The sequence below is a fragment of the Dreissena polymorpha genome, chromosome 1 (genome assembly GCF_020536995.1).
Source record: "Dreissena polymorpha isolate Duluth1 chromosome 1, UMN_Dpol_1.0, whole genome shotgun sequence".
NCBI classification, from domain to species: Eukaryota; Metazoa; Mollusca; class Bivalvia; order Myida; family Dreissenidae; genus Dreissena; species Dreissena polymorpha.
In genome coordinates this window covers 99,831,991-99,904,079 of record NC_068355.1, presented here as the reverse complement: position 1 = coordinate 99,904,079, position 72,089 = coordinate 99,831,991, and the positions used below count along the sequence as shown (strand labels likewise).

The 72,089-nt window shown below is 34.2% G+C and overlaps 2 protein-coding genes and 1 pseudogene across 3 annotated transcripts; all 3 read left to right on the top strand.

Annotated features, from left to right (window-relative positions):
- The first annotated feature begins 22,355 nt into the window (after positions 1 to 22,355).
- On the top strand, positions 22,356 to 45,458 carry LOC127840867 (atrial natriuretic peptide receptor 1-like; annotated as a pseudogene).
- Positions 45,459 to 47,872: 2,414 nt separating this feature from the next.
- On the top strand, positions 47,873 to 52,265 carry LOC127842510 (cell division protein ZipA-like). The gene is made up of 2 exons (XM_052372046.1): positions 47,873 to 49,120; positions 51,855 to 52,265. The coding sequence occupies exons 1-2, from the start codon at positions 48,799 to 48,801 to the stop codon at positions 51,893 to 51,895; spliced, it is 363 nt and encodes a 120-aa protein (XP_052228006.1). The 5' UTR covers positions 47,873 to 48,798; the 3' UTR covers positions 51,896 to 52,265.
- A 7,775-nt stretch (positions 52,266 to 60,040) lies between these two features.
- On the top strand, positions 60,041 to 68,866 carry LOC127866712 (chymotrypsin-like elastase family member 1). 2 transcript variants are annotated; one of them, XM_052407468.1, is made up of 6 exons: positions 60,041 to 60,150; positions 60,608 to 60,791; positions 61,957 to 62,050; positions 66,929 to 67,115; positions 67,464 to 67,624; positions 68,329 to 68,866. In XM_052407468.1, the coding sequence occupies exons 1-6, from the start codon at positions 60,114 to 60,116 to the stop codon at positions 68,512 to 68,514; spliced, it is 849 nt and encodes a 282-aa protein (XP_052263428.1). In that variant the 5' UTR covers positions 60,041 to 60,113; the 3' UTR covers positions 68,515 to 68,866. The 2 variants fall into 2 exon arrangements, with proteins under 2 accessions (XP_052263428.1, XP_052263420.1); XM_052407460.1 differs by lacking the exon at positions 60,041 to 60,150 and adding an exon at positions 60,172 to 60,298.
- Positions 68,867 to 72,089: the final 3,223 nt, after the last annotated feature.

The following is a 72,089-nucleotide window of genomic DNA, read 5'->3' as shown; positions in this document are numbered from 1 at the left end:
TTAAGAATATTTTTTAAGTGTCCATGTAATAGGTTATGCATTGGAATTGTTATTTAATAATATTCTCAAGTCAGAAATATTCCCACACAACTAGTAAACGTGTCTGAGTATTCCCCTATATAAAAAGGCGATCCGTCAACACCCAATACTTATAGAGGTAAACCCCATTGTAAGTTGTTTTGCAAAGTTATTAACTAATATACTAAACAAACGCTTACACAATTTGGCAACTGCTCATGAAATTTTAACAGACGCACAGTTCAGTTTCAAGCCGGGCTTTAGTACAGTAGACGCAATATTTTTCCTACAATCATTGATTGAGAGTCATATAAACAAATAACAAAAAATATTTTGCTGTTGTGTCGATTACTTAAAGGCATGTTACCTAACGGATCGTATGCATCTCTTGGTCAAGCTCATTAAGTCCAGTATCGATGGTAAATTGTTGTCCGTTTTTCGATCTTTGTATCAGATTGAATTGGGTTTTAAACATATGAATAGCATTTCAGTTTTTTTTTAATCTGGCATCGTTTAGTTACAATGTGAGAAATGTTTACCGATAATGTTTTCATTATTCTTAAATGATATTGAGCTGCACTTACAAACTGATATAAATGCAGGCATTACTATTGATCAATTTTCAATCTATCTTCTATTATTCGCCGACGACGCAGTACTCATCTCTGAATCCGCTGATGGATTACAATCCTCCCTGGGCGATTTACTTGAGTGCACGAAGTGGAATATATCTGTCAATATCGACCAGATAAAAATTGTCACCTTTCATAAAGGCAGATGAAAAAGGATATAATTGGGTTTGTTACAACGATTCTCTTGAAATCGTGAAAGAAATTAATTATTTACAGGTATTCTTTATTATGGAAGCGAGGTGTGCGGATTTACTAAAGCTGAAAATATTGAGCGAGTCCAACGCAAATTCTGCAAATGGCTTTTATTAAAATGTGAAAGCTTCTACAAATTTACATGCTTTGTATGCCGAATATATATATATATATTTTTTTTGCAAGAGTCAGGTTTTAAGGACGCGATGATATATCCAGAATATGTTTATGTGAACAGCTTTATTGTAATGTTTCGTCATAGATTGCATGATTTGTTTCTTTCAAAATGGCGAACTGATAATACTGACACGTCATCACCATTTCTTTACAAGGGAAGTTATTAACTTATCTTTAAATGATCCATTTACTTGGAAACATTTGCAAATTCTAAGTTTAGAAACATAATACTAAACTCAAGATAATCCTCTCATGTTCTATTTATTAAAACTGGTAGGCACCAACACATTCCAAGAAATGAAAGAATTTGAAAATCAGGTATACTTAATTAAATTGAAGATGAGTACCATTTTGTTTTGATATGTAATTTGTATGATCATTTAAACACTTATACCTGATGTTTACAGAAGAAGACCAAGTGTGTTTAATGTTTTTCAATTATTAAATGATAATATATAGATATTGTTTTTCAGAATTGGAATTTTGTAGATGTAATTTACCGTCATAATGTTGTCTCAATCAATTACGGAGTGTAACATCAAATTAACTTAACTTTAAAATAAGTAAGAGCCGTCTCTTAAGTATTACATTTTCTGCATAAACATAAGTGTTGTTATTTTGACGCATGGGTATTTATTATTTGTATTTATGTGAAATCATAATGGCCATATTGTTATTTTGACGATAAGCTGTATAGGCTTAAGTCGTAAATAAACTATCTATCTGACTTTTCTGTTCTACCTGGTCTGTATCATGTCCGAAATGTTTTGAAATATCGTATTTCAATGAAGGGGCATTATTTGAAGTGTGTCAATAAATGCTTGAATTGTTATATTTAAACATCAAAACACTAAAGCTTCATTATTATTGCAAGAATATAATATAGAAAATAAAACGTAAAAAAATATTGCCTAACGGTACTCGAACCCGTGTCTTATAAATTAAAATGCATACGAAGTCAAGTCTGATAACATTGTATACTTACACGTTCATCTGTGAATCTTATTTCATATAAAAAATCAAAATAGGCATACGATTCATAACCTTTATATAGTATACATTCGAATGTATTGATATTCGAACTTGTATTTGTTGACATAAAACACTAGAAATGCAAACTGATATCAGTCATCAGTATAATGATCATGTTTACGTTGTGACCGCCCAACTATCCGAACATCATAACAATTCTAGCACGAGGACTGGATACCGGGTTTGGACTACAACAACAACGTGTACCCTAACGTCATCGCAGTGCTCACCCTGACGACGAGCGTTGTCAACACCAATATTATCATTCCGCTAGATGACGACACGGATGCAAACGCCGACTCCGACCGCGCCGGACAGAACTGTATTATCAGCCCCTGGGGACGCAACTGTTTTAGATAGAAAACGTGTCCCCAAATAAAAAAATAGATTATATCAAAATATATTCTCCCCGGACTAACAATTGTTGAAACAGCATACATGTTAACAGCAACAGCCATTACTATCGCGCCGTTTCAAGCCTAGTGTAAAAGCACGTACGGCAAAACCTACGTCCTTGAACTATTTCACTATTTAAGTTTTTATCACAGTTTAAAACAAAACTACTGATTACAAAACTTGTAATACCTTGGGTATGCAAATTGACGGTATATATAACTACATGCTGACACAAATATATCCAAACTTTGTAAATGAAATCGTAGGTAGAACATATTTATACAAACGTTAATGTTTGGCCCGTGTTAAGATACCATCAGCGACATCGTGAATACGCTGCAGGACTGGCACATGATGGTACACTGCCGGGCAGAACATGGGCATATCTTTTTCTTCGACGGATCCAACGTAACCACAGGAGGATCGGCGTTTAGTGTAGGTGTTATACATCGATGAATTTCAGAAGACAATAAATATCACTTAATTAACGTGTCGATATTGTATCCCGCTCTCAAACGTGTTAGATTCGTGTTGAATTTATAGTCGTAATTGACATTTCTCGTTTAAGTGCAGTGTTAAGACCCGCTTGCGATAAGCTCCGTGCAGCTGTCCGCACGTTGACTTCCTTATTCATCAATCTCTTTTAAAATACCTAAATACACATGTTAAAAATGTGGAGACAGCGAGTAACTAGTAAGACGCATATTCCGGCACGAAGCTTGTCTGGACAGTTACTTGTGCATTTATTAGACAAATGTACAATACTTATCACACAACGTTCACCATTTTCAAGCCAGTGTGTCGCGCGTTAGAACTGAATCCGTTGCCTAAAGTCAACGGTCACACTTGCATCAAAGTTATTCTGACGAACATAGCAAACAGTAATTCAAACTTATAACCGTTGTGTCTGTTTTGAATTTTATCAACAAGATTGAAAGCTTTGTAAATTGACCTATATGCATGAACTTAACCTCTGAGCTAGGAACACATGACTTGCACGTACTCGTCATTATGGACTGTACTACATTTTTCGATAGAAAACGTCCATTTAAAAGTGTTATATCTGTTTTTATATAGGGTAACAGCGGAGGATAGCTCGTGTGCGAGGGAAAGCTGGCGGGCGCCACTGCCTGGGGACAAGAAGGTTGCCGGTTTCCCGACACAGGGGACTTCATGCCCAGCGTGCACGCGCGTGTCAGCCACTACGCGCCTGGATCAATATGACTCTCGCTAGACTCAGTGTTTCCCCTGGGATGGAGAAGACACGGGCGAAATATTCAATAGTCAATCTTCACCGTTTGAAACGAATATCGTAGAATAAATAAAGTCATATCGAATCGTGTATCCTGTATTGGCGGAATGTTCAATAGAAAAAGTGCGGACATCGATATGCATAAGTAACACTATCATGACGATGTTTCGTTGACTGTTTTTATTTAATAATTTTGTTAATTTGTAATTTAAGTATTCAAATTCGCCTTATATTTGGCATCAGAAAATCGTAAGAGTCGTAGAACTGAGGTCATGACGCTCGTCATTAGCCCAATTATAAGGCAAATTTGAATTTTAGTAGCATTGCCTTGTCTTGTTTTTTAATCTTTTAGTGCATTTTTGATGCATGTTAATAACATATGATACTATCAGACTAATCTCTCATTTATTTTAATATTTTTTTCGCACTTGATATTACAATTTTTATTTCTGTGACAGTTTTCAATAGTTACAGTTGCTTTCAAATGTTTATTGACATTCAATTTGTATATACTTGATATGTTTGTGTTTAAAACATTTCTAATATACTTCTATGGTCTGATTTATCATGTGCATAATCTCTGCATGCTTAACGGGTTCTTATAAATATGAACAAACAATGAACGGACTGTCAAATCAGAATGAAAATGAAATTTTTATCTGAAAATTCATTCGCTGATGAATGAAATGAGAACTTCGCTGTGGTGTAATTGATATGGTGTCCGCCTAGCGACCGGGAGGTCACGGGTTCGATCCCCGCCTTGGGAGCGTTCTTTAGATCTCCCCAAAAGACACCAAGTACTGGTTCTAGGCCCAGGAAACGGACTCGAGAGCGTTTATATAAGCCAAGGGCTTTCGATGCAATCGAGCTAAAATAAATAGGTTTAAACTAAACTAGCTAAATGAGAACTTATTCCATGTGACAGCTCGTTTAAGTTCAGCAGGTTTGCATTTACTCAGTGGTAGCGTTTGTATCGAATGCTAAACACTGTCACCAAAGACACGATTTACGAAATCGAATGTCGCAGCGACTAAATTAATTTTATTTCTATCGAAGCTCCTAATTATTAACGACAAACACACACTCCGAAATACATTTTGGAACTGTTCGATGCTTAAAAAATATTTAACTGTTAAATAAAAACCCTGCAAGTCCGAATTGCAATTATGTCACGCGAGAACCGTCATAAATTGCGTAATCAATTGAATAAAAATAAAAGTACGGAAAGCTTGTTATTCATAAATTTTAGTGACGGACCAAAATTATTCGATAGTGTTACTCAAAGCTCATCTATAATTTAGTATAAAAGTAAGATATATATTACACACGTTAATACACGGTTGAGCCGGGCAGGGCAGTATTAATCGGCCCAAGGTCGCAAACGGCCCTCGGGCCGTTATGCTCCCCGCGTGCCGATTATCATGCGCGGCCCGGCTCAGCCGTGTATTATCCTCTAAATACACACTATTAATTACTATTTGCTTCCTTCTACATGTTAAACATGTTTTCTTTATTACAAACATGTATTTATGCAATAAGTATTTCTAATCAAAAGAGATGTAGATATTCACACGTGCAACTACACTCGTAGTTTCATATATTGCATGCTTGAACTCACCTAACACGATATTGTACAAACAAACCAAAATACTACTCTTGACTAATAAACATTTTTAATAATCGGTCTTGTATCAGTTTGTTTGTGTATATTTTATCATTTGAAATATGTAGAATATCTGAGCTGTCGTTACGCTTTTAATTAGAAAACAGATGTCTTACGAGTGTTTAAATGAGGCTCAATGTATCAAATTTATTATTGGTGCAATGATTAAGTATAAAATTTTGCTCTTTCAGGTTTCGATTTCAATTCAATATGGACGCAGTTTGTATTCAACTCTTGTGTTGATATATTAAAGAATACAAAACATGTTTTTGTATTTTTAGCTAATAAATTTAAAGGGATCTTTTCACGCTGTGGTAAATTGACAAAATTTAAAAAATAATTGTTTCAGAATCGTAAATTTTTGTTGCTGTTATGATATTTGTGAGGAAACAGTAATACTGAACATTTACCATGCTCTAAAATATCCATTTTATGCATCTTTGACGATTAAAAAACGTGACCATTATAACGCGTTGCAAGGCGAAACGATTGACTAATTTAGAGTGTTCAATTCTACATCGTTATATTTTGTGACACCACGACGATTGCTTATATGAAGTATAAAATACATCACTCCATGAGCGCGGGTGGCCGAGTGGTCTAAGCGTTAGACTTTTACTCCAGAGGTTAGTGGTTCGAGCCAAGTTGAGCGTTACTTTTTTCTCTTTCTTTAATTGTATTATTGTTTTTACTAAAGCTTTTTAGATCCAATTTTCACCTTTATCAATTGATATGAAGCATTTAATGACAAATTTCAATATCTGCCAAAATCTGTGATAAGGTCCCCTTAATGATAATTAATAAAAAATCTCCGACGCCATGTTAACAAGTCCTTGTGATAAATGACTGAAACGAGGTATATGATCCGCTTCCGGTTGATGTGAACATGAAATTACCAATGTAGAAATTTATACTTTAAAAAGCACATAAGGTCAGGATTAAAGTGTTGAGGGTGTATTGTGATTATAATTGGACTAATAGACTTGCTGCCAAAATGTATGTAGACATGTATTTGCTGAAAGAAATTTGTTAGAAGAAATTATTGAAAACGGCAAACCCCTATGGGTGGGGTATAATTTTAATATTTACTACATCTTGGTACTGTTATTGAAGATCGATATGCACGGGAAAGTTATCGCAATTTTAATCCGTCACGCATGATCAATCTATAAAGCTGAAGTGTACATAAACTAATTATCTTAGCCAGTGAGAAGTAAAACATTCAGGAAAAATACCGCGAGTCGGCGGTAAAGTATAGCGATGCATAGCCTGATACATTCCTCCGCTGCGAGCGAGGCTACATATACAGACTCAAGCCTCTTAGAGAAAACAGTTTTTGAAAATAGTCATAGCAAAACAAACGCTAAGAGTAAGAAAAAAAAGCTCAAAGCCCGATACAAAAAAAAAACACTATCGAAACGTATACCGAAAATTTACCAAGAGAAAACGGTAGTCATTCTGAAAATGTCATTAAAAACAGCTTGATGAAATAAACTCAAAATTGTCAAAAGTCTTCTCAAAAGACGATACGTCTTTTATAAAAGATATCATCAGAGAAACTGTTGAGTAGTTAAAGGAAAAACTACTTGGGTCAGTTCTCAAAAGGCTTGAAATACTCGAAGGGACTGTCTTTGAGCAAAAGAGTGACATTGAATCTTAAAAAACAGAAATACGATCAAAAGACACACAAATCGAAAAGCTAGAAAGTAAAATCCATTCATCTGTGAACGAAAAAAATAAAAAATCGAACAAATACGAAGAAATTGCAAATACCGCTGAACAATATAGCAGGAGAAATAATTTGAGAATGACAGGCGTCCCCGGTGACCAAGACCGACACTCTTCGATAGCTGTGACAACCCATGTTGTCTCCCTTGTAAACAGGTACCTGAACATTCCGATCAACGAAAGCGACATAGATATTGTGCACAGGCTGGGTTAATTCAAACAGGGGGAAAAGAGACCTGTAATAATCAAATTCGTTCGCCGGCAGATAAAAGTTGACATAGTGAAAAACTCGAAAAGATTCAAAGGATCCGGCATATTTATTAACGATGACTTGACCAAATTAAATGCGGAAGTGCTTGCCTCGGCGCGACTTTAGGATCCTCAGAACGTAAAAGGGCGTGGTCCTTCAAGGGAAGCATATATGTTCTGTTCAAGGGTAACCAGCAAGCAGTGCAAATAACAACATGCCGATTACATTTTCAAGTTGGCTTGAAAAATCATGGCCAAAACAATTAATAAGTTGTAAGCATACAATGTGTGCGAACGATATAGTACCTAATCCATAGGCGATTACGCCGGTTTAAATTGTACTCTTTGATAATTGTTTTACACATTGTTCGTGTTTCTCTAATTTCAATAAACGTTTACATTATAATATAAAATAAATTGCGATCAATACAGGCAAGGTAACTCTGCTAACTTCAAGTCAACTCTTTCTATCTCCCTTGGAAAACCGCACTGGTGTGATTTTTTTCCGTTGTATAGAAAAGTTTTACCCCCTATTTATAAATTTACAATGATTATAATCATAATAACAAGAACTATGTTTAATGATGTTTTTCTTCATTAAAGGACTCAAATAGTACTCTAAATCATTGTATTTTTGTGAATTACGGTATAGATGGAATATTATCGACTTTTTTGTCATGTGCTACGTCAAAGGCTCTGACTAATCTATTTTCAAAGATGTATTAATACTATACTCATAAAGATGGTACTACATATGTTTTCGATCATAGTTTTTGTTAAATGTTTCATAATCAATAACTATACAGTTCTTGATTTCGCTCACAAGACCACAAGTTTTCTCTCTATTATCGTTTTGCTTGTTGTTGTTTTTCAAATGATGTTTTTTACCAATAGATTTTATAAAATTATAGATAATGCACAAGTATCAGTTGTTGTTTTTTTTTTCAAATAGACATTATAAATAGAGATCATACATAAATATCAAATTAACAATATATCCTAAAAACACTTTTACAACAAAAGCACAAAAAAAACGTAACAAGTTTAAATAAACATGTATATTATACTTTTAACTATAATGCGCATACTGTACTACTGTCGCCAATCACATACTAGATCTGTACTGTTCAGTAATTTTTAAGTAACTGAAACCACAATTCAATTTTATTTACATAGTGACATGTACTTTTTGTAATAAAAAACCTAAAAACAATATAATATATGTGTTCTTATGTACATGAAAAAACTAAAACGTTGAATTAACAACTTAATTTTAGCTGTTAATTTGTTGAGTGACTCTTATCGCTGTTGGACTTTTATCTCAAATAAAATCAGTTCCACATAACACAATTAATCAAATTTTAATATAACAATTCGCATGTTAATAATGCCTCATTTTCGCTTTCGACTGAAGCTAAATGTGTTCATGTGCAAGATAAGCATTTAAGTAATTAATATTAAAATTGTCAACCTTTTGGAAAATTCTGCTAATTTGTTTGAGTGACTCTTATCGATGGTGCATCTTTGTCTAAAATAAAATCTGTTCCACATAACACAATTAATCAAATCTTAATATAAGAATTCGTATGTAAATAATGCTTCCATTTCGCTCTCAACTGAAGCTAAATGTATTCATGTGCAAGACAAAAATTTAATTAACTAATATTCAAATTGTAAACCTTCTGAAATCCCAATAATCGCACCAGAAATTGTATTATATATATTATTAGTGTTTATTTTCTTGCTTTAAAAAAAATACTATTACACGTAAAATAATGTACCAACCGTTGTTTTATAAGTGTGCACTGCTATTATGCCTTTCTTGTCTCCTTAGTTGAATTTTCATACCAATATTAGTTTGTTACTAATAATTTTGTGTGTATTTGAACTAAAAACTGTTATGATAAAGTTATGATCTAGTTATGTGTATTTTAATATGTTCAAAACTGCCATTTGTTAAATGTAAATTAATTAATGAAAATTATGCTTAGTAGCAACAATTAGTGAACAAATATCTTTCATCGAAACAGTTATTGAAAATAGTTAAATTAATATCGGCATATCCAGCTAGTTTTTTAATGATAAACTGTGTGTACTTGCATAAAAAGCACTCAGGATCTGGTGGTATTCAATTATGTTAAAATTATCTTTTGTGAAAATGTTAACTCTTAAAATTTGTTTTTCGTAACAACTTTTAGTAAGCAAATATCTTTCCATGTGGTCTTATTGACCACACTTATTGAAAATAGTTTATATATATACTGTATATTGTATACTATTAAACAAACACTGTTTGTATCTTACTTGTTAATGTTAATGCAGACGTTCATTATAACATTTATATATACAAAGTTTATACTGTTACACAAATTGTATTAAGCAGGGAAAAAAAACTATTTCTATGCTAACATAAAAAATCATAATAAATAAAGATAAACAAAATACCAAATCCGTACAGTGCATAGATAATATGAAGCTGAACGAAATGTATATACCATCTTTATTTAAAAAATCTTGATGTTAACATAACTACACAAATATTTTTTGTAAAAAACAGCTTAAAATAACCATGTTTTTTTTTTGTCAGGTAGAAACTTATACTGATAACACAAATATATATATTAGCAATACATTGTATTCAACAAAAAGTGATGTTTAGATAAAATAATCTACATATTTTAAAGACTTTCAATTTTCAGCTTGATATACTTGAGCTTGTTCATTACTTACGTCACACTTATAACTTTCTGGAAGCTTTTGTGAATCAGTAAGCTGATACCCGTACTACCATACTATTGCTAAAGCTAAAACATTGGCCTGTGTGTCGTTTACTTGTTTGTTGTTGTTGTTTTTTTGTTAGCATTTCTCTTAAGACATTTTACCTCATAATAGCGTTATTTTTTGTATCATGATGTTCATATACAATATGATTGTAGATATATGTATTATGTCTAGAAACCTATCTTTTGGTCTTTGTTTCTTTTGCAATATTGTTGTAACCTTTGTAACTAGAATGTCTGTTGGATGCTGTACAAATCACCGTTTAGACTGTATATCATTAACTTTAAAGTTTTGCCTTTGTTTTACAAACGGTACTAACAGCCAACTGGACGCACAACAAATTACCTTTTACTTAACTATCATTTTGTATGAGTATTAACATATGTACTCTAAATGTAAAAGTGCTTAATAACAAAGACAAACGCACACAAATTTGCCAATGGTTAGACGAAAAACAATATAATATATGTCTTTTACAGGAAAGTCACCTAACACTTACCTTAGCACAAACCTTAAAAACGAATGGAACGGAGATATTTATCTTAGTAGACAACACACAAATAAACAAGGAATCGCTTTATTGATAAAAACTAATACAGGGATAACAGTGGATAACTTTAACGAAATAAAAATTGGCAGACAAGCAAGTATAGATAAAAAAAATACACGAAACACAATTTACATTAATAAACGTTTACGGCCCTAACATAGATGAATCAACATTTTACGAAACACTGCAATCCTATTTAATAAGTAACCAAGATTAAAACATAATAATCGGAGGTGATTTAAATATTGTTCTTAACCCATCATTAGATAAAAGAAATGGAAACCTTTATACTCACTCAAACAATAGAAACATTTTGAATAACATAATTGAAAACTATACTTTAATAGACATCTGGCGTACAGTAAACCCGAATGAGAGAACATTCACCTGGCACTCAAACACAAAACCAACAATATTTTGCAAACTATACTATTTTTTAATATCTGAGTCACTTTGCAATATAATTGACACATGCAACATAAAACAAGGTTTCATGACTGACCACTCGCTAGTTGAACTTAAACTACATAAAATACAACCTGAAAGAGGCCCAGGATACTTTAAACTTAATAATAGCATCCAATTAGTTGCACACTATCAAACACAAATAAAACAAGAAATAACCAATACAGTTCAAAAAACCTTATGGGAAATAATTAAAGGTAATATACGTAACACAACAATAAGATACACATCATTTAAACAAAAAGAAACACACGAACTTTAAATTGAAACCATAAAAGACATTGAAAAACTTGAAAAACTGTTGCATAAAACAAACACAAATGATAACACCGCCATTCAAAACAACAAATATTAGAAGGAATCTATCATACACAACCCAATGGCGTTATACTTCGAGCGCGAGCACAACATGTTGAACATAATGAAAAAAATACAAAATACTTTGCAAACATTGAAAACGTAGAAGTGAACAAAAAACTATACACAAACTAGTAGTCAATGGCAAAGACATAACAAACAGAAATCAAATACTAGAAGAACAACGCCTATTTGTCGAAAACTTTTACAAACGAAAGAATGTCGAAAATAACACCCTTTTTAAAAAATACACATCATGCTCAAAATGAAGAGGAAAAACAATTATGTATCGGATTACTGACTGAATTTGCATGTGAATTAGCCTTTAAAGAAATGGAAAATATCAAAAGCCCGGGATCTGATGGCATCACAATCGAGTTTTATAAAATATTTTGGAACGATATTAAAACACATTTAACTAATTCACTAAATTATTCATTTAACAACAGAAGTTTAACTGCGCTTCAAAAACAAAGTATAATATCACTAATTCCGAAACCCGGAAAAACTTAGAATCCTTGTCAGCTGGCGCCCGATAAGCTTACTGAACAATTATTATAAAATAACTTCTAAAAGTATAGCAAACAGAATAAAAAAAATATTACCATCAATAATTTCAAAATCTCAATCTGGTTTCATAAAAGGACGTTACATCGGTGAAAACGTTCGTCTTATCCAAGAATTCATAAACTATTTCAACAATTCAAATAATCCTGGTCTAATATTCTTTGCAGACTTTGAAAAGGTATTCGATTCACTTGATCATTCATTTATGTTCTCTTGCTAAGAAAATATGAACTTTGGTGAAAGTCTCATTCAATGGGTCAACTATTTTATACCGATATTAACAGTATAATCATTAACAATGGCTTCTTTTCATACAGTTTTAACATCGAACGAGGGGTTCGACAAGGATGTCCACTCTCATCATCTCTATTTATCATATGCATCGAGTTTCTATCACATCACATCCAATCAAATACACATATAAATGGCGTATCGCTAGAACCTGACGACGAAATTAAACAGTCCCTATTTGCTGACCATGCAACTTATATCGTAAATGACAATAGTGACTCATTCCATAACCTTATAGAGTCGCTAACTCTTTTCGGAAAGACATCGGGTCTTAAACTTAACAAAAATAAATGTACTGTGCTACGAGTAGGTAAATTAAAACAAAGTAATGTTCATCATAAAATAGAAATGAAATTCATTTGGACATCAAATGAAGCCACCACGTTAGGACTTACATTTACAAATAATGAAAATGAAACAGGTCTAAAAAAAACATACTGCCTAAATTACAGAAATTTAAAAACTGCTTAAAATCATGGCAACAACGTAAACTTATATTATTCGGAAAAACACGGTGTTGAAAACGTTTGCACTCCCTAAGTTAGTTTATGTACTAACAGTTCTCCCAAATCCACCAAATGATATTATTAACGGTATAAAATCAGCAATATTAATTCAGTCTGTAGAAAATGGAGGTATCCAATTAACAGACATCGACTCATTCTTGAATGCAATCAAATGCAGCTGGGTTAAAAGATACCTAGATAATACCAATACGAGTAAATGGAAATTATTCTACCAGAAAATCCTAAAACAAATATGGTGACTCCTTACTTTTCGAATAACACATCAGCAATACCATTTTGCATGAAATTGCAAACGAAAACATTTTTCTATCGAGTGTTTTATCGGCATGGACTAATGTTACTCATAATCTAGAAGCCAAATCACAAGTAAAACTATTTTATGGAACAATAAAAACATAACTTCAAACAATAAGACTTTTTTCTATAAACATTGGTTTGAACAAAACATTAAATATGTCGACCAATTGTACGATAACAGAATAAAGGACTTCCATTCTTTTGAGAATATATGTTATATATACGGAATACCTTCAAGCAATTTCCTAATGTATTACATATTAATTAAAAGCATACCCATACATATTAAATCTACAATTAATACAAATAACACACCATGTACTCAAACATAATTCACAGAAAACATACTTGCAAAACAAAACAAACAAAATATTTTACAAACTACAAATTAAACACCCTGCAGAAAACTCCAAGATTCAAAATAAATGGCAAAGCCTTCTTCGAAAACAAGAATTTAATTGGAAACAAATATTGATCATGCCATATAAAACAACTATAGATAGCACACTGAGAAATTTTCAATATAAATATGTCCATAGAATCATAGCTACAAATAACTATCTTTTTAAGTGCAACCTATACAACACAAATTTATGTGATATATGCAGCGAACACAATTAAACAATAGAACGCCTTTTCTGGGAGTGCAAACATATTCAAATTCTATTGAACCAGTTAACAACATTTCTAGAGAAACAACACTTAAAATTAAAACTGTCTCTCTTAAATATCAGTTTCGGTGTAAATACTTTTAAAATACCCGAAATTAATAACACTGTGAACCACATTATCATATTTATAAAATATTTTATATTCAGCATCAAATACAAAAAACAAATACATACTTTCAACTGTTTTATAAACTATTTAAAACTAAAGATCCAAATTGAAAAAGAAATAGCCCTCAACAACGATAAACTTCATATTTTTTTAACAAAAATGGAAACACATAAACTTTCATAACCCAGTCCAATTGTCTTCTACCCAACTCTACGCAACTCATCTATAGTATTGATTATTACATTAAAAAATAACAACATACACCTGGGTCGTACCCAGGATTTTTTTACTGGGGGGCCCAACCAGAAGGGTTTGGGAGTGGTCCCCCTCCCTATATATATATACTTTTTTTTAATTTGGCACTTGGCAAGGTGAATTTTAATACTTATAAAAACCGTATTTTGATATATGAATTAATGAAATATAACAAGTAAATCAGCACATTTCGAAAGTCTTAAGCTTTAAACATTGGTGTGAATTCACAACAATATTAAAGCTTTAGATTTCCGAAACTTACAGGTTTAAACTGACGATTGTCCACATCAAATTTCGTATTGCTTCCACCATTTTTTTTCACAAATCAATAACGTCACAGGTTTTTTTTATCTGATTTTTTGGGAAAGACCTTGTCTTTGTTGAGGAAAAAAATTGCGCGAAACGCCTAATTTTTCGGGGAAATAATGAAAATCTTGAAAAATCAATTTAACATATTTTACTGTTTCAAACAAATTCAAGGCAACAGATAATTTAATAATACAATATTTTTCTACACTGGATCAGGTTAACTTATATAATGAGATCGATTTCTTGTTTCAATTTTCCTCTTTTTACCAATGAGGCATTAATATGTTGACATTGCTCAATTCTCGGTACTCAATTATTTTAAATACTGAATTCTGCCAAATTCGTATCTGTTGCACGGCAAATTTATTAATCTATTTTTCTATTCAACAAAAATGTTAACAATCTCATCGTAGTCTTTTTCAGTGATTTCCTTTCAAAAAATATAAATACTCAGTTTTAATACCTTTGTCAGTGTTTTTGTTCCGGTTTAAATTCAGGGCCCTATTCTCAATGTAAAAAGTATATAAAGGGACCTAAAAATTCCCAATAAAAGGTTTCAAAAAAAAAAACAATTTAACTTTTAGAGGGGAAAAATACGTCTAGGGGAAAGGGCCTTCTCAAAGAAGGAAAAAAAACTGCGCCAGCAATTATCAGACCATAGTCTACGACCTCCTGTAGCAGTTGCTTCCATTCGCTGCACTAATCAAAATACATGTTACATCAACCATCGATAGATGAAGCATTCATGATCACAATGGGGGACTGATCGGGGATGTGTGTACAAGGCGATAAGAAAACATTGTCTAGGGGCTTATCTCGATTGGCGAGCGCTAATCCCCTTGTTTATCAGGGACAATAAAACATAGCTGCTCTTTTGTTTTGAGGGTGTACTGTGGGCTTTTGCACGAGAGAAAAATTGCAGTGGGCCGATTATTTAAAAAAATTCATAGTTCGACAGCCAGCTGGGGGGCCCGGGCCCCTGGGCTCATGGCCTGGGTACGGGCCTGAATACACCACAGGCAACCAAAACAAAAAACACAATATATACTAGCATATCATGTATTATATGTGTTTGACATTATTACTGCTGTATTATACCACTTTTGCTCTTCCTTATGCACATATTTACATTGTATGTTTTATATTGAATAAAAAATAGAAATGACTGATTGCGTAATACTGCCATGTCGTTTTTTAATACAACGAAAATGTCAATGACTGAAATATGTGGGCTTAACCAAAATAAATATAAAAACAACTATTCTTTAAAAAATCATCTAGAAGTAATTTGGACCATGTGCAATATAACAATTGATATATTTTTGTTCTGTTTTAAGATTTTAGGTGAGGCAAATCCGACGACCTATTATTGTTGAACTTAAAGAAGGTACTTCAGTTCTTTGTATATACTCTACAGAAAATAATATATGTTAATTTCATCATGGGAATACAGAACGGACAGTATATGCAATCTCGATCCCTTTCAAAGTAAACGGATGTCCAAGTAAAGTATTACTTAAGATTGTTAAGTTATATAGTTTTTGTTTTATATCGCTGTTATCATTGCCTACAGCTGTTCAATCCGTAGAAATGTTACAGTTCTTCTAGTAGTAGTAACGGTGGTGGTGGTGGTGGTGGTGGTGGTGGTGGTGGTGGTGGTGGTGGTGGTGGTGGTGGTGGTGGTGGTGGTGGTGGTGGTGGTGGTGGTGGTGGTGGTGGTGGTGGTGGTGGTGGTGGTGGTGGTGGAGGAGGTGTCGGTGTCAGTGGCGGCGGCGGCAGCCGCAGCAGCAGCCGCAGTCGCAGTTGCAGTTGCAGTAGCAGCAGCAGCAGCAATAGCAGCAGCAGCAGTAGCAGCAGCAGCAGCAGTAGTAGTAGTAGTAGTAGTAGTAGTAGTAGTAGTATTAGTAGAAGTAGTAGTAGAAGTAGTAGTAGTAGTAGTAGTAGTAGTAGTAGTAGTAGTAGTAGTAGTAGTAGCAGTAGCAGTAGCAGTAGCAGTAGCAGTAGCAGCAGCAGCAGCAGCAGCAGCAGCAGCAGCAGTAGTAGTAGTAGAATAGTAGTAGTAGTAGTAATAGTAGTAGTAGTAGTAATATAAGTAGCGTAATCGGAGTTTCGCGATGAAATGCCGGTAAATCTATAGTTTATTCATAAAGTTTTGCTTGTTGTTTATTTAAATAATTGTTTTTGTTAACATTTCCAAACTGCTCTTTCGTTTGCGCACGTAAAGACTGCCAATTATTACATATAAACATGTCACATTTCGATGTAATTTTATATCATGATTGACTCTTTTAGTGACTACTTGTTTCTTTTGTTGCATGCGTTGATTCGAATGTACATTCGATACTTCGGCACTAAGTATTCAATTGCAAAATGATCAGTTGTTATTTTTGCGATTGACTACGTCTTTAACACTTTTGTTCAGTAACAAGTGTGTTTTATATTCCGATTAACGCTGAACCTTTATGTGTACCGTCACATATGAAGTGTTGACACTTTCTTTATTTAGTATAAAAGGTTTGTCAATATGTGGATGAGAGTGTGAATATTGGTTGTGATTGTAATAAATATTGCAGTCAGAAGTGAGAAGAGGCGTTCAAAAACAATCTGTACATGTATGTTATGTGTAAATGGATGTAAACTTCAAATTATACACCTTTTATTAGATATTTAATAATTATGATGATAAAATATTCCGTCATTATTTTATAAGTAAACAAGCATGTTATTCGTATTTTAATACGGGAAATGTACAATAAAAGATGTACATGTATTAAACAATCATTTTTGTAACAGTATCATGTAGTTTAATACATGTTTATAGTATAAATAATAAAAATAAAAATCTTGTCAGCGTTGTAATAATTTCCGTATTTTCCGGAAAACATATTCTTAGTCTACCTCAGATAATCAAATTATCAAAGTACTGACAGTACTGGTGTGACGATGCTATTGAAGAGGATGGATATAAAAGCATCAATTTACGTTTATCTACATCACCAAAATTGTGTATGTGCGTACGAAAATGTATGGGTACAAAAAAATGAGTACGAAAATTTTGGGTACAAAAATTATGCCCCCAAAAAATTGTGTTCGAAAAACAAATTGGGTACGAAAAATAATGGCTTTAATTTCACATGTTTATCATACCAAACTTTATATATTTCGTTGTTTCCTTTCCTAAGTTAATGATGTTATGTGTGCGGACGTGATTTCACATGCCCATGTGCATGAACAATTTTTCTCTGTTGATTATCGTTTTTCTCTTATTCGTAAGAGCACTTGAATATGTTAGTTCGCCCATGAACACATCGTAAGGTTAACTAAATCTCCGCGGTATGACCTAATATGTGTTTAAAGCAGCGAACAATATCCAACAAACGAATGAATCATCAAACATAGTACGTGCACTGATGTGGCTCTGTAATTTCTGTTTGAAAAGTTTATTAAATATGCAAAATGAGGAAGCACGCATACAAGCGAGTTTCGTGCATGTCACAGTGCTATTATGCTGCTTATATACCATACTCGCTATAACATTTACGAATGGCAGGTTCGAAATAAATCGTTTTCTTCACACTCATGATCGCGTTAAACGTTAATTATACACGTTTTCGTTCGCATTTTATTTACAGAATCACGACAAATGTCAAATACAATACAGAAAATGCAAAGTTGTTTCATTGATCTATAAAGAAATAATGAATATAGGCCTAACTGATTTAAAATTAACGTTTTCAAACTATTAAATAATCTTTTTCACAGAATATGCTGTCCTATTTATAGCTGATCTTCCTTTACCTTTATCAATGATTATCAGCGAGGTATGCCGATTAGAAAAATCGAACTATCTCAATCGGACTGTCTCGGTGTTTTATATAGGTCGTCATTGTGAAGAATTTTTTCATGGCATGATAACTTAGACGAGCTGCTTCGCATCATCGTCAAAAAGTAAAACAATTTTTTCAATTGCTCGATGTGACATTATGCTTCATTCAATTCACCGCGATTAAAAATCGCCGTGGTGTGACGGATATGGTGTCCGCCTAGCGACCGGGAGATCACGGATTCGATCCCCATCGTGGGAGCGTTCTTTAGATCTCCCCCAAAGACACCATGTACTGGTACTAGGCCCAGGAAAAGGACTCGAGAGCGTTTATATAAGCCTTAGGCTTTCGATTCAATCGAGCTCAAATAAATATGCTTTAACTAATTCACCGCGATTTCTTATCAACATTTCTTAACGAGACTGTATATATTCTATATACATGTACATTTTATTAAAAAGTAATTTACATGTACATCAGTCGAAGCGAAGACTTACTTGTTTTACTTAATGATTAACATATTGATATTGTGATACCCATCAAATTTAATATTATAAGTAAATCAATATTGATCATCATGTTAAGATTCCTTCGACATCATTGTTTACATATGTATCGAAATGAAGTTGTTATTAACAAAGCACGGGTATACAAATAGTCACTCGCCAACATGACTAATGCTCTTTTCGCATGACTATGATCTTAAAATATCACTAAGTGGAATACTTACTACCTACCTCTCGAATTCAGACATGTATTCTACGCAAAACATTTTACAAAAGAAACAGGAAATCAATAAAATAGTCTGATATAAATGACATGCCATATGTTTTATGAAATTGGTGGCGGGCTATTTATGTTTAGTCTTCTTATCCCTGTCTGATTCTAGCTTAATATGAGCGATTTATAAGGTCCACAGTTGTATATAGCTTTCCATTCAAATATTTAAAACATATTATATGGTTTCAAACCTATAAAAATCAAAATTATAAGCAATTTATATAAATATATGATTTTAATATGTTTATAATAAAAGTAGCGGCATAAATGTGATTAAACGTAGTTGTATTGCTTATTTAATAAGGGATGTGTTGTGATTTGAAGCATTCTTTTAATAAATGGGTTTTAATAGACACAAAACGCTTTAATCCAACTGAAGTACTCGTTGATTCTCTTTTAAATTAGTATCGTCACAAAATACAACATGATAAATGAGTTAAGAAACACATTTAGGATGAATGTATATGGATATTTTCACCATGGCTCTGATACATGATATTATAAAAATAACAATCATTATTTATAATAATAAATAAGACATTAATTCTTAATAAGTCCACGTGCAATCATGCTCAAGAACTTTTAATTTATTTAAATTTGCTCTGCATTTTAAGCCAGTTCGCTTTTATTGACACAGCGATTGTGTCTACGTGTAAGAATAATTTTTACTGCATCTGTACAAATAATAAACATCACAACAACTCATTTGACCGCAAATATATATCATTCATTGAATATGATAAACATATGAAAAACAGTCGCTGATGCTATTTGTGCATTTGCAACAAAGCATAGATGCCTTTCAGTTAACTGGGTATCTATTTGAAGCACCAACAAAGCTTTTTATGTTTTACTCTTTTTAATCTACGTGTGGTCTACCGTTATATTTATATTACCTGGATTCTGTTGTTTTTCGTGCCAATGTTCTTAAAGGTCACCGAAAGGGCAGCACTCGACAGTGCACATATATAAATGCCGCACGAAGAACGCCAAAGTCAATTCGGTAAAGTTTCACGCGCTTTCTGACGCCGAGATGGGTACCTAAATCCCACATGTTATAACGTATAAAAGTGATATTAATAATATTAAACATTGCTTATTGGACATTTATCAATCACTATTATTGAAATTGCAAAACAACACAATATCAGTTTGGTCATAGTCTGATATAAATTAGCGAAAATTCAGTCAGGCTACTTAATAAAGCTACCAGTATCAGACGCACGCGCAGGTACCGACTTCCCCCAAGTTAACAGCATTTATTGCTTATTTCAGTAATATTAACTCTTATACAATGGTATTTATCGATACGTTTTTATTTAAAAAGTAACATAACATGGTTTTCAATTGTTTCTGACACACACAAAAACTCGATTTATAACGGGGATTTCGTTAAGTTACGCAAAGTGGGTACCAATATTCTCTATTATTTTACATACACACGTGACATAATTCATACTTAATAATGTTTAGTTATTGCTAATATGAAATTTCCATTTTTTTTAATAAATTAATGTTCTATAAGGGGGATCTCGGTAATTTTACACATTAAAGCTTCAACTCGCTCTTTTCAAGACCGCATTTCCGCGTTGGAAATCTTTCTGGATACCGAATGTCAGAGTTACGTAATTTACGTATTTGCACCGTTTTGTCATATTTCATTTCCAGTTTTTTTTTTCGAACATAATAAACGAAACTCGTTAAAAAAATAGAACTAGGCATTCGATCTCCAAGTGTGGATTAAAAGCGTTCATTGGTGACACCACTTGTCTGCACATGTAAAGATACCGTTATTAAGATAAGATATCACGTGTCACCTTCTAATAATATGTATAATGACAATAAAGTGCATTACTATCAGTGTAATAAAACACAGCATGAATTACGCTTCATGCTGGGTTTTAATTCTCTTAAAGTAATGCAGATGAATCTTGCTTCTATAAATCACCTAGTAACTGACAAAACTATTAAAAACATTAACAAATATGTGATGATCAGATCGATAACATAGATTATTTAAATAGTTTATTCGATAATAAGATATTGTAATTGTCTTTGACAGTGTTGACGTTCAGTTGTTCGTAGGGACGACCGCTTTCATTTATCCATCTCTTACACTTCTCAAGATCTGTTTTCGGCTTTGGAAACGATATAAATTCAATGCCACCCACTAATCTGTAAGGATATCGATTGTCCGAGTAACATAATCCCTATTGACACAGTTTATCTATTTTTAATCTACGTTTTTTAAAGAGGAAAACAAAAGAAACTCGTTGAAATAAAAGTGAACCTAGACATAGCTAGTCTAGAATATGGCGGACAGTCCGTTGCTAACTCGCGCGCCCGATTAATCGATCGCTGATTGGTAGATCAATTCTTAGATAAGGATTTGATTGACAGGCGGCGTCATGTCAATTAGTTGTTCACGACACAACGTGCATGATGATATGTTTATTAAAGCATTTACATCCGCATTAGGATTGGTGTTTAATATTGCTATTCAGCGGGGTGTTGATTTTTTCTCAAAAATATACTGCTATTGTTGCTTGTATTAGTTTGGTAATTCTTTGGACAAGCCATTGACCGTTGTTTGGCTATTTCGTTTTGCGAACATTCGAGACATCTCACAAACACATAGTTTTACAAGCATTTTTTAAATGAATTGATGAAAAGCTTTACATAACACGCCTAGTGAAGCATGGACACAAATATATCGGATACTTTTATTGTTTTAACTTTGAAAATTGAATGACTTCTACATCTATAAATAATATAATTGCTTTGAAGGTAACGAACATTTGCCGATGAAAGTGGTATTGCTTTTGGTCGACGAAAGTGGTATTGCTTTAATCCAATACTTGACTGGTTGCAGATATAGATACTTTCGTCTGACAGCGAATATTAATATACGTGTACGCTCATGTGCAGCAGTATCATATCAGGCATTAGTTTTCTTGGAATAACATTATAGCCTTGTTAGACTTCATTCTTGCGATGATTTATTATAAGTTTGAAGCATATGCGTTGACTAAAAGTTAAATAATCAAATAAGAATGTTTATTCTGAATAGTCTAAATTCGTACGGTTTTATTACAGACACGCGCATAAATAATAAAAGAATCGAGATATTCAAAATAGTGGAATTTCTGTAGATGATGATATATAATTTTATGTATAATTAATATTTGGTTTATTATAACTGTGATTACTCGAGAGCAATCTTTTCTAAAAAGATGGGAACACTGTATTTATTATGGGCTTTATCCATTGGTTTATCGGTTAAATTTGCTCACACAGCATTAAGCATCAAAATCGGAGTTATTTTAATGGAGGCAAGCTCAAAACCTTTCGACATCCGCAGAGTCGGGCCCGCTATTGACATCGCCCTGGAGGACGCTGCGCGTACATTGAACATGACTTTTGAAGTCATCAAAAGACCGTATCCAGGTGACTGTCCTTACGAGACGCCTGTGGGACTATTGTCGATGCTTTACCACCAAGAAGGAATAGACGCAGTGTTGGGACCCGCCTGTTCCCAGGGGATCCAAGCCGCCGCCCGCCTTGCACAGTATTTAAAACTCCCGATGGTATCCGGCTTGGGAAATTTGGTTTTACGGAAGCCGGACGTTGATATGTTTAAGACTTTGACTATTCTTTCATACAATCTTCAGAAGTTATCTGGTACGTATTGCATTTTAATGAAAAGTTAAATATATTTTTCCCTTTATATCAGTTCTATTTTTGTATCGTCTTATGTAACGTCTATGATTGAAATGACTCTGTTAATTTCTGTTATGTTCTCTTCATAAATGCATTTAGAAACATATCTAAAGCTTATTTATTTCGGCGAGGATTTTTCCTTTATGTTATATGAAAATAGACCTAACTGTTAAACGCCTAATTATAAGTTATAAACAGCGGAATGTAGGTGTATTTTTTTTCCATTTTACAAAAAATAACAGTCAATAAAAATGTAAACTTTCAGAATTATAGAAAGGGAAAACAAATGCATTTATTAATAACTAGTCAAAATGGCTTTAATACAGAATGTTATTTTTCCCAAATTTGTAAACAAAAATGTTCGATTTAAATGTTTCACTTTGAAAACAGGTGGTGCTTTTACGCAAATTACATATTTCAACGAATATGTTTCAGGTCATATGATTAAGTCTGTTTATTGCTGCATTCTTATTAAAAATATAACAGGGTGACAAATTTTGAACGCCCCTCGTAACACTAATTTAGATTTTAACGGCATGGCAGTACCGTGACGACTTACGCAAAAAAATCCTTGGCGTACCCGTAGCTGATAAACTTGAATTTACAGAATTATGTTCATTTGAAAAAAAGAGCGAAAAAATAATAGGAAAAATGATCAAATGTTTGATAATTATCAATTCGATTCGGAATTCTAACTTGTTTCGTTAAAACGTTCGACACATATGTAAGAAGTCGTGTTGACTTTTGCTAGATAAACCAACAACGATGACGTAAGTTGTTACTTGTAATAGATCGCATACGCATTCTTCGATCGACATAAACAGGTGACCGACCGAAAGAGGTGACTGGAAAAATATATTAATAATTACAACAACAATAATAATTATTATAATTATTAATTTATTATTATTATTTATTATTATTATTATTATTATTATCATTATTATTATCATTATAATAATAATAATAATAATAATAATTATTATTATTATTATTATTATTATTATTATATTATTATTATTATTATTATTATTATCATTATTATTATCATTATAACTTATATTAATATTTTAATCATTATGATTATTATTATTTCAGTAGTAGTAGTAGTAGTAGTAGTAGTAGTAGTAGTAGTAGTAGTAGTAGTAGTAGTAGTAGTAGTAGTAGTAGTAGTTAGTAGTAGTAGTAGTAGTATTATAGTAGTAGTAGTAGTAGTATTATTATTAGTAGTATTAGTAGTAGTAGTAGTATTAGTTATAGTAGCAGTAGTATAGTAGTAGTAGTAGTAGTAGTAGTAGTAGTAGTAGTATTAGTAGTAGTAGTTAGTAGTAGTAGTAGTAGTAGTAGTAGTAGTAGTAGTAGTAGTAGTAGTAGTAGTAGTAGTAGTAGTAGTAGTAGTAGTAGTAGTAGTAGTAGTAGTAGTAGTAGTAGTAGTAGTAGTAGTAGTAGTAGTAGTAGTAGTAGTAGTAGTAGTAGTAGTAGTAGTAGTAGTAGTAGTAGTAGTAGTAGTAGTAGTAGTAGTAGTAGTAGTAGTAGTAGTAGTAGTAGTAGTAGTAGTAGTAGTAGTAGTAGTAGTAGTAGTAGTAGTAGTAGTAGTAGTAGTAGTAGTAGTAGTAGTAGTAGTAGTAGTAGTAGTAGTAGTAGTATAGTAGTAGTAGTAGTAGTAGTAGTAGTAGTAGTAGTAGTAGTAGTATAGTAGTAGTAGTAGTAGTAGTAGTAGTAGTAGTAGTAGTAGTAGTAGTAGTAGTAGTAGTAGTAGTAGTAGTAGTAGTAGTAGTAGTAGTATTAGTAGTATTAGTATTAGTATTAGTATTAGTAGAATTAGTATTCTATATCCAATAAATTCATCTTATCGCCATTCTTCACATGTACCACAGACCGTCCAATATATTCCGGTATTGGATCCAAAAAGTCCTGTATTTTTTCATATTTGACAGTTGAGTACAAGTGCAATAAGCAATTGTTTTGATAAAAGCCGTTACCGAGAAAAAGTATCCGAATGTACAATAATCGATTCACTCGGGCGCATGTCTTGAAAATAGCATAGATGCAATTAAAGCATTTTAAAATCTATTTTAAATGACACAAAGAGATGAAGAAAGGGTTATATAATAAAAAGCTTATTTGACGTTTAAACTGTACAATACGTGATATATTTTGACTCGCACATAGTTTGAAGTCATATTGGACTCGACTAACGGCTCGTCCAATAATACATCAAACTGTGTGCTCGTCCAAATATATCTCGGTATTGATCAGTGAAACGTCTAATAAATTATAATTATTTAGACCAATGGCGATTTATTGCAGATTCTGTTTTTGCGATAATGGCCACGTACAACTGGCGTCACGTATCGATATTGTACGACTTCACCTACGTGTTCTTTGAAATTGCGGGTTCGAATCTTGTTAGCGACTTCAAGCGGAACCCGGCCCTAGTCCGACCCTACGATATTCCGTTCAATCCACAGACGATTTCTGACTACACCGGAATTCTTACAGAAGCAAGTGCGCATGCACGAGGTAAATTTTAGGCAATGAAGCTTATTTGCAGAGTTTATACATCAAACAGACTGTAAGAGGAAATGCATTGTCGCTGTGATAACATTATAAGCATTTAAGTCGGGTGACCTTATTTTACTCTGTGCATGATTCAAAGAATTATGAAACGATTCTCCAAAATGTAAACGCTCTATTGCTTATAAAATTATGCAACATCTAGGCTTTGCACACATTAAGATGTTCGGCTTTTGTTCATAGATAGTATTGGTTGTAACAATGAGTTATACAATTTTATCTTTGTTAAATGACAAAACATAACTTATACTTAATTACACAAAATCTATCATGCTTCTGTACTCCGTTGCCATTTTGATTATTTTCTCAACGCGATTATTCGATGTTATCAGTGATTTCATTCTTATGCTGGATTACATGGAAAATACCATTGTTATGTTTAATACAGCTAAAAAAGTTAATTAAAGAAGGCTTTGGAAACCTAAGCCAAGATTATTTTCGAGGAAACATCTATAGTTAAAAATTACCCGGTATTATCATGTTTTACTATAGATTCTGTATTTCCACTCGAAAGTATGCACATAGATGAGAAACATCACACAAAACATCACACGACATCAGCGCAATAAACAACATTTAACATTCAAGAGTATATATGATGACGTGTCATTTCATTAATAAAGGACATGAAGATGTTTGGTTGAGGCTTTGAAAACATCATAAATAATCTTTCCTTTATTAGACACTTACATGGTAACCGAATCATCTTTTAACAATAATATGTCCAGTTCAGTGTATATATAGAGAATATTATGTGAGTTTTGGATAAAGATCAAGTTTATCATGCGAGGCTTAGAACCGATGTAGCGCGAGGCTTGCCGAGCGCTAACATGGTTCGTGCCGAGCATGATAAACTTGATCTTTATCCAAAACTCACATAATATTCTATTTATCCTATTACTAGTATTTCCTCACAATTTTCCATTAATAACTGTCAAATATGGCATTTTTTGACGATTTAGTTTTTCCGTAGTTGACAAAAACTGATTCTCCGATTTTTGGAAAAACACAAATCTGATCTAAAATAGCATTAGTATACAGCTCATGTTTATACGATCGTTGTTATACTATCGATTTTCATCTGGTAATAGGATAAATTCAAATCATCATATTCAAACTGTTAATAATAAAATGACGTTATGAAAATCAACAATATGGCGTCACTATATTGAGCTTTATTAAGCTTCAAACAACAGTCTCGATAACTCAAAATATTTCGTTAAAGCAGACGTAATGATGGGTAACGAAACTCTTACTGTAATAACAATTCTAGGCTTTATACCAGTCGTCGAGACAATTAATCACAAACAGACAGGAATAGATGTATAATATACAATTCCCTGATGCTGAACTGCAGAAATATGACCTGAATGCTTTAAAACAAATGTTCACAATATATTTCTATTACACGGACACCAAACATAAGGAAATTAAGGCTCCATACTAGGGAAATTACCCGCAAATATACTCATACGAACATTTGAAATTTCGATTTCGACTACACTTGGAGACTTTTCTAACGCAACACGTATTCATATCAAAATAGCTCCCTTATTTTTTAACGGATTTTTTTTCAATTTGGACTCAGACTTATTCAATACATATCTAATAATCCAAGGAAATTGAATAGGAATTGATCAACAATATAATATCAAACATAAAAAAAAAAATTAATCATTGAAAAAAATAAAATTCTCAAAATCGTACATCGTAAAATAATAACGTGAAAAGTAAAACGCATAAACTTACGCATTACCGACCGGCTTGCAACATTGCGCTCATGAATATTCATACGAGCAATATTTATTTTCTAATTAATTGTATGTTTTCCTGGTGTATAAATCCACATGGAATGATGAAATTGAAATGAAATCGGAACTTATAGAGCGTTGTGCTACACTTGATGAATTTTCGAACGCAGCATTTTTTCAAACTTGAATATCTCAGTAATGGATGAATATTCAGATTCAAAATTCCATATGTGATCATTTGACTACAGTATGTACAAACAGACGATACAAATCATTCATTCGCGACGATAGGATGCTTCAGCTATTGGAGGAAGATGGCCTGCAACATGCCGATCGCGCTATTGCGCTCCTTAAATTGTATACGATAAATATTGATTTTTGAATTAATTTTATGTGTTCGTGGTGTATCAACCCACCCACAATGAAGACATTTAAATCAAGATAGAATCATTTCGCGTGTCATTATTTTTACGTGCAAAAAGATAAAACCATACTTAACAAACTTGCAAAAGCGCCCGATTGTCACGGATGAATGATTTTATCGCAATCTTGCACATAATATAGTCCAATGATCACATGTGAAATTTTAAATTAAAATCGTAATCAATAACTGAGATATTAAAGTTTGAAAATTTTGGGTTAAAACAGTCTCCAAGTGTAGTACTGTTTTCGAATGAAAGATTTGGCACACGACAGACCTGTACGTCAATGCAGTTAGTAAATAACGCGAACCGGAAAAAAGGAGATCACGTAAAATGGAGCTCTTCATAACGCCCAACTTTAACCCGCAGAGAGCCATAAACATTTTTGTATACACCGACAATATTTCGTTTTGACCTATATTTCATTATATTATCGTTATTAATCTCTCCTAGTGTGTATCATAATATTGAAAAAAATATTATAGTATTTATGTTTCCAGCGTTAAACATATATTCTGCTGGTTCTGGTCTGCGATGTTTATCCGAAGCAACGGAATGTCCTGTTTGTAACAGTTTTGTTATAATTAAGTTGTCTGAATTATTTAATGTACGGAATTTGTTATGTCTTTTAAGGTTTGTAGTCCATGTTCCGTCCGTTACCAATCCTTATCATATTTCCGTATTTTAACAGTGTTTATCCTTTTATGCGACTCTGACGTGCTCCGTGAAATCCTCCTTCGAGCCTACTACAAGGGCATGGCGGAAGGGGATTACGTGTTCATCGCCATGGAGCTGTTTGCTAGCAACTTGCTCGGTCCCTACATGAATTTCCAAAGGGGTGCGATATGTACTAGTATTTTTCACACGTCTTATACGCATTCAATTGCAAATACACAAACATATACAATAACAAATATATCAGAGGTGATTTTTTTCCTCCTTATGGATATTGCTTTACGCTAGGTGCAAGGGGCAAAATCTTTCTTTAAATCAATGATTATTGTTTCCATTTCAAATTCGGTCGTAGCACGAAATAAAGTTACCAACAAGATATCCATTTCAAGACATCATATTTATATATTGATATTGAAAATGTGTAGGAAGCTACATGCATCCAGACATTCTGTAACGAGGCAATATCATTTGATTGATTAGGTCATATTTATTTCTTTGCATTCCTCCACACACGTACTTGTAAAACAGAAAAACAAATTGATTTCTGGTAACAACAAATGAAGAAAGTGCATGTTTTTAAGTAATTATAAACGCCTATGCTTTTGTTGATAAGAAGCACATTATAATTCATATAAACCAAATGACGCATAAGAGAACACTGTCCGTTAGCTAGTATTGATATTCATACTAATTACATAATTACCAAACAATGTTAGCGCAATGGATTTGAATACTAGACACATTGCTAAATTAAATTAAATTTACCGCGCAATTCTATGTTGAAGCGGACACTATTTTAAATACGCCATGTTCTGTTGCCTGGCTACAACGTTTTACATGTGTCATATCACGTTTCTAAGTAACTTATGTTAAAAACTAATTTTTTTCATTGGTAGGTGACACTATTCATATGTTATGCTTCGTTGCTATGCAACAATATTATAACGATATAATGTAGGTGACGCGAAGGACACGGCGGTAACCAAGGCGTACGAGTCTCTTCTGTTGCTCACGTTACGTCAGCCGGACAATCCCGAGTACCAGACATTTGCAGCGGAGGTTAAGCTGAGAGCCCGGCGGGACTATGGTTACGAGTTTGCTGTCAACGAATCGGTATAGGCGTTTGCTTATTTGCTTGTTGTAATTCAGTATACGTATGCACTACAGTTAATTTAACAAATGTATACTAATTCTTCAGGCGCGACGACTATAACAATTCAATCTTGTACAAAGTGTCATTTCATTTTACAATTAAAAAGGTTAAATGTCAATTGTTACGTTGTTTTATAAAATGGAAATGACTTCTTTTAGCTTCTTTATTGTTTTAGATTTGAATGACTTCCATGGTGTTTCCTCTGATTAATTAATTTTGCTCATAGCGTCCATGTTTTGTTTCCAGGTAAACTATTTTATCACGGCGTTCTACGATAGTGCCATGTACCTGGCTTATTCTTATAGAACTGTTTTCGATGAGGGAAAGGACATTCGTAATGGGCAGGAAGTTGCGCAGCGACTATGGAACAGCACATTTCAAGGTAAGCAGGTCACAGAAAAACTATTTAGCAAATGTTATCCTTTACGAACAGTCACGCAGTCGGTGCTAACAACAGTAACCACGAAGTTATTAATGCAAATGAATTAAGCGTGTTTGTATTATGCTTTTAATCCTGGCATACTGGTATTTGTTCCTGATTCAGAATTAGCTTCATTTTTACTACCAATTATTCCAATGGTACCTGATGTTTGTTGGATACAGTCTATGACGTATTTGACGAATGCTCATCGCTATCGGCATTGTTGTCATTTATTTGTGAGTACGCAATATTAACCTGAGGGTATGTGACCAAGTATAGATATAAAATTCCAGAAGCCACGCATGTTGTTTATCTCTTAGATCTCGATATTCTTTGATTACATCATTCTATGTCTCTTTTTGACGCCAATAGACCGGTCCGGGTAGCTCAGTTGGTAGAGCACATATTCTAGAATACTCGGACTGACAACACAACATGTGTGGGGAATGGACATGAACTTCTTTCTATGTTCTTTCTCACCTGCTACCGTATCATGTACGACACATGTCGGTTACTTGCAGAAATTTGTGAAATGAGTTATTGTTAACCCATCATTCTTAAAAATGTGTGAGATTCATAACTGACAGTAGTTATATAATGGAAATAAGGTTTAAAACGGCAAAATGAATCCACCTCAAAGCGAGATTATACGATTTTGTCAATTATTTATTATTTTATATAAAATGTGTAAAAAAAAACTTATTGAACATATATTTCAATATAAATTAAAATAAAAGTTAAGAAGAACATGTGTCGAAAAAAGCGAAATAAACCAAATATTTAATTCTGAAACCAAAATGTCTGTACAGTCGAATTCGCTACCATGTAAATCATGCATGTACGATGTGAATCTAAATTTATTTTAACGGTTCATTTAAAATTCCTCCAACTGTATATATTCATACGGCACACGAACACTAACTAAAAAGACGAATGCTTCAGTTATTGTAGGAAAATATGTACGAAATATCTTCGTCTCAATCGTCTCGGGGCGCTAATTTGCCTTTGCTGCATTTTATGAAATTCACCTTTAATGCATAATTTTTCTTGCCTATTTTGTGTAATTGTAACATATTGTATCAATTTATTACAATTTAACACATATTAAAAAATCGTATAATCTCGCTTTAACAAACAAACAAACACACATACACGTATGTTTTCGTTGAACATATTTCAGTCTTCCTTACATGGATTTTTTATCACATTATTCATTATCGCTTTTTCATGTCAGTATTTGTGTATCTTAATTTATAAATATCACATAAAACAACATTCAATGTTATTAACAACAAAATGATTTTATTCATATGCGCCTGATTGCATTTTTATACGGTTTGGCAAAGAACAAAATTTAAATGTATTGCTTACATCAAATTGACCTTGCAATGTTAGTATAGCTATTATGGCATTTGTCGTTAATTTCCTTTATTACCTTTTCGATGTATACATTCCTGTTAGGGATAACTGGGCCGGTGAAGGTCGATGAAATAGGGAACCGGATGGCCGACTTTGATCTGTTTGACATGACGTCACCATCGACTCGAGCCTTTCAGGTATGCTTTATTTTGTTTCCTATAATTACAAATACATCAGCTGTTGCTGCTTCAATTACAACGACTACGAATAATGACAATTAATAGGAATACCTATAGCACTTCTTGAACTAGTCGAACCCAAAACACAAGCGACGTACATGTGCTCTCAAAATCTACAACTAAAGCGGCCCATCCATACACAATATCATGTCAATTTTATTGTCTCAATAATATTGAAAGAATATTTTTTGCCCTTTAAGCGGCCCAGCCACACACAATATAATTGTCAATTTCAGTCATTCAATAATATTGACAGAATATTTTTTGCCCTTAGCCATGTTGACTGTATGGACATTTTGACGAGACTACATATAGACATGTATAAATATTGATTAAATATGATTGAAGGGTGCAAAACACTCGTCAATACAATTGACAATCCGTCAATAAATATTTGAGATCTCTGATTTTCTTCAATACATTGATTCAATCTTCAATATCATCCGTTCACTATCAATTTTATTGTCATTCTTCATTATTGACACTAAAATTGTCAATTGTATTGATTGTGGATGGGCCGCTTTATGATTTTTCCTGAGAGTTTTGCAGGATTGAACTGAAGTGTGTGCTTAGAACTTAAATGAACAGCATAACAATCTGAATTAACCTAAGATAAATGTCATAATTAAAATTTGAAGAATAATAAAGGTTGTAGATTTGATTAGTTATAAGCATTACTATTGATATACCTCGCTTCTTTCTTAACGTAGCTGGTTGGTCGATATCGGGGCGCCACACAGAGCTACGTGCCGATAGAGGGCGTCTCAATCATCTGGCCGGAAGAACTTCCGGTCGACATGCCGCCCTGTGGATTCAGAAGCGAATTATGTACCAGCAGGGCTGGTAAGGATGGCATTTGAGGAGGTTCATTCATGAGAGGGAATATTAAATATTCGAAACAAACGATCCTAATACGATATAATATCATTGAAATTTAAAATTTAATTTAAATTGAATGAATACTCCCCGTTTAGTCAGGATTTTACCCATATGATACTTATATTTAAAAGTTTAAAGTGAGTGAAGACATTCTTAGTTGAAGTCTAATTATAATGTGTGTCTTGTCTGTTTAGCAATTATTATAAATATACACATTGACGTCATAATTTTGTGTATTTACTTTACAATAATTAACTTTTTCCTCTTAAAAAGCATTATAACGAATACTTTAAAAAAACTTCCTTGATTTATGTCCAATTTCGTGTGTTCGATCCTTGCTCTAACCTTTATTTGTTCACACATTTTGGCTGATATAAATACGTTCTGTTTACCAAGAATACATGTGTTATTGCGTATGAAGTATAATTTTCTTCAGGCATATATTTTTATGAAGCGCATTTGTTTAACATAATACAATTCGTTGATTTATACATATCAAGTTTTTAGTTCGGCGCGTTTAAGCTCTAGCTATTCATCTTTACTTGTTTCCACCTAGTGTTAGGTTACGAAGACCAATTGTTGCTCTTTGAACAATTTGGTATTAAATGGATGTTGTCGTTATATTTTATCAAGAAATGCTTATATAACATAAAGCTACTATAAATTATAACTAATTGACGTTATGTGCATGCATTTATTCGAATCGGGCGTGCAAATATGAACATATCGACCCAAGAGCCGTTTTTTCATATATATATATATTTAAAAAAAAAAAAATATATATATATATATATATATATATATATATATATATATATATATATATATATATATATATATATATATATAATTTATCTGAAAAGAATCGGATCACTCGGTTCAAACAGAAAAATAGCGTGTTGTAAATGTAAACCCTTTAGTTGGATACTTTTATCTAAAGTTTGCAAAGATCCGATTTGTTTGGCATGATTTCACACGTTGTAGGAAACGCTTTACCATTGATAATGAAAATAAATAAAGTTTCGAAATAAAATGTTGTAAAATATTTTCTAATGATACATTCGATATGTAACAATATTCATAACTTACTGTGACGGTAATCTTTATACCATTTACATATTGGTCAGAAGCATTAAACAGCAGTTATCAATGACTTGATATTGAAAATATTACATTATTCTGTAATTATGAAAGGCTGTTTTCAGTGCTTCGCTCTATTTTATAGATTTATGTCACAACTCAATTAGCCTATGAGACGAACGCGATTTGCCATGATGACAAACATGAGTTTACTTACTTGCAGAGGTATACGGATGAGAATTAACCACATATTTATTCCAATTAACATGACTCAATCTATACGGAATTCATTATCTTGCAAACAACGAGAATCAAACAATGGTTAATATTTGTATTTTTGTTCTTTAATGTGTCGACCCGAATGCTTCAGATGGTTCAAGTGTTTTAAAGTTCGGATAGACAATCAAAGTGACCATGTAATGTGTTTCCTTTTTTAATCTTATTTACGTCAACTTATTGACAAAATAAAAACAAATATGTTCGAAACAGGACTTTAACTGCGAATACATTGTGTTAGAATAAATACTTCCTTTCATTTCGTGCGTCAATATTGTGTATTATCAAACTAAATGATATATGTACATCCAATTTCTCGAACGTCACGTAAGTAAACAACAGATTTGTGTACAGTTTGCCTTCAATTACTTTTTTATCCCGACGGTCAATGGTCTTGAAATAAAAACCGAGGGAAATAAAATCAAAATATATAAAAAGTCTCTTACCGGGCGAAAATACTACTTCACGAACAACACAAAACGACACCATCTTTAAGATAGGTTTCAACCAACCTCACTTAAACTTGGTAAGAGCCTGTTTTCGCATGCCACCTGTTTGTCTTTCCGATACACTTCTCTTGTTTCAGAAGACAGTTCCTCGTTAATCGTCATTCTTAGTGTTACATTGGCACTGCTCGTGGCCTTTCTCGGAACGTGTTTGATCGTCGTTTACAGGTACGTATACACATACTTGATAGGTAATCGGTATAGAAGTCAAGTTATAAGTTTGACGTACTAATTGCATTGTACAGAGCGCGCAATCATAATTCTGTGTTTATTTAAGACCTGTGAAATCTTGCTGTTACTTTATGCATTTCAAAAATATATAACAATACGCGTTGTGTATGTGTTATCTCTCTTGAAATGTTAATAATTAAACGATAACATTCACTAGAGCATCGTATGTAGTGAATATGCGGTTACGAAATATATGTAGTAATGTTTGTGTTGTTTTAGGAAAATTCGAATATCAAAAGAAATTGACCGGAAGTCCTGGTTATTCAAATACTCAGATATCCAGCTGCGAAAGGATCGAGTTAACGACTCCTTTCTGTCCAAATCGCTACTGACAATAAACCTGCAGGTACAAACCTCGATATACATATAGTTACTTCGTATTTTTTTAATACAGCTACTTAGTTGATGGCTTGCTTTTATTTGAAATAGCACTCATGTATAAAGTGCAGATTTGTACTACATGTTGGTTTAGAGAAATATATAATATCTGTCAATCTATATTGTGGATTATTTAATGCAGCGTGAACAGATTACAGCGAGGAATAAAAACCAGAGTGACAGAATTTATTCTTCAACATTTGTATAAAGATCTCGTTTTGTTCAGTTACTTATATATATAACTTATATATGTATATATATATATAAGTAACGTAAACTATACGGCGTGTTATTTTACAAGAACGTCCTTTTATTCCGTTATAAAAATGACTTCAATTTCCATAGCCGAAATCGACTGTCGATGCGATATTTTTCTCATGTCTCATACTTTTTTCAAATACCTGTATGATTGTCCTCTCAATGTTCGGACACCTGTATTAGTTCAATATTGTTTTATCTATTTTTATAAACACGGAACGTATATTTTTCAGTTGCCGAAAAACTAAGAATAATTACAGATTACATGAAATATCGTGTCATATCATTTATTACCAGGACTTTCCGCAGCAAATATTCACGTTGATCGGCTACTGTAACAATGAGACGGTCGCCATTCGGAAACTTCGAGCATGCAGCCTCGAACTGAGTCGTTCTCTAAGCGTGGAATGTAGACAGGTAACGTCGTCGTAGAGAGTATAAAAAAACACGTTTTTGGAGTAAATGTATGTAACGAGTATATTTATCATCGTTTCAACGACAATATAATGGGACACCAACTTTTTATTATAAGAAACAACCATTTAGTTCACAATATACCAAAAGATTTCCTACACAATATCAATGTGAAAGCAATAACATTAACACAAAATAAAGTCAAACTTTTGCGCATAGACACCCTCATACCCATACCTTTTCTTAAAGAGCACTCCAAGCCGAATTGATTTAAACAATAAAAAAGAAAGGCCATACGTTATGCAAGAAAGAACTCGAAACGAATCAACGGTCACTGTTTTACGGCCATCTATTTACCGGCTTCTCTGCAGTTGAGGATGGTACCAGGCAATCTGTCAAAGTCTCATGTAGTCTTCAACCTTGAAGTAAATGAGTGATTTGCTACTAAACAACAATATTTTCCCTACAACATGCACACAGAAACATGCTAAAATAAGGCATGGCAAGTGCCCCTACAGAGAAGGGTGTTTGCTAATAAATGATGATCATGTTTTTAGCGAGTATAGCATTGCATTCCAAATTTTTTAGTATATTGTAACCCCCATTGAATCAGATGAAGCCCTGCGCAAGACCGATGGCCAAACGCCCGAACGACTTGGCGTCATTTTATATATGTACATTATCTATTAAACATTTAAACATACAGTATACGGACGCGTCATTTACTTTTCAAATGATCATACGCTTATTTATAATCCGCGTAAGAATGAAATAATCCCTATCGCATTTTATTGGTACACTCATCCTCTACCACGTATGGAAGGCCGGGCCCTTTTCCCAAGTTATGAAAAGTGCAGACCTTCAATACAAATCATAATCATTAAATATCAGTTACATAAAAGATAACTTTCCGGTTGCCTCCATATTGAAACAAGTGCCTGCCCATCATGTTCAGCGCGTAAGCACACGCTTTAGTTGAGAAGAACTTACCGTGGGCACAATGAACATGGCTTTGTAAAATGTTGTCCTAATACAAATAGATTCATACATAATTTATGTTCGTGTTGGTTCTCTGTAGTAATTGTACTCGTCATTTACATAAAGCTGCAGTTGCTGTCCCACACCAACGTTGCGAGGTTCGTGGGTGCGGTTGTAGGAGCCCGGACACAATATGCTACTCATGGAGTACTGCCCCAGGGGTAGTTTACAGGTAATCGTACTTGTCTATTCGGAGTCGTTTCGGATAATTTCAGACACACGCGGTGACATTCGTTGATGTTCGGAAATAGATCAGGTATCCCTTTCTTTCTGATCTCTTTTCTTCGGGTTTTAAATTCGTTTTGATCGAAAGCGTGGTCTGTGTCTTTGTTATTATTTCGTAAGCTAAATTAGCAAAAATAAATATTGGTATTTTTTTCATGTATAAGGTACGACGGATATATCTAATAAATCATTTCTTCTCAACGACTCTTGTGTGCAAGTTTTACTAATATGCACTGTACATTTATATTCCTTTCAAGGATATTCTCCAAAACGACAGCATTGAGCTTGACTGGTCGTTTCGATATTCACTGATGAACGACATAATTAAGGTACGATGCAAAGAAATTAATATTGTCATACATAGTGAGTTACGATCATCATTAAATTTAAAAGTCTTTAAGCATTATTGTGAATGACGCATCATTTGAGATTTATGGGAGAGTCCACTAGGCATAAATGGGTTAAAGGAATGGAGCAGTAACAGAGACGATGTAACATAAATAAACTGTGTCAATATATACATACATACAATGTGGTATGCATGCATGTTTGAAAGGATTTTAAAAACATATCTAAACAAAATATATTCCCAATACTAGTGAATGATAAGTTTTGTCTAGTTATATTATATAGTAAACATGTATATGTATTACATACTTCAATTATAGAAATAACATTAGTAATCAACACAGATCACACATAAATCGATAACGTGTGCTTGTACTAATCTTGTTGTGTTATAGTGACTTGTTTTCAAATAAGCAAAACGAAAACTTTTTTTAAATTCATATTTGCTTTTACGGGTAAACGTAAGAAAACATTGATTACATCATAAAGCGCTACAAACGCAAAACTGTTCAATTTTTTTAATTGTTCTACTTAATTTTGGGGCAACAACTTGATAACGTTTAGAAAGTTAATATCAGTATGCCTTTCATTTTCCGTTTTATTGTGTCTTCTTCTTACTTCTGTTTCTGTTTTGTGTTATTCCGAATACTCGAGCTCATTATTGCCCAAGTTCTAGTCTATCACTTTTAAATAAATGGAGTTCCGTCGACGTTAACAGCAATATAACAAAACTCTGCGATCGATTCATTTAATAATTAGTGTATCGTGTATTTGTTTTTATTTCGAATTTACCAAAACGTCAATATAAAGCAAACACTTATAGTATGCGTTGAGCTCGACAAACAATAAAACACCATCTCGATTGTTGTAATGGACTCTCTACACTTCCAGGGTATGTTATATCTGCACAGAAGTCCCCTGAAAATGCACGGACGTCTCTCGAGCACCAACTGCGTCATTGACGCCCGGTTCGCGCTCAAACTCACTGATTACGGACCTCATTCGCTGCTCTATCCAGAGAGGGATCTGATACGCAGGGTCTCTAGTGACGAGGCCTGCAACATAGGAAGTAAAAACAGTTGTTTTAATTATTTTAATGGTGTTTAAATAAACAGCAATAAGAGTAATAGATCCTAGGTTCGATCTCATATCCGATTGTGTTCTCAAATATATACGAAGAAACACAGCATTGCACAATAAACGGACACGAAGAGACTTTAAATGTACTGAACAAATAGTAAAATGTTAAGAGACCGGATGAACATCTAATGCTTTGCTTTGTTCATAATGAATAATACGGAACGCTGTGACAACGTATTAGTATTACACCGTCTTTGCTAACTTAATTAAACGACGGTCGAGGTAAGGTCGCCAAGATCGACAGCACGGGGTTCTTTCTACGACTATTGCTTTTCTAGAAAATGAATGTCGTGGGCGACGTAACAACAGTGTCTTAGGCCGCGTATAAGCCGCTTCAGTCTATTAGTTCCGATACTTCGTACATGCCTTCCGGTTGTCGTTTCAGAGCTTCTGTGGACGGCACCTGAGCACCTTAGGAGCTCCGACGGAAAAATCGGTGCCTCGCAGAAGGGGGATGTTTTTTCATTCGCCATCATCTTGCAAGAAATCGCCACGAGGATGGTTCCTTACGAACTCAACCAAGAGGATGTCGAAGGTCTACTAATATATTTACCTTATTTGTCAGAAAACTGGGACCAATGCTTGTGCGTAAAGTGCCGTCCCTGATTAGCCTGTGCAGACACTTTCCGCTATTATATATTTTTGTTTAAAGGAAGTCCTGACCAGTGTCGTCCCAGTTATTCGTGTACGGACTACACAAGCTAATCTGGGACGATACTTTACGCACATGCATAGAGGTAAGTTTTCCCAGAACGAGGCTTATATGTGTTCAAATGTTATTACACAGTAGTTCCATAATTTTAAAAAACACGCCATCGCATTTAATCAAACACATTTGGCAAGTATGACAGATGCCAAATAGTCATAACCAAACAACGCTGTATTTACAGCGAACACATAATATGAACCACTTCCGTGTTATTTCAGTGATCATCGGCCATTTGCAGACTCCAGGGGAAAATTTCTTCCGGCCGTTGATTCCCGGGGAATCCTGTTCGCCGACCATGCGCACTATGATAGAGAACTGTTGGGAAGAGGACCCTCGTGGAAGACCGAGTTTCGCCGAAATCGATGAGAACTTCCGGCAGATCAGAGCGTGCGTGACTGTTGTATATTGATACTATTTATTAATGACGATACATTTAAAATCTCGTTTTTAAGTAGTGTCTGAATGACACTTTTCTAACTGTTTGGCACATATCGCAAGTATAACAGAACACTTTACATCGGGTATAAAACATGTGTACACTCATACTAACAGCACAGTCTGGATTATCAGTAATCAACACTTAAAATCAATACAATTATGAAGCGTTGCTCAAGAGAAAACAACACAAATTGGTGTGTTTTTTTGTTTTGGTTTCGTTAACTTTGCTTATAACACGCTGATCGCTCAAATAAAATGTATCAAAGCACTGAAGGCACTAAAGTTGATCGATTTTGTATTAGGTTTGACACGACTCAATTTTCAAAATTAGATTATTGTGTGTTATATTTAGAATTATATAGCTACCTTCTTCAAAATATCAACATTGATACCGTTCAAGCATGATTGGCAGAAAGAATATCAACTAGAATGACAGTTTTATTATTAGAAAATTTGGATATTTAATAAAAACATTTGCAACAAATCCGCGAAAGGGATTAAACTTATTAATTACCTAGTCCCACAGGCCATAGAACCCTATTTAAAAGTCACTGTGCTGTTGTTTCCTTATTAGAGTACGTAAGGGTCTACCAGATTCTGAACCCGACTTCTGAATTAAATAGTACAGTACATTTGATATTTGTATTTATACATTATAACACGAAAGTGGTTTGCATAAAAAAAAATCAAAATCTTAATCCTCCTCTTCCTCTTGTTCCTCCTCCTCGTCCTCATTATCATCATCAACAATATTACCTTCGTCGTTGTCGTCAATGTTGTTGTAAGCTGGTCTCTTTTTGACACAGCAATATGTGTAGTCATATATTTAAAAATAATACAAGATTTATTTTCGAAACACTAGAGAGGCTTCACTTAATAAATTAACAAAGTATTGAATATACAAGGGGACTGCAAAAAGCGCAGTAATATAAATACATATATTGTGTCATGAAACACAAAATATATATTAAATCGATTTCAAAATTCGTGTGTTAGGGTAATTACATATATGTTTAGGTCATTTGTCAAATTTCAAATGGTGAAACCAAATACATAAGTTCTAACTTCAGCTCTAAGACCAGAATATTACAAATCCAAACATATATGTTACAAAATAACTTATCTAATTAAAAAAATATCAATAAAAACAAAATGATAAGCTTATTAACATCCACAATAACTTTTAAAATAATCAAACCTTTCATGCTTACCTCACCAAAGTACATAATGAAGATTCCATGTCATCAAATTCCGATCAGCCAAATAGTTGCGATATTGAGTTTCTTGAAGGACTTCCTTGCGATAGTGTATGAAATCTTGAAACGGGTATCATAGAGCAACAGAAAACCATGTATTCATCAATAGGTTTATACTTCTTTTATCCGAATGCCAAAGAAACATTATATCCAAAACCATTTCCCGTTTCAGGAGTAAATACTTAACCAAAAGCAGGAAGAATGATACAGTTACAGTAAACTTACTTATTGATAATTTGTTTAGCTGTTGTTTAGCTGTTAGTAAGTTGTCAGTCTCATTGAATGAACTTAAAAGAACACCAACTTCCAACGAAACAATATGGAAAAAAATGTTGGACACTAACAATAAATTTTATATTCTGGGAAAAGAAACATCCTTGCACCTATCATTCACGAATTAATCGTTATCGTCGAGCTATTTCCTTTAAATATTAAAATATTCTATAGCGGCAAATCCACGAACATCATGGACAACCTTCTGCAGCGCATGTCCAACTACGCGGATAACTTGGAGCAACTGGCTTCTGAGAGAACCAAAGCTTTCCTGGAGGAGAAACATAAAGTAGAGGAGCTACTTCACAGGTTGTTACCAAGGTGAGTCCAAAGTTATTGACAAGAAATCTGGCGACAAGAAATTACAATCTTCAGGTGCTCTATGTAAATTTTCCACGTTGACGCAATTTTTCAGTGAATTAAGAACATACACGAACGGAAAAATGTTTTCTTATGTAACGCTACACGTGCTATAAATATAACACAAGTTCTTTATTTACTGAATTGAAGATATAAATTTATAAGATCTGCTACAAATGTGTTCATACTGTTTATTTTCTAAAAACGCGATGGCTGTTTACTAAGTGTTTACTATGAACGAAATCTCAAAGTAAACGTAAAAATTCAAAAACGGACATTACACGCAATCGTTTAAATCTAGGAGCTTATTATCGACTCGAGTAAATGCAGACGCTATTTAAGGCAATACATATACTCTTATTTAATTATTCTTATTTGTCCAAAAGGTCGGTAGCCGCACAACTTCAGAAGGGCCAGTCGGTCATCCCCGAGACGTTTGACAGTGTGACAGTTTACTTCTCGGATATCGTTGGTTTTACTACAATTTGCAGTATTCTTTTGCCAGCTGAGGTGAGTTTTTGTGTGTATAATACTTAAGACAAACAATACAATGCCATTTTATATACGTTTAAGTCAGTATGTGTTCTTGATTAGCAGATAAGACCGGACACAAAAAGTCTTTTTTTCCACTAAAATCAATAAATGTGAAATTTCGGATCATCTCCATTGTTGATTTACTGAATATGATCACATGTAGCAATCAGGATTGCGAACGTAATTGTATATTTAGTTAATATTACCGAATGTATCGCTCCTGATTTCAAACTAAATAGTGAATTTGGCGAACATGAGCTATTGTAGCAAATATATAAATAATTTAGCGAATATGATCGCAAATTCAATGGTTAATTAAGCGATTATGATCGCAAACTGAATGGTTAATAAAGCGAATATGATCGCAAACTCAATGGTTAATAAAGTGAAAATAATCGCAAACTCTATGGTTAATTAAGCGAATTTGATCCAGGTTTGCAAACATCATGCAAACATTATTATTTAACTATGCAATGAGACATACTCTATTTTAATTGGAAGTTAATACAACATTATTCTGACTGAAATATGTGAACGTGATATATAATAAGACGTATAAAAAGCCATCGTTATTAATGTCTGTACCATTCAATTAGCGGCATGCTTCTTTTTTTCAGGTCGTGGATCTGCTCAATGATTTATACACAGCTTTCGACAACATCATCGATAAATTCAAAGTGTATAAGGTAACATCACTTTACTCCCACTTGAAATATATATGCTGAATTAAGAACGTTTTTATACCAGTCATGTTTAATTAACGATTGATACACTACATGTAAATACCAACCTTTCGTGAGCGTGTTTATTGTCAAATCCCATGAAAACAAATATTGAACATACAACGTGATATTACATATAGGATAACATCTCCATTGGAACGACGCAATTATAAGTGATTTAGAGGTTAAAGTGGCCTTTCCACAGATTTTGGCATGTTTTGAAGTTTGTCATTAAATGCTTTATATTGATAAATGTAAACATTGGATCTAAAAGGCATCAGTAAAAAATCAAGAATACAATTTAAAAAAAGAGTAACACTCAGCAGGACTCGACCAAGTGACCCCTGGAGTAATGGAGTAAAAACCAATTAGACCACAGTGACTCGGCCATCCTGCCAAGTATGTATATCAGCCGTATTTCATGCTTTATATAAGCAATCTTCGTAGTTTCACAAAATTAAACAACAACAAAATTCTCCAAATTATTCATTCGTTTCGCGTTGCAACGCTTTATAATTTTCAGGTTTTTAAATCGTCAAAAGATGCATATAATGGTTATATTAGAGCATGATAAATGTTCAGTATTACTGTTTCCTCACAAATGTAATAACTAAAACAAACATTTGCGAATCTGAAACAACTTTTTTCAATTTTGTCAATTTACCAAAACGTAAAAAGGCCTATTTAACATGCTACCAGATTGCTCTTCATGGTGATTAAAAAGGAAAACAATCACTTGAAATAAACGTACGTAGGTAGGTTCAGTTTGAAACTTGAAAAGCAAAATTACATATATTATGCGTGTTATTGTTGTCAAACAATCCTTTATGAATAATGTCACCATTAAGCGAACTACTGTTAATGACCGTGTCGGAGACTTAACGAACACACCAATGCGGTGTAACAGTAGTACACTAATATTGTGAATCATCATGCTGTTTTGAATGTGCTATGACATTTTATGTTGAGGTCCATGTAGAACAATATCCTCTATTACCTTCAAGAATGTCGCCGTGGCGTAGTGGATATGGATTTGCCTAGCGACCCGGAGGTCATGGCTTTGAACCCCACTATGAGAAAGTTTTTAGATCTACCCAAAAAACGTCTGGTACCTGATCTTCCATGAAGCGGAACCGACTGTGTTTTAATAAGCCCTCAGCTTAAGAGGCAATCGAGCTAAATTAAATAGATTTTTAAACTTAATCCTATACGTGTATGCCTTAATATATGTATTCATATATTTTATCTCTGCGATGCGTTATGACAGGTGGAAACTATAGGTGACGCTTACATGTGCGTCTCCGGTCTTCCGGAGCGTATCGGAAACAGTCACGTGACAGAGATAGCCGACATGTCATTGGTCATCCTGAAGTCAGTGGAAGGCTTCACGGTTCGACAAAGGCCGGACACAAAATTGAAGATCAGGATCGGAATCAATTCAGGTGAGTTGAAACAATTGTATTGCGGCTACACCAACACATTTTAGGATGTATTGTTTATTATCTTACAGTGTCCAAGCAGGTCCCTTTTTATTGAAAAGGAAAGCTCATTTACTTTTGTGTGATCATCATATACGTACATTTGTGTAATTAAATTTCAACGAATGAATTATTGCAGATAAAAACCTAAATCGAGTGTGTATCTTCAAAACAATTCAGTTCAGATGCTTATAAATGTGTTCAGCGTGATGTTGTTTGAAGATGATGAAATTCACAAATGTGAATTCAATTTCATATCAGGCCCAGTCGTCGCCGGCGTTGTCGGCCAAACGATGCCTCGTTACTGTCTGTTCGGTGACACGGTAAATACCGCCTCGCGTATGGAGTCCACCTCTCTACGTTCGTATACACTTCAGTTCTTCCAAATCAATCAATACAAATAAAATTCCATTGTTAGTCATGATAAAAAACTCATATCGTTTTCGTTCATCAGCCGAACATATATGGTCTCCATTAGTATGTACTTGTGTTTATTGTTTTCGTGCAAAAAGTACATATATCGTCTTTTATTATTCTAGTTTTCTAATTGTCTAGAATTTTGTCAAACGTATAATTATACATTAATAATGAAAGATGAAACATTTCAATTTCTTTAGCGCTGATGATACAAATGACCGAATCCACGACAAAATTGCTGTCTGAATTCTCGAACTACGTCGTCGAGCAAAGGGGCTTAATTGAAATTAAGGTACGAATGTTTATTTTATTTTGAATGCCCGGGCATTAAGAAGTAATACGTTGTACCATAAAGTAATTAAATGTATCCCATTGTAAGAACTACTGCCGAAAAGAACACCCACGGAATAAACCATCTGTCTCCATGTCTTTTATTAAACCGACTCGTGCTGTGTAATGACTTCAGATACTTTACTTTAATTACGTCATTACATATCTGCAAATTAAACACCATTGCAGAAAAATAGAAAATGTTAAGATAATTTAATGTTCAATATCACAAGCGATTTTGTTTGACATGATTTTCCGATAACTGTCTATACTGCTTTCAACCATTTTGTACTTGTGTTTCAGGGAAAGGGTGTTATGAGCACACATTGGCTCGTAGGGCGTGTCGATTGAAAACGGTCTATGACTTGTGTTTTACTCTAGACATCAGCACAGAAAGCACAGGGCAAAATATCCACTCTCATTTAAATATTCATTTGTGAATAAGCGACTGTTTCTTTAATCTGACATGAAACTGTTCAAAATATAATTTACACTTTGGATTTAAACTGGATCTAATGCATATTAAACAAGAAAGTGAATCCGCAATTTAGCTGAGTGTTTGCTATGTCAACTCGCCAGTACGATCTTCACACAGACACGAAATGATCCACTACACAATCAATGAAAGTGAAAGTTAGACTCTTAAGTAAAGTGTTTCTCAATTTTTAATTTCATTTATGATTGAGTCTTTGAAGCCGAATTTCAAATATTATTATGAATACTGCACCAGCTTGCATTTATTTTATATTTGCACGATTGTGAAAAGTATGTTTATAATAAGACACTAATAAAGTTAATTGTTTGCCCAAGGTATTCAACAAATTCTGCCTAAACAATTAATTATAATAGTATTAAATATATTGAAGCAATTACCAGTAACCAAGAAATACATACAGTTTTAATATGGTGATTAAAGAAAAAAATCAAATGGAAAAATAATTAAATATCTTTTGACAGTGAATGAGATTAAGATTGTTTATCATTCAAGTGTTGCATGAAATGTATTTTTATAGTAAATATGTGTTGTTACTTGTACAACTCTGAACACATACTATTCATAAATAAACGTACCATTGAAATCTTTTATCGAAGATAACGTAAACACCTATTTATTAAAAAAACTATATATGTGCATACTACTGTTTCCGAAGCCTTTTGTCATCCGACTTTGCACATATTGTTTGGCTATTGCAGTGTATACAAAATTGTATAATTTATACATACTGCAAAATTTTCTCTTTTTTCCTTTCCCTTTTCCTATAGATATAATACAATACAAAATTGCATAAAATATTATGATTCTAATAATATTTATATATTCAATATATAAAACATTATCTAACATTCTTAAAAGATGTTGTTGTTTGTAACATATGTGTATAGAAAAAAACTTATTTTCTCCCTATATAAACATGACTTTACAGGCAATTAATTGTGAATATTATTTATATTTTTCATAAAGAATAATAACATGTATATAAATAAAAAATACAAGCTGTTAATTGTGAGTATTTGTTACAACACTGATTTTCGCATTCCTACTGTAGCTAGAGACATTTCAAATTGAATTTGCTCGATTGTCTGCTTTCAATGACTTTCATTACACAGATAATTCAATAGGATGCATATGTACCATGCATATTACGAAACTTTTCTCTTTATCTCTGAATTCCTTACAGTATTGTTGTATTGTTGTAATGTAAAAGTTTATCAGTCTGGTTGTAAAATTGAATTGTATCATTATTGGTTCATTATTCATACTATTAAGATAACTATGATAACGTTTACAGATTTAAACAAGAGATGTGTTTGTCAGAAACACAATACCCCCTATTGCGCCGCTTTGAAGCCATATATTTGACCTTTGACCTTGAAGGATGACATTGACCTTTCACCACTTATAATGTGCAGCTCCATGAGATACACATGCATGCCAAATATCAAGTTACTATGTTCAATAATGAAAATGTTATTGCAAATCTTTAACCAAGGCTAAAGTTTTGGGACACACACAATGAATTAATGAATGGCAGACAGACAGACAGACAGTCAGGCAGGCCAAAAACAATATGCCCCCGATCTTTCGATCCGGGGGCATACAGAAAACATATTTCCAATCGGTTTATTCACTTTTAATATATTTATATTATACATCTTGGTGTTTAAATATAAAATTTCGTTTGCCGAATTGTGGAGACATTTTGAGAGTGGGAATAAATAAGTGGTGCCCTAGTACGGTCTGAATTATCATTTTAGTAAACAAAACAATCTTAATGTATGTGTCGGGTAATAAACAAATTTATACTGTCCAAACAGATAACAAAACAAATTCTTTAGTTATGTATCCATGACAACAAACTATATCGTGAACTGCCGCCGTATTTACACTATTTTATAATCATTGGGGTGTTTTTAATTTTCATGGTATGAGGGTTACGTAATACCATGACATATAAAGGCAATCTATACAAAGTCCATCAGTACGGAGGTATCACTCTTTTAAGTACGTTTGGCAAACTTTTTACAAAAGTTATCAATAACAGATTAACTGATTTGGCGAAACGATATTGTGTATACCGAAACACAAGCTGGTTCTCGGATGGAAATGAGTACCGTCGATAATGTATTTGTATGGCACGAGTTATAAACGCATATAAAGGTAAACAATTATATTGTGCTTTTATTGACTTCCCTAAGGCCTTCAGTTATATTGTCAGAGATAATCTTTGTTATAAATTAATTCAATTTGGTTTACGTGGGAATCAATGTATAACGCCATTAAATAAAAAGTTAAACATGGCATACTTTGAGCAACAGCTTTGAATGTATGCTTGGTGTAAGGCATGTTTAGTGTTTAAGGCCAGTTTTACTTTAATTTTATCTTAATGATTTGAGAGCTAAATTTTACTTAAAAGGCATTAATGGTATTGATGTTAACTCTTTAAAATTGTTTCTCTTACTGTACGCTAATGATATAATACATTTTGCTAATACCGCCGAAGAACTGAAAAACGGCTTAGATCTATTGAAAGTTTACTGTAACAAATGAAATCTTGCTGTTAATACTGAAAAATCTAAAATTATGATTTTATCGTTAATACGGTCGTCCCTTTACTAATATATTTCATTACGACAATAATATGGTCTATTACTAAATAATAGACCTGTTTATTGTTGGGCCACTGCTGGGCTGGTTTTTCAGTTTTCTTATTGTTGGTGTTTTTTAACCGAAGTAGCTAATTTTACAGATTTAAAATTTCTTTCTCATTGTTATCTACACAAACAAAAGGTTGTAAATTTTCTCCTTTAATTATTTCTAATCTATTCTAGTAAAAGTTTATTAAATATGTAAAATAAAGTTAGAAGCCGGTAGTTAAAAGGTGTTTCTTAGCAATTCTTGTGATATTTATGATGGATGCTGAGTTTACGGGCTGTAGTTTACGGATTTCTGTACAGTGGTGGGGAAAAAGTGGATCGGTCACATGGCGTCTGATCTAAGCAATTGTAGTAAGAGCAAAATCAATTTCAAGCTTTATGAGAAAACGTAGTTGATATGCATTCGTGTATTCAGTGAAATAACCATGTTATACTTATTTTCTGAAAATAGGCTAATGTCTCACTGGCAGTAAGAGGGTAAATTTCAATCGAAATAAAGGAATTCCCGTGGCGTGTTAAACAAACATATTACTTTTGGTCAGCACAAAAATGTCAAAATATATTTAGCGTTATTATTCAATTTCTGGAGAGTGGGTTGCTTCAGATTCAATTAGGGCGGGCACTATGTTCAGGTTTATCATAAACACGTTAAATGAATGTTGGTTTTTATGTAGCAATAGTAAAAGGAACTTAATTGTGGCAATGCGGCAATAGTCGGTACTTACTGCAGTTAAGAGGTGGTCTTATGGCGCATTTATTTATAATTACCAAGACAGTTTGTTGAGTCACGTTTTAGTTCATATGCAATAAATCTCTAAAAGGTTTGTTAATTATTATAGTGGGTTAGCTATAAGCCAAATATGGCTTTTTTCGGTATTTACTTATTATCTTTATTGTTTATTTTATTGCACACATGGAAACGCGAAACCGGAAAAGGCGCCGTCCGTCGGTCAAACTACACCAGCATCCCAGCCAAAACCTACCTGGCACCAGCCAACAACCCCGTCAGCTGCCTTCCACCCAAATGCCCGATCAGCTGCCTCCCAACCAACAGCCTGTCCAGCTGCCTCCCAACCAACAGCCTGTCCAGCTGCCTCTCACCCCCAGCCATCGACTCGGCCAATGGTCTTCAAACCAACAGTCCGGCCATCAACCCGACCAGCTGCCTCTCAGTCAACAACTGGGCGACCAGATGCAGCCTGCAGCAAGCCAGCCAGATCCGGCTGTTCAATCGGGTAATGGTTTTAGTGAGGATATTTTTTTACCATGCATGATTCCTAGTTTTCAGTCTGTTTTAGGTGATCATGTTCCTCAGTCAATTAAAGACAAAATAATATCAGGCCAATATGTAGATCTGGCATGTTTGTTGGAGGCCCCGGTAGTTCCTGAAGATTTAGGAAAACATTTGGTTTTGAATAATTCGGGTGAATTAGTGGTAAAGCCCAACATGAAACAAAGCATTGTTGATATAGCTAAATGGACTGACGCATTCCTCATTTTCTCAAGCATTTATTTAAGTGCTCATCCGGTTAAAATGCAAGATCTCTTAAAGTATATGCACACTATAAGGCTGGGGGCAGCAAGACACACTGAGGGTTGGAGATCTTATGATCAACAGTTTAGGTTGAGAATGGGTAATAACCCAGCGAATTCGTGGGCAATGATTGATATGGAGCTTTGGCTGTTGTGTATGGGGCCTCCAAGGCAGCCAGTTCATGATACAGGGAATTTTGTAAGAAAATGTTATGATTTCAATTATACCAGATGCTTACGGTCAGTTTGCAATTACAAACATGCTTGTATGATTTGTGGTTCCGACCATCCTTCCAGGGTATGTCATCTCAAGCCTTGCAACACCAGTTCCTTGGGAGGAGGGTCTGTCAGGGGGGCTGTCACCCAGACCTCGTACAGGCCTAGAGCTTACACGTTCCGACCTAGAGGCCCAATTCAGGGGCTCCGGGGCCCGTTTAGCAGATACTAATACCTCAGTTTGGTCTCTTGGCAAGTCGCCAATCAATGTTGTTACGATTTCTAAATATCTTCAGTTATATCCAAATAAAGAAGTAGCTTCTGTGCTCAGTAATGGCTTTAAGCAAGGTTTTAAGCTGGGTTATAAGGGTTCACATCTCGGTTCTTCAGCGAATAATTTGGTTTCAACAAAAGTGCATTTTTCAGAAGTCCAAAAGAAACTTGACAAAGAGATTTCCTTAGGTAGAATTTCAGGTCCTTTCAAAGTCCCACCAATTTCCAATTTAAAAGTAAGTCCATTAGGAATTTTAGAGAAGCCAGACGGGGGTTGGCGGTTAATTACACACCTGTCGTATCCCAATGGGTCAAGTGTCAATGATGGTTTTAGTGTGGAAGACATTTCTGTTAAATATACATCATTTGACAAAGTGGCTGACATGTTATTTAGTTTAGGTACGTCAGCAATGATGGCAAAAAGAGATATTAAATCGGCTTTTCGTTTAATGCCTATTTACCCAGGGGACTTTCACTTGATGGGGCTTCAGTTCAACAACCAGTATTATGTTGACAAATGCTTACCAATGGGTTTATCTATTGCTCCGGCTTTATTCGAATCATTCTCCACTTTTATACATTGGCTAGTAAGTTTCAAAACTGGGATTCAAACTTTAGATCATTATTTGGACGACTTTATTTTTGGAAGTGCAGCTGGGTCAAATAATTGTAACATGCTAGTTTCTACTTTCGAGGAAGTATGCACCGAAATGGGAGTCCCAGTTGCGGTGGAAAAGTCGGTCGGCCCAACAACAGTACTGACATTTTTAGGCCTGGAATTAGATACTGTGCAAATGACTGTTAGAGTACCTGCTAAAAAAGTGGAAGAACTTTTGAAGCTTTTGCAAAATTGTCTAGTAAAAAAGAGACTTACGTTAAAAGAATTGCAGTCTTTGACTGGGAAGTTGAGTTTTTGTAGTCAAGCAGTAAGAGCAAGTAGGGCATTCTTGCGCCGATTTTATGATGCTATGTGTGGCTTAAAAAAGTCCTATTATAAGATAAGAGTTAATGGTGAAATGAGAGAAGACATCCTGATGTGGATTCAATTTATTGAAGATTTTAATGGCGTTGTACATATTCCAAATAAAGTATGGTTGGATAACTCTGTCATTCATCTTTACACTGATAGTGCAGGCGGTGCTACTCTTGGCTGTGGTTGTTATTTTGGAGGTAATTGGGCCTATTGCCCATGGCCTGTTCAATGGCAAGGCCAACCTATTTTATCAGATATAACATTTTTAGAGATGGTCCCTGTTTTGTTGGCAATATGGCTCTGGGGGGTCTTTTTGAGGGACAGGAAGATTAAGTTTCATATTGATAATTTAGGTTTGGTAGAAGTGATAAACAAACAGTCTTCCAAGTCGAAACGTTTGATGTTTCTGGTTAGAACATTTGTGTTGTTAGTTATGAAATACTCGGTGGTGTTTAAAGCAGTACATATTTCATCAAAGTCCAATTACATTGCTGATGCAATTTCTCGTAAACAGTTTCACAGGTTACAACAGTTAGCACCAGAGGCACAAGCGAGTCCAGAATCCGTCCCGCCGGAGTTTTTACTGATGATCTGCAACAAGAGGCTAATAGATTGCTAGACAATTCCCTTGCTGCTAATACAAAAAAGGCATACATCGTTGGGTTAGAGAGATTCTCTGAGTTTAAAAGGCAATACGGCTTGTCAGATGCCTGGCCGCCTACAGTTGAACAGGTGGTTCGATTTGTAGCATGGCTATCCCTACAGAAACTTACCCACAAATAAGCAAAATCATACTTAAGCTCTATAGCTTTTCATTGCAAGCTGCTTGATGTTGTTGACCCTACCAAAAAGTTCATTGTTTCAAAAATGGTTGAAGGAATGCAAAAAGATAAGAAAACACACGATAATAGGCTTCCAATTACCCTCTCGTTACTGCAAGGGATAGTAAGCAAACTTAATATTGTGTGTTCCAGTGTCTACGAAGCAAAACTGTTCACTGCAGCTTTTATGCTAGCGTTTTTCGGTTTTCTGAGAGTTGGCGAAATAGCTGTTCCTAAAAAAGGTGATAGTATTTTACAGGCAGCGGTGTTGGCAATAGAAGATTTACAATTTGATCACAATGGGGTAATCATTTCAATCCGGCATTCAAAAACTGATCAGTTGGGCAAAGGGGTAGCGCTCAAAATTACTAGGTCAAACAGTGAATTTTGCCCAGTTGTGTGTCTTAACCAGTATCTTCATGTTCGTCCTCAAGGGCCTGGTCCCTTGTTTTTGCACTTTAACAAACAACCAATTACTCGTTACCAATTTTCTGCTATTCTTAAGAAAACGGTTTCTCTTTTGGGTCTAAATTATGGGTCTTACAAATCCCACTCCTTCAGAATTGGAGCAGCAACTGCAGCTTCCCAACTAGGCTATTCAGTGGAGATCATTAAACAGGCAGGCAGATGGGCTTCCAATGCCTACCAAACATATGTTCGTCCTGTTCCTGTTGTCATGCCCAGCCTAATAAATAACCCCCATTAAAAAGGTATGGTTCATATAGTTAGATTCACGTGACTAACAAAAACCAAGTTGATTAAGGAAAACCATCTGGATACTGGGTTCATCAATAATCAAGCAAGCCTTCATAGCAGCAAGATTACGACCTGAAGGGGCCAACCTCTGCCTTGAACCCAACATCATCTGGTGGCAAGGGTACAGTGGGTTAACACTTGCAGAATCAAAGAAAAAATTTCTTTCGCTTGCCAATGTGGGTAATTCTCCAGACTATATTGTGTTACATTTAGGTGGTAATGATCTTGGTCGTCGGTCACTGGTGGACCTTCGAAAATTGATTGTCGAGCTATTCAGGACTATACTGTCTATATTTCCAAGTGTTAAGATTGTATGGTCTGCAGTGCTTCCAAGGTCAAATTGGAGATATTCTGATAATAAAGTTGCTATGGAAAGCAAGAAAGCGCCTTAATAGTCATGGTTCATCTAGGGCTTTGGCATGTGGAGGGCATTACTTGGCCAACTCTGACTTTGGAAAATTTGAGGAACATTTGTTTGAGAAGGACGGAGTCCACTTGTCAACTCTGGGTACAGATATTTTTCTTTCTAATATGTCTGCAGGGCTTGAAAAACTTATAAAGCATAATACACCAATCCATTACTGAAGTTCTAGATGCACAAATTTGGGGGTTCTTACAATTTTAAATCCCAAACATTATGTATGTTGGTGTTGCTATTGAGTCCAAAAATAGATATTTGCAGTTAGTTTGTATGCATATTTTTCTTACTCATATGTATGAAAAAAGAAAAAAGAAAGTTTTTTGCTGCTAATTTTTATGCAATTTTTTGCTGCTAGTTTTTATGCATTTTTTTTCTGCTGGGTTTTATGCATTTTTGCTGCTAGTTTTTATTCATATCTTTGCCTTGTGTTTACAGTTTACTGCTTCCGACTCCAAGCATGCGTCCATCCGCCCTGCAGCCAAAGTTCTTTGGCAGTGGCCACCCGTCATCTCTGGCCCAGCTGGTTTCGAGGTTGGGGCATTTGGGCCGCTGGGTCAGCGTTGTTGGGTGGCCATATGGCAATCAGTGCCGGATGGACGCTTTTTACCTGGCACATTTTTTGGGGAAAATATATATGATTTTGTTGGGAGTGCTGATGGCCGTCACCCGGAGTCAGCACTCATATACAATTTATTTGTGCAGTTAGTTATTTGCAGTTAGTTTGGGCTTGCCATGTTCGCAGGTGGCCCTTGCTGCTTGGAGTCGAGACATTATATGCCAGAACCATTTTTTATGTTTTTATGTTATAAGGTCCTTTAATAAAAAGTAAAAATTTAGTTGAGTTTATATTTACTGTGTGAAAAGGGTTATTCATCGGAGTTTTCATATAGGCTTGCCCATGTAATGCTAGGTGGCAGTTTGGGTTTAGTTCTTGGCCTCTACAATAATATGGTCTATTACTAAATAATAGACCTGTTTATTGTTGGGCCACTGCTGGGCTGGTTTTTCAGTTTTCTTATTGTTGGTGTTTTTTAACCGAAGTAGCTAATTTTACAGATTTAAAATTTCTTTCTCATTGTTATCTACACAAACAAAAGGTTGTAAATTTTCTCCCCTCCCACCCAACCCATGTAGTTTGTTTTTACACAGTGTTGTTCTGTCACACTTTACTGCGTCCGTTATATATTTAAAAATTTGGTCAGGCTTAGGGTAAATATAGATTTATTTTAAGTTTTATTTGCCTGTCCACATTAATTTTAATAACATAAGGGGAAACTGATTGTTTTCCGTACTAGATTTGGTTTTAGTATATTACATATTCTGCTGGTTTGAGTTGCGTTTTTCAGTTTGCCGTGTAGACGCAGAGTACCAAACGTCGGATACAGGTCGGTCACGACTCCACTTCCGATGGGGCAGTTCGGACACCTCGGGTTTGTCGACAGTCGCTTGAAGTTAACGGTTCCTTGGCAATCAGTGCCGGATGGACGCTTTTTACCTGGCACATTTTTTGGGGAAAATATATATGATTTTGTTGGGAGTGCTGATGGCCGTCACCCGGAGTCAGCACTCATATACAATTTATTTGTGCAGTTAGTTATTTGCAGTTAGTTTGGGCTTGCCATGTTCGCAGGTGGCCCTTGCTGCTTGGAGTCGAGACATTATATGCCAGAACCATTTTTTATGTTTTTATGTTATAAGGTCCTTTAATAAAAAGTAAAAATTTAGTTGAGTTTATATTTACTGTGTGAAAAGGGTTATTCATCGGAGTTTTCATATAGGCTTGCCCATGTAATGCTAGGTGGCAGTTTGGGTTTAGTTCTTGGCCTCTACAATAAAAGCATAGATATTGTTAACCGATTCAATTATCTTGGTATTGTATTACAACTGGTGATTCAATTAGTGACGCAGAAAAATCTTTATGTAAAATAAAGAATTACTTGTACAAATTTACCGACATTCCAGTTAGTCATACCCTATTTCATTTTGCAAAACTCATAACTTCAATTCTTAACTACAGACGCTAAGTGTGCCAATTGAAAGGGTTCATAAAGATGAACTCAGACCGATTTTGTATATGGTGAACTTGGACGTGTAAACTACCAAACTGGGAGATATATTAACATTATTGAATACTGGATTAAACTGTTAAGAACATTGGGTAATATTTTACGCAAACAAATTTGTTTGGTTTTTAAATGAAGGTATACTATTGAGCATCTACAACAGAAAAATTGGTGTACGTAATTAAAAGACCTTCTAAGAAATTTGGGATTTTATAATGCTTTTCCTTTCCAGGATGTTGGAAAAAATATGTTCATATCAGATGTAAGGCAAAGATTGAGCGACATCTTTGTTCAGAATTGCAACGAGAGACTTCAAAGTTCTACTAGAACATATTTTATTAACATGTCGCTGTTTTTAAATTTCAACCGTGCCTCAATATATGTCGTGTAAAAAGTATCGTTAAAGTTTATCAGAATTACGTATGTCGTAACATAGATTAAATATCGATTTCCCGTTAGATCATTGAAAGATGAGATGAGTTTCATTATATTCTTGATTATGTACAGAACTAAGATCAAACTATGTTCCATTGTATTTCAGGCAAAGACCAAATATGTACACATTTATCGAGCTTATAACAACAAATAATGAACTTTTACAAAAACATTTGAGCTCTTATATTTATCATTTCTTTTAGATTTGATCGCAAATACTTTTGTATGATCTTTAATTTAATCCATTATGATGTTTTCCTTTTTTACGAATTGTAACGTTTTAAATTATAGCTATTACGTCAGATTTATAAAATGTACTCATAAATACTATTGTTTATATAGCATAATTTTTATGACATGATTTATGGACCATTTATATGTTTGATTTCGTAGGTGGTCTGTGTAGGGTTTATGCAATGTTATTAAATATTATAGTGAGTATGCACTATTTTGTAAAATATTTATGAATTTATATAAAATGTGTAAAAAAACTAATTATACATATATTTCAATATAAATTAAAATACAAGTTAAGAACATGTGCTGAAAAATACGAAATAAACCAAATAATTAATTTTGAAATGGAAAATGTCTGTACAGTCGAAATTGCCAGCATGTATATCATGCATGTACGATGTGAAACTAAATTTACTTTAACCGATCATTTTAATTCCCTGCAGCCATATCTATTCATACGACACACGAACACTTACCCCGATCCTAATAAAAAGACTAATTCCTCGGTTAATGTAGGAAAATATTTACGAAATATCTTAATCACGTTCGGCTGATTTGTCTTAGCTGAATTTTATTAAATTCGTTTTCAATGTATACTTGGTCTAGCTTATTGTGTGTTATCATATTTGTATCAATATATTAAAAGTTAACACATGTACAAATCGTATAATCTCACTTTGATTAATATCAAACGTCGTCTTTTCAATACATTTTGTTGTTTTTGTTAGTTAAGTTACAGGAACCGTTTTATAACATCCGTTTAACTTACTTTATTGTGTCAATTGCCTTTAGGTTGCCTATATTTTCTTTTCGTAGAGGTAGCCTGTACGGGCTGACGTTTATGCTATTATCACATGCAGGTGTTATTATCGACTTGCATTTTAAAACATCTAACTATCAACAAGTCTTGTACATGCCTGTTACTATTACAAACTGTTCTTCTACTCTAAAACAAATGATGTACATGTATATATACAAGTACTAGTTATATTAGAATGTTCCTAATTAAACGGTTTGTGTTTCTTCGAGTTCGAACTAATTATCATTATTATTACACTTGACGTATGAAAACCTAATAAATGTAAATAACAGTATATTTGGTATATTGCATTAATTAAAGATAATTAGCCCCATTACAATTTGACGTAATTTGGACATATTTAATTACATATATACTTTCGATATTTATTTATGTACTAGTGTAATTATAATAATTCAGGTATGTATCGTTGCCATGAAATGTTTAATTCTTTGTATAACTATATTTTGTATAATCAAACACTTTGTACTTTTGTGTCATCTTGGGCTTTTGGCCTTCTGGATGTAAACCATGTATCGTTTAACAGGCAATCCTTTTAATGTTGTATAATATCATGTAATAACAGGCTAACGTAAATATACGTCCATTGCATGCGTCATATTACGTCGTTTCCCTTGGGCACGTGCTATTGGACAAGTTCCCTTTAGAAATTGCACACGTCACCATTGAGTATTCCAATGTATTCTATGATTTCCGATGGTTAATAGAGAAATATCAGTGAATTAAAACTGATACTTCACTGTTTCTAACATTATTTATATTTTTAGATATCTTTAGTTTTCCTACTGTGTGCCCCAATTAAAGGGAGACATCTCTGCATTGATGTTTATAAAAAAAATATACGGATGAGCTGTCTTTAATATCCATGAGGGCGCCAAACGGGGAATTATATTCTCCGGAATGGCAAAAATACAAAAATAATCATTTGTAAGCATAACATAAAAAGAAACTTTTTTGGATTTGGTGGAATATCGATTTTAATTCACTCGTGATCATAGAAAAAAAGATATGTTCTATGATCACTCGTTAAAAAAAATCGATATTCCACGAAATCCAACAAATATCCTCTTTCTATTGAATATATACATTTTCAGAATAGATGTCAGCACCACGCACACGGCCGGTTATAGAAGGCATACAATTTGTTATTGTCGCGGGGCGGCCCTGGCCGTTATACCGCCGCATGTATCATGTTGTTTCTGATATTTAACGGACATTCTGGGAATATTGTTAAGAAATTAGAAAAAAACTTGGACTTAAAAACCTTGTGATGTCAACTTAATGAAAAGCAAAAACAATTATAAAAAGTATTGTTTTTCCATTAATATGCGACAACATATGGCATTAATTTAGCTACTGAGTATCTTGGTTGTGATCAATTTAAAGAGCGATTTTTTAGGTATCGTTACTTATGATGGAGTGTATGTTTACAAAATGTTATGTTGCTTATAACGTTCTCTCGGGCTTACTCCCCGTCATAGTTTTCTGTCTATTCCTTATCAACTACCGCGGTTTTACCTACCGTGTTTATATTATCTTTTTTAGGACTTTCAACGCTTCCACCCTTTTAAAGAAATCCGGCGCCAAGTTAAAGTATGCTGCAAGGGTTCAAAAAGTCAAAGTCATCTCATAGCTAATTGCATTGAATATACTATAGCCCGAACCTCATCGCTAAATCCATGCTTGGAACGACCAAAAGTTTCATCGATAATTTCGTAAAAACTACACCAAGTCGCAACATATAAAGGTCCTAACGTTTCCTAATGGGTTGTGGTTGTATGTTTAGGTAACTTTGTTGATGAATAAATCTTCGCTGAATCGCACTACATTGCCCGATTATAAAAATAATGCAAAATATCTTTATAAACATATCAAACTCACTCACTATGTAGAATTATCTGTGACATTTTATAACATCCGGTCGTAGCGCCACCTCGGAAGTATCGTTGGCTCATTCATCAATGCATCCCAAAAATGAGGTAGCTCCCGTGATTGACGGCCGTGCATATAGACGTCAATTTACCAATCCATAGTTACACGTTGCCCTTCAAAATGTCCGTCGCTATCGTAATAGTGCATAATTATCACAACAATTTGCTTTCTCAAATTGCTATAACAACATTACATCATTAAAAAAAATGGTTTACAATGTACAATAAAACTAATTAAATTGTATTCAAATTATTATTGTTGATATCTATCCTACATTTAACATAATTTTATTAATTTATTGGTGCATGTGTTTATGTTTAGAAAATGCCAGTTCCAGTTTTAAACAGGCAAAACCGAGAACAGCGGTCAGTCAAGGAAAACGGCCAAAGTGACCGTTTCATAACTATTTTAAACTGAATATATTACAACGATATAATTGTTGTTTACTCATACATCTCGTTCATTGAATAAATCCGAGAGTTCGTATTACATTCATTGTGATGTATTCTTAGGTAAAAATTGCCACGTGTCATTGACGTCACGTCCGAACAAATATAACAGCGGATTCGCTGTCATAAAACGAAAGTATGATATAACTGTATCTTGTTAAAAATCATGTGTCGGCAGGTTGTTGTAAAAGTTGCAATTCAATTTTTATTTTTCCTGACCAGACGATCACTTAACCTTTTATCGCCTTCTTATAACAACACTTGCCAACATAGTGTTGTTTTTAACACCTTATCAGCGATAAAAATCTGTTGACTTTGTCACGCGCTAAGGCGTTAGGAATGCAGCTGATAATTGCTTTTAATACATACTCAGTATTCTTATTTTTACGTGCAACTATTTCGTTTTTGTTCTTAATTTTCGCAACTGAAAACGACTTACGCGTGACCGTTGTTTACAGTTCAAACATGACATGAAACACGGAGTGAAATAAACCTACAGTTGGCCGTTATGGACAATTGACCGTTATTTTCAAGTGTAATATGGAGTGATTTTCGTGTCTGCAATTGATTGCTACTATCAAGTGACCGTTAGGTAAATTTTTACTGTAGTTGTTTACAGATCGATATACAACGATAATGTTACCGCTTTGTGTATTGCTGTAATGTAACACAGAAAACAAACGACAAAGAAGTTGATGATGATTGTGTGAAAAAGTTTCTTAAAAATTCCGTCCGCAAAGCCAATTGATGTCAGGGTTGCGATAAAATATATTTTTAGTTAATGGCATACTGAAGTGGTTATTATCAACGCGTTAACTCTTAACCGATACCATTTAGTAGACCAAACAACGATATAAGTGCGCACAAAGTACTATTTTATGGCAATACACATAGAAATGTTTACAAACCCAAATTCATATATTTTGAGATGGTCATTTGGAGTGAGGGGCAGAACTCAATTTTAATGTGTATATGTTTTCATATAGAAATATTGCTACTGAGCTATTTTTTGTGAGACTCGTTTTAAATGTGTCAGTCCAATTTGAACACGTTTATTTCTCATATATAGTAAGTGAAAATCGTGTTTCCTCTACTTTCACTAAGAAATCTGAACATAATGACAATTAATGATAGCGTCCTTCGTTATCTTAGTTGTTAAAGGTATTTCAGAACGAAACAGATAATGCCTAAACATGGTCAGCAAGAAAATAATTCGACTGCTCTTTATTACATGTACATGTTGGATAAACAATTTGAAGCCCTTTACCAATCATAAAGTAATCGCATGTCGTACCATTTATGGTACTTTTTATGAACTGGCATCTAGCTGATTTAGGTTTATATTACTTTTTTACGACGTCACGTGATCATACTAGTTTAAATTCTCTGAGCCGTTTGTGATAATTTGTAAAGTTTAATACATGCAAAGAACATGCCGTGGATAATATTTAAACTCCTAATGCTCTTTTTAGATATTACACATGGTAAAATAATTTGTGATATTTTTATAAATATTATTTAGAATACATAAGAGTTCTTCTATCCACAGACTTAAGCTCATCGCAATTTTAGTATAACATTTATTAGGTAAACGTGTCAAGACATCAAGGACAAGAATTGTAAAATATATTTGTTTCTATTGCATTTTGAACGAAAATAGGTCAACTTACTGTTAAGAAAGTTTAGCTGTATTCAAGTTTATCGACATCAGTCATAATCAAGTAAACGAAAACACTCAATTTACGTAATATTTCGTTGAGACGAGGATGATTAACATAATGATGCTGATACAGGAGGGCCGACAAAGATCATCAATGGCGGCGACGCTGTGCCAGGCGCCCATCCCCACCAGGTGTCGCTGCAGTGGAACCAGCGTCCGTCGCTTGGACTTCCAGGTGCGGCCTGGTACCACATCTGCGGAGGCTCCGCCATTGACGTAAACGTCGTCCTGACGGCAGCACATTGCGTAGACTTCGGGTGCGTTGACGTTGTTGTTGTTGTTTGTATTTTTGAAAAACAAATGTAGGTATTGATGACAAGCGTTTGATCTGTTTTACTTTATTTGCGATGATATATCACGAACAACGAAATATTTATCTGATCGTGTTATTCGTCGTTTATTTTAAATTACTAACACAAACAAATGTGTACCTTAGATCTTCATGTACCAGTAACAGTATAGTTAAGAAAAAATATATTCCCAATTCTCGATCCGCGGCCGTAGTGGGTCTCGAACTCACTCATACAAAAAATCTTGTTCTTTCCTTAAAAAATGTTTTTCCGATCTTGGCCCCTCAGTGTTCAATCGGTTTTAATCTTGACGGCACTTATGCTTTTGTTATTATAGGGGAGAAATATATATTATAAAATTATGTAGATTTTAGTTTACAATATTATTGTACTTTCATGTCATGTGTGGTCATACAAAACATACGTTCGCGATATCGTGTACGATGGATTTATAAAACGCATGACATTTGCGTCATATTATTTCGTTGTTCTATTTCGAACTTCATAATTTTGAAGGTCTGAGAACCCGGAATGTGCCAATACACTGTTGCATAATTATTGTACTGAACTCACGCATGTTGGGATGATTTTTTAATTATATCTGCTCTTTCCAGGTTTTTATTTTATTGAAAAAATATTCCATTTTGGTGTAATATTATGCGGATATTTGAACACCCGTAGGAGACCCGACCTCGGGCACGGGTATCTAACCCCGATGTCTGAGGTATTAATAAGTGTAATTTGACGTCATTCATATAAACAGAAATATGTATCTTACATGTACTTCTACAGTCGGAAAAAATATCTTGCGTTGTTGTTTTTTTTTGTAACTGTCGCTTAATTGTATTTTATTCAATTTATTGTTTTGTCTTATAATGTTTAAAAAGACAAATGGTTCAGTGATTTGTATGATATTCAAAAGTTGTGAAAGCATAAAATCAGACAAAAGACCAAAAGGCTCGCTATAAACTTAATATTTCACTCGAGTCGAAAAGAGCAGCTTATCACTCAAGGGTATTCTCCTCTATCGTAACGCAAAGCAATAAATAGCGCGTATTGATATATTAAAGTAATTGTCTTACATCCATTATTATTTTAGATAAGTAGTATTCCTACATTCAACATATTGCAGCAAAGCAAGCGAGTTCCGGGTAGTAGTCGGGGATCACCGCCTGTACGAGTACGACGGTACAGAGTACCCGTTGCAGGTGTCTAGAATATACCTCGTACGTATAAATTCAGTTATTATTTTGATTAAAAGTAGGTGAGTATATCCAATTATTGTCATATATAACTTTCTTGTCCAGCTGTTTATTTAAAATGTGTGCTGAAGGGTAGATATATACATGTACATGCTACAGGCATGATATTTTTTATTATAGTTGAAGTTGCTGAATCTGTATCATGTCCGAAATGTTTTGATACATCGTGCGTCAAAACCAAAGGCACTTATTCACATATCACTATTTTTTTAAACAAATAAACCTTTGAAGTTAAAATGTTGGAAACTTGTTCTCGCTTGTTTTGACAAAAAGTTCACAATGGCGGCCTATGTAAAAGACCGAGCCAGTCCGATTGAGATAACTCGATTTTTCAGTTACTTCCCCTTTGCATACGCCACTGCGTAGGAGCATTGATAACATTCTCCTAGCAGAGTTGTCGTTCGTGTTTCAACATTCAACAATGGCCGCCCTAATGAGAGTCTCGATTCAAAACTTTCTTACTGCATACATTGGCTTGTTTCGCTATTTAGAAGCTGTCAAGTAGGATATATGAATTATTTATTCACTAAATCTCCGCTTATGACAACAATAGTTGGAATTCGAAGCATATATACTCGATGTGAATGAAGGACTTTCTGGATCGTAACAGCTTGACACGGCAAAACTGGCATACTGATTACTGGTATTTTTAGTTATCAATATATGTCACATTGTGCTTTATAAATTGTATTCGAGCATTTTGCGACTTATTGAATGACTATGATACCCGATATCAACATTTCATCGGGGGTTTGCAGATCACCAAGCTGTCCTGAGATTCAACATTGATTTCAAACTCTTTACTGGTTAGTACTCTTTCTTAGTGTTAGTACTTTTTATCATTTTAAAGTTAAATGAACTGTGTCACAGTAAAAGAGACATTAAGGCGATTGTGGCCAGTTTGGATCTAGATCAGCCAGCAGTCGCTTGAAAGCTGTTTGCTTAAGCGTTTTTCTGACAATAACAAATAATTTAATTGGATACTGATTTGACTTCGCTTTTCCTGTGACCTGGCTCAAATAACAGAATTGTCATTAATCAAATTATTTATTTCGAACATTAATCAATTGTTTTTCTTGTCACTCGGGATCAATGACTCCAGCACTTTCCTGTTGAGAATTGAATACTGCTAAAGGCGATGCTAGGGGGCGTGAGAGATGTTGCACCTTTCAGTATCGCTCGATTGTTCATTGTCGGCTCGGGTACTACGTACATGTACCCCGGGTACTCTTAAGTATACTAACATGTATCCCGGGTACGGTAAATATACTAAAATGTACCCGGGAAATTTAACCCTAAATCAGTCGTTGTCGACTATTTTTTTGTAATAATTATATATACACATTTATGTCAATTTTCTGTAGAATGGGTTCTATATTATTAGAACACATTCTCAAAAAGTATGTTGATGCAGTGTTTTTTGAAGAGAAGTGTGTTTAAGATAATCGGTTGCGCGTTTTACGACAACGGATTTTGGGCGCGAATACAACTCGGGTACAGTCTAATATGGACCGAGTACAATTACGTTTATTTACCGTACCTGGGGTACATGTAAGTATACTTAGAGTACCCAGGGTACATGTAAGTAGTACCAGAGCCGACAATGACCAATCAAGCTCCATTATCCCTCATGAACCGACTCAAAAAACCGAGTCGGCAATATTTGACTTAATTTTTTTTTGTTTGGTTGCTCTCGACGGATCGAAAATTTCAGAATCTTCCTAAAAGCCCTACGGGTTTGATCCCCAGAAGCGACATTGAAAACTAGCATACTTTGTTATCTAAAAGGTTGCTAAACCTGATATACAATGATAATGTGAATTTTCTCTCACATGATGTTCATCAGTCATATTATATAAAAACTTACAGCAGTAGTAAACAACTGGACAATAATTAATGAACGCATCTTTCATTTGTCTTTGACACTTTGATTTTGACATGGCCTAGATTTAAATATGTGACTGGACTTTACCAGCACTCTTGTAACAGAGCTAAAGTTTAAATGTACCATTGAAGATCGCCTAAATCCAGATTTGCTATTATAGACGTGTGGAAAGTTTTAAGGGTGTGACAAGTAAGCAAAAATTGGTCATTACCCAGACGCCACAACTGATCTATGACTGTATTAAAACAAGAAAAATCAGTGCCTGATTTAGATTTTCTTAGATAGTTCAATAAAAACTAATTTCATAAGCCTGGTAACAATTTAACGATAATGCTACCAATGTGTCACACCAGGGCCTTGAATTTGAAATCTATGACATGCATGGTCATTTCTTCATGAAATCAGGACACAAAATTGTATTTTAAGTCCTTAATTGACCTGGCTATAGTTCTCAGATTATTATAAGCTCAATCAGTCGATTTATATCATTATTTATGCTTTGTGTATTGTAAACATATACACAATCATCCAGTTACATGATAGCAATAAATAATATCAAAGCTACCTATACTTTAAAGGTCATTGACAAAGCCTATGGTCAAAATGTGAACACATTGAGTGTAATCGCTCTCTCGTGCCAGCAAAAACAACACGTTGACAGGTTGTCATTTTTGACAGTTCTACTTTCACTTTCATTTTGTGATATCAAATTATTAACAATTATGTGGCTGAGAAAAATATCGCCATTGCTTTTTATGCTCCTGGTAGGGTGGCCTATATCAGTTGAACTGTCAGTCAGTCAGTCAGTGTGTCAGTCCGTCCGTCCGTCCGAAAACTTTAACGGCCATAACTTTTTTAATATTGAACATAGCAACTTGATATTTGGCATACATGTGCATCTCATGGAGCTGCACATTTTCAGGTGTGAAAGGTAAAGGTGAAGGTCATCCTTCAAGGTCAAATGTCAAATATAAAGCGTCTGTCTGTCTGTCCGAAAACTTTAACATTGGCCATAACTTTTTCAATATTGGCGTGCATGCGTATCTCATAGAGCTGCACATATTAATTGGTGAAAGGTCAAGGTCATCCTTCAAGGTCCAGGTCAAAGGTCAAATTTTGCAATATTGAAGATAGCAACTCCATATTCGGCATGCATGTGTATGTCATGGAGCTGCACATTTTGAGTGGTGAAAGGTCAAGGTCATCAAAGGGTTCAAAGCTGCGCAGCAGGGGGCATTGTGTTTCACAAAAACAGCACTTGTTTAATATATTTTCGGCACATTTCTTCAAAAAACTTACATCAATACACGATTTTCTTCGTTAATTCAATCATTCCTGACAGACTTGTGTACATATTTCGCTTACATTTTGACGCGCGTAGGTAGGACCGCATTACCGCTTCCGAAATGTGTATTCATACTATTGCCTTCGAGGAACTTATCTGATGTTTGACGGAAAGGGCCGAAAATGTGCGAGTGTGGGTCAAGTTCCCCACAGGTACTACTTTCCCGTTCCCCCAATTTTTTTCCGTACCTAAAATTTTTCGTACCCAATTTTTTTTCGTACCCAATTTTTTTTTCGTACCCAATTTTTTTTTTCATCCCCAATTTTTTGTTCGTACCCAAATTTTTTTCGGTTCCAATTTTTTTGTTCCCAAATATTTTTCCGTACCCAAATTTGTTTTCATACCCAAATTTTTTTCGCAAAAGTTTTGTACCAAATTTTTTTTTCGTACCAACATACACAATTGTGGTGATTGTGGTGATGTAGATAAACTTAACTTGATGCTTTTATATCCATCCTCTCAAAAGCATCGTCACACCAGTACTGTCAGTACTTTGATTTACATATTTGATCGCCCGTTTGACGATTATCTCCGTAAATATCGTTCGTAAATATAAACGCGCAGGCTCGGAAAGCTCCGTAGAAACTGATATTCACCATATCGGAAAGCGGCGTAATGTAAATAAACATACGTTTCGATGGGCCAGATTAAAGGGACTTCACAAATGGGGCACTATTTGAAGTGTGTCATTATATGCCTAAAATTGTTAGATCGATATATATATATATATATATATATATATATATATATATATATATATATATATATATCAGAACGTTTTAGCTTCATTATTATTACATTTTTACAAGAATGGAATATAGAAAAATTCAAAAGACACTAGTTTTTGCCTATCGTTGCTCGAACCCGTGATTTATTGATTACAAACCTCAAACCGTAACCGTACAGTTATTTAAATTATAATGTTTGTAGTTTTTATAAGAAAATTTGACGCAAACAACAGGATTATTTCAAATTATTTGATTATTTTGGGTTTTAAAAGCTTAATAAATTTATCAACTTCAAAATATCATATATTTTAGTGTAGTTTTAAAATGAGTCTACGCTTTTAGCTCATGTCTATCCCATTGTGTGCCATGTTCTTATTTATACTCTGTGATATTTTGGAAACATGTTACATTGACAATCTATGAAAAAGTCCCTTTATTAGATAATAACAGACACTTTAGCCTTAAGATTATTCAACTCTTGTATCAATAATAATTTGATGTATATATTTCGATAACTATGCCTTTATGTACATAACAAAAATGTTATTTTACAGATTTAGCATTGGTTATACAGCCATTGCCAAACGGGACCACGGCATGGTCAATTACATAGTTTTTATGCAATCCGTATACATAAAAACATAAGAATTCAAATATCATAACATCGTATAGTTACATGCGCAACTGTGTATATTATGTCATGTATAAAATCTAAATAGACTTACGATTAATAACCTTCATATAGTATAAATTGGAATTTATTGATATTCGAGCTTCCGTTTATTGACATAAACACTAGACATGCAAACTGATATAAGTCACTAGTACTATGATTATGTTTACGGTGTGACTGCCCAACTATCCGAACATCATTACAATTCTAGCACGAGGACTGGATACCGGGTTTGGACTACAACAACAACGTGTACCCTAACGACATCGCAGTGCTCACCCTGACGATGAGCTTTGTCAACACCAATATCATCATTCCTCTTGATGACGACACTGATGCAAACGCCGACTCCGACCGCACCGGACAGAACTGTATTATCAGCGGCTGGGGGCTGAACGGTTAGTGTTAGGAAAACGTGTCCCTAGATCAAAAAATGCAACTTAATAAAATATTGTCCCTCCGAAGTTATCATTGTTCAAAATGCATAAATGTAAACAGCTAGCGCCAGTACTATCGCACCGTTTCAGGCCGTTTCAAAAACACGCGTTCCAAAGAACTACGTACATATACTTGCACAGCTTTATTATCATATGTTTATCACAGTTAAAAAACATACTTGTTAAAAGTATTCACATCAGTTTGATTCAAAATTGCAATATCTCGCTGATGAAAATAACCGGTATTTCTTACTACATGCGGATTCAAATATCTCCGGTATAAGCAAATGAAATTGTACGTACGTTCAGATACCAACAGCGACATCGTGAACACGCTGCAGGACCGGAATATGACGGTGCTCAGCCAGACGGAGTGTGAGCAGTACTGGGGAGAAGGCGGCTATATCTTCCGGGGGCATATCTGCGTGTTCGACGGACCCGACGGAACCACCGGAGGATCGGCTTGTAATGTAGGTGTTATAGATCGTTGAATTTGAGCAGACAATTAATATTACAATAGTAACGTGTTGATCACGTATTCCGCTCTCAGACGAGTCAGATATGTGTATAATTTATCGTCGCCATCAAAATTCCTCGTTTAAATACATTTTTTGTGAGACACGCTTGCGATAAGCTCCATACAGTTGTCGCATAGGTGAATGTTTGTCCGGACTTTGACTTCGTTTTTTATTTATTATGCTTTTTTAAAATTATTTATAACTTATTACAAATGTTTAAACTGTGGAGACAGAGAGTCACGTACAAAACGTATATTCCCGGCTCGAAGTTCAATGCAACATTTTAGGATTAAGTATTGTCCTGACGCAGCTTGTCTGGACAGCTACTTCTTCATTCATGAGATAATTGTACGATTCTCATCACACAACGTTCACAATTTGGAGCCAGCCTATCGCGCGTAAGAATTGAATCCCTAGCGCAAAGGCACGTGTCACATAGTTACTCTGACGAAAATAGAAATTCAAACTTATAACCGGTGTGTCTGTTTAGTATTACAACAACATAAATTTAAAGCTTCGTAAATTGACACATATGCATGGCCTTAACCTTTGAGCTAGGAACACATACCTTGCGCGTACTCGTCGTTATGGCAATGAACTACATTTTTACGATAGAAATCTTACACTAAAAATTGTGTATATCTGTTTTGATATAGGGTGACAGCGGGGGGCCGCTCGTGTGCCAGGGAAAGCTGGCGGGCGTAACTTCCTGGGGGCGGGAAGGGTGCCGAATGCCCAATACAGGGGACTTCATGCCCAGCGTGTACGCGCGTGTCAGCCACTACCGCGCCTGGATCGAAATGACTCTCGGTAGACTCAGTGGGTCCACTGGCAGGGGGTAGACGTGAGCGAAATATTTCAAGTTAAAACGTCACCGTTGGAAACGAATATCATAGAATAAATAAAGCCATATCAAATCGTTATATGTATCCTGTATTGGCGAAATATTAAATAGAAAAAGTGCGGACATCGATATGCATGACTGACAATATGTTGACGATGTTTCGTTGACTGTTTGTATTTGTTTGAACTGTTAAGTCGACATTGCTGTAATACTGAGTTTTAGCGGAAGTTGCAACATGACATTCTTGCAGTAGTGTACATTGTCTCCAGATTTAATGAATACATACATGTTTGTCACATCTTGAAATGTAATTTATTATGATAATTTATATCATATTAATGATAGTTATACGCAGTTTATGCATGTTCTTCTTTTATTATTTCACGAATATAAAAAAGTGGTGCGGTATTTACAATGAAGATATCGATGAAAATCGTTACAATCAAGAAAAGAAGCATGTTATACTATAAACATACAAAACAATCTACATTTCTGCGATGGCGTCCGTTATGTCCAAAAAGGTATGAACACATGTTATGCAGCGTTATCTCATAACCTCGTACGTGATTAATGATATAAATCCGATAATATGTTTTCATCTAAAAGTTTCTTGGCGTCGCTCTTGAGAGCGGCGACTAGTATGTTATGTTGTTTTTTTTTCGCTTATGGGAGGAGAAGTTATTTTACGGATCAATGTATATATTTTTGTTTTAAGAATATCTTGCATAGTGGTAATTTTTTGTGTAAATTAGTGTAAATAAGTACTGCATTTGTGCCTATTACATTTTTTACAACATTTATTGCCAATAATGCAAAGCTAATTGTTTTAATTAATAACTGATCCACAACTGATCACAGGGGAAAGATCACAGGGACTGGGTAAATACGCGAAACTTTCTGGTTTTGTATAAAAACAAAACATAATCAAAAAATATTTATTTTGTGGTTTTTCTAATTTGCTTATTTAGTGGAGAATCAATGTAGTACGATATTTGACGACCTATCGCGCAAGCAAGTTTATTGGAAGGCGTAATGGTACGAAAACGTACAATGTATTAGTTTATTAAGAGACATATAATAACGATCGCTATACACAACTTCACCAAATAGCAGTACATAAATGATGTCAGCCGGAATACCTCAGTTGGGAGAGCGTTAGACTGAAGTTGTTTACGCAACAATCATCAAAGGCCCTCGGTTCAATCCCGGTTTCCGGCACAAACGGAACAGTTCGGCGGCTGACAATTTTTTTCAGTCAGGTTAATAAATATAATAAAGCTTTATTTATGAAGACATTTTAAAATCCATTTTACTACAATTGGACATTCTTATTAAACTAAATGGATGCCGCGTGGTGACAACGTTAATTAAAATTTCTTACATCACTTAATTATCTTATAAAAAAATACACGTGTTTTTATATTAACAAATAAATGCAAACAACACATCTATTATCCATGTATTTTTATGGTTGTCTATCATAGGCCCTAAGTACTATCCCTACCACATATAGAGCGTGAACCGCGAAACGTATTATTGATTGTAACAATGAGTTGCGATAAAAGAATCAGCCGCTTATCAAGGAGGAGCTGTGTTCCAGCAACCCGTTTCCCTTGTCTCAAGCACTCCTCGGAGTTTTTTTAAGAACCACATATATAGCGCTAAGCGCGACACGTATTACTATCCAGGTGGTATGGGCCCTTTCGCATTATCCGACCATGACGTCCATAGTTGTCTTCCTTAGAATTTGAGAAATTTTGAAATCGTTGTTCGAAGTCCAAAATTTTCATCTGATTGTTCCCTTACTTGCACAGGGGTTTTTTTTATCAATGAGGATCCAACCAAAACTCTATATGAGCAATATCGGACCATACGTCCAGAATTATGTCTCTTAGAGATTAAAAATAAAAGTAAAAAAACTGCTTGGTTAGGTGATTATGTCAACATTTTTCATCAGATTCTTTCCAAACTTACAGTGTCTTCATATCAATGAGCATTTTTACCTCATTTAAAATGAGAATCATCGGGACAATAAGTCCATTTTTTTTCTATTGAATTTGACAAAATAAATAATTTCCACTTGTTCAAAAGATTTCACAACTTTCATCTGAAGTGTTTTTATATTAGTATTACTCGAACCCTATTAAAAATGATGACTATCGGAGCAATAAGTATATTATGATCTTTTACTGAATTTCAAAGTATTGTGAAATGCAGCTTCTTTATGCAATTTACAATTTTCATTCATTTTTTTTCAAACGTTTACAGTATTTTCATATTAATGAGTACTCAACCCCTATCGTAAATGAGCAACGTAAGAATAAGTTCAGAATTATTTCCCCTTGAAGTTGAGAAAAATATGAAATTACGCTTACAAAATGAAGCAGATTTTTGTTAAACCTACACAGTTATGTTCCATTAATGAAAACTGCACACGGATGACAGTAAAAAAAGGAAACCAATGTAAATAAAATGAACTATGAAATATTTGGATATTACAACACAAAATCATAGATAATGGTTATTTGGGGGTTTATAACACAACATCATAAATAATGGTTATTTGGGGGGTTATAACACAAAATTATAGATAATGGTTATACCAGTATCTTTTTCTATCTTGTTTAAAATAATCGGCCAATATACATGTATTAATATTTACAGTAGAAAAAAATCGTTCCATGTAACTTCATTGCGTGCCTTTTACACTGAAATTTCCGATGCCCTTTGATGCTTTGCATCAATACTTATCTTGTATACTTCATGGAATATGTCAAAACTACAATTTGTTAGAAGTAAGTGATTTTTTCCGTCTCGATTCACCGTCCAGATTTTACTGGTTTATTTGCATATAGCACTATTTCCACATACAACAATCGAATGAGCATCATATATAATAAATATTTTACACAACATATATCACAACCAAGAAATGCAAAAGTTGTGCGACATTACAGGAAAGAAAACAATTTCCGTACAAATAGATTTACATATCACCAAACATCGCTTGTAATACAGATAGTCATCCGCGCAATTAGGAAAGAAGCTACACTTTTCGCCAAAAAGACCACTCAACCTACAGACAGCGTCGCTCCTGACCAGAATCCGACATTGCGACATGAGTTGTAGGTACAGATGTCAAGTGCATTTTCAGTAAATGATCCCAAACATGGTCCGAATTTGTTCACTCGTCGACACGCTTCAATTACCCTGAGTCTCGTCCATGTTGATGACGCCCGGCGTGTTTTATGCACAGTCTTATATGGAATGAATCGATTCAAATATACCAATCGGACCAATACATTCGTATTTTTTTTGTAAATACATACAAGCCATGTTCTGCGAAATGGGGGTTTTATGCATGTGCGTAAAATGCCGTCCCAGATTAGCCTTTGCAGTCCGCACAGGCTTATCAGGGACGACACTGTCCGCCTAGACTGGTTTTTTGCTAAGAAGAGACTTTCTGTAAATGAAACATACCATATAAACGGAAAGTGTCGTCTCTGATTAACCTGTGCGGTCTGTCCTTTTCAAAGAGAACGGCCAATATAATCAACCTACTATGACAACCAA

What these genes read in the sequence shown, in the direction of transcription:
- LOC127866712 (XM_052407460.1), top strand. Translation starts at nt 60,247, where the DNA reads ATGCCGTGGATAATATTTAAACTCCTAATGCTCTTTTTAGATATTACA. An exon ending in CTTTTTAGATATTACACATG is followed by an intron (nt 60,299 to 60,607) that starts GTAAAATAATTT and finishes ATGCTGATACAG; the next exon opens with GAGGGCCGACAAAGATCATC. An exon ending in CAGCGGCTGGGGGCTGAACG is followed by an intron (nt 67,116 to 67,463) that starts GTTAGTGTTAGG and finishes ACGTACGTTCAG; the next exon opens with ATACCAACAGCGACATCGTG.
- LOC127842510 (XM_052372046.1), top strand. Translation starts at nt 48,799, where the DNA reads ATGGAAACGCGAAACCGGAAAAGGCGCCGTCCGTCGGTCAAACTACAC. An exon ending in AGATCCGGCTGTTCAATCGG is followed by an intron (nt 49,121 to 51,854) that starts GTAATGGTTTTA and finishes TGTGTGTTCCAG; the next exon opens with TGTCTACGAAGCAAAACTGT.